Source organism: Corvus brachyrhynchos, unplaced genomic scaffold (assembly GCF_000691975.1).
Source record: "Corvus brachyrhynchos isolate BGI_N302 unplaced genomic scaffold, ASM69197v1 scaffold239, whole genome shotgun sequence".
NCBI classification, from domain to species: Eukaryota; Metazoa; Chordata; class Aves; order Passeriformes; family Corvidae; genus Corvus; species Corvus brachyrhynchos.
Genome location: NW_008246057.1, coordinates 1,402,478 through 1,473,198, shown reverse-complemented (window position 1 = coordinate 1,473,198; position 70,721 = coordinate 1,402,478). Strand labels below are relative to the sequence as shown.

At 37.4% G+C, this 70,721-nt stretch overlaps 1 protein-coding gene across 3 annotated transcripts; it reads left to right on the top strand.

Annotated features, from left to right (window-relative positions):
• The first annotated feature begins 30,162 nt into the window (after positions 1 to 30,162).
• On the top strand, positions 30,163 to 68,570 carry PTPN12 (protein tyrosine phosphatase, non-receptor type 12). 3 transcript variants are annotated; one of them, XM_008642504.2, is made up of 17 exons: positions 30,163 to 30,297; positions 33,416 to 33,492; positions 34,502 to 34,597; positions 35,618 to 35,656; positions 36,383 to 36,454; positions 37,880 to 37,939; positions 40,460 to 40,602; positions 41,992 to 42,058; positions 42,628 to 42,705; positions 42,796 to 42,894; positions 52,097 to 52,182; positions 59,632 to 60,596; positions 63,558 to 63,635; positions 64,954 to 65,042; positions 66,003 to 66,033; positions 66,531 to 66,647; positions 67,259 to 68,570. In XM_008642504.2, exons 3-17 carry the CDS (start codon positions 34,574 to 34,576, stop codon positions 67,318 to 67,320), a joined length of 2,010 nt encoding a protein of 669 aa, XP_008640726.1. In that variant the 5' UTR covers positions 30,163 to 30,297; positions 33,416 to 33,492; positions 34,502 to 34,573; the 3' UTR covers positions 67,321 to 68,570. The 3 variants fall into 3 exon arrangements, with proteins under 3 accessions (XP_008640726.1, XP_017601468.1, XP_017601467.1); XM_017745979.1 differs by lacking the exon at positions 66,531 to 66,647 and having other exon boundaries at positions 30,166 to 30,297; XM_017745978.1 differs by lacking the exon at positions 63,558 to 63,635 and having other exon boundaries at positions 30,166 to 30,297; positions 67,259 to 68,206.
• The last annotated feature ends 2,151 nt before the right edge of the window (positions 68,571 to 70,721 follow it).

Genomic DNA, 70,721 nt, shown 5'->3' with positions numbered 1-70,721 from the left:
AGTGTTAAAAACTTTTGGGAGAATTGTTTTGAAAATTTCTTTTATCCTCTTAACACTTTGTATTTCAAACTTTCCTATTTGATTTTTGTATCAGAAATTAAAGGAAAAGCAGGAAATTAGGATGCTGATCTTCAGCTCTAATATTCACCTTTATATAGTAAAGCAGACATAGATTAATGTAGTGACAAGAATCATAATTGCTGATTTTTTTTTCACTATGAATATGTTGGGGTATTTTGGGTTTTTTTGGGGTATGTGTTTTTGAGTGTATTTGGCTGTCTTAACAGAGCCATGCTTAGGTCCCCTTTGAAATGATTGAAGAGGGAGAAGAAGAAAAAGGTAAAGGGGATATAAATTTCAGTATTCTGTTTACTTAAAGAATTAGTAGATATTTTTTGAGGGGTGAGAAGGGAGGAAGTTGTGTTTTCTCATTTAAGTGCAGGACGTTCTGTGGCTGTTAAACAGTGGCAGGTTTGTGGAATAGGAATTGCTGTTACTCATCGCTTCATTTCCAAGTCAAAATGGAATCTAAAATATGAATGGAATAGTGAGTGAATGCAAATGAAAATGATTCTTTACCTTTAGGTCTTTATTCCCTTTGAATGTGTTGAGTAATAGGCTTAGAGAGTTGTGTATAGGCCTCAGTGAATGAATTAAAAGTACGTGATGGGTTCCAGGGAGTGCTGGAGGAGAGGTAGAGAAGCTAGAGGTGTGCACAGGTAGGCTGATAAGCCTGGCTGATTGCTATTGAAAGTCCAGAGTGTAGATGACTAAGACTGCAATTTAATAATGGCATTGACATACCTGGAAACAACTTCCGCTGGGAAGGTGGAAAGTTGATTATTATCCACTCCACCACTGTCTTCCCACCTCCCCCCCCAATAACAAGATAAATTCTATAGTCTGGGCACTAGTAGCAAGTTTGTTACTGGAAATCAAATGTATTTAATTAGTTTGCACTAGGAAGTAAGCAGGACTTACTACTAGATCACTTCAGTACTCTGGGTGTACACAATTAGGATTAAATGAAGTGGATAGTTTGAACACAGGGTAGACATATCTGGATGCCTTGCCAGTAATCATATATATGTGGATATAGGGGTAAGTGGGCTTTTTCCTAAAATAATGTAGGTTAGGATTTTGTTCTATGGTTGCAGTACATCCAGGAGTATACTTTTTCCTGGGTTTTTGCTGACATTGCTATTTGGGCAGAAGGAAATAAGTATAGATTGCTTCCTCTTGGTGTTTCATGCTGTATGAATACAACCAGCATGGTCTAGGTTCTGATTTTTTTATAATGAACATGTGTCTTATGTCAAACAAGGATTGGAAGTCAAAGTTCCATATGGAGGAAAAGAAAACAGCTTTTCTAGATTCTAGAATTTATAAAGACCTTGATAAATATTACTTGCTGATTTATTTTTTTATTTTAATTTACCCACAATTAACAATTAATTTTTGTTTTCATATGTGATAGTCGTGACAAAAGCATTCTGACACTCTCATTTCTCACTTGATGTAGGTTGCCATTGTTAGAGGAGAACTGAAATATGAATAGTGTGGAGCTTTACCTTCAAAGATCAGATGTTATGTTTCAATTGTTTTGTGGTACATGACCGTCTTGCTTCATTTTTTGAGTTATATATCTGGCTAATCTGTTGTCATGGAACACAGTGGATGGATGAGAATGGGTTTTTTTGTGATGGATGCTGTGTAAGGAATCCTCAGATGCTGTTTGGAGGTAGTGGTGTCAAAATGATCCTGTCTTAAATCATCAGTCTAAATAATAATGATTTTTTTTGACAACTTCGTTACACCTAGTCACAGATCTCTTTATACCTTTCGTCAACGAGGGCACAGGTAACTAACAGCTGAATATTGTGTGTGTGTGTTCTGTTCAGTCTGTCTAAGCTGAAACTTTTAGGTTTGGAGACAGTAAAGTACTCAAGGTGCTGTTTTCTGAAGTATGAAAGGGAATTTGTATGGGTCTGATTTGAAACAGGAAAAAAGTAGTTTCTATGCTTTTTATCTCTAGTTGGTTTTATTTTTGAAATTTTTATGTTTAAGCACTTCTGATTATTTTGTGAAAATGCTATTTAAAAAAATGGGAGATGGAATGTGCTTGACTTGTAAAGATAAAATGTAGCTGATCATAGGAAGTGCTGCACCAGATGTTATAAAACTTTCTGTGTTTTTTGAGGGTTTTGTCTTTGTTTTGCTTTTTGGTGGTTTTTTTCAGGAAAAGGCATTTCTAAATGCCTCTAAATTTCTAAAATGCCTAAAGTCTGCTTAAAATGAACTAACAATCTTCACTATACTAAATCACCAATTAAAACTACTAAGATTCATAGTGAAAGCCCCCACATACTGATGCCAGTCATGACATACCTTTTGTTCTGGTTCTGGAACAGCATTACGGATACCAGAAATACTTATTCAACTGTAGCACTTCAGAAATGCCCCTCTTAAAAGCTTGTCTGTGTATTAATGTGCATTTGCATAAGCCTTTCTGATTCAAATACTATTAGTGCACCTTTTGAGTATCTGTGAAGATCTTTCAGATTTATAAGGCAGGCATATAATCTGCAAACTTATAAAACTTTTATCTTTTTTTACCATCTCTGCATTATTTTTTTAAGATCCCACTATATAGATACTTTTGGAAGTGATGTTTACTAGTATCTGTTTAATGAGTTTCATGCTTGTAATATGTAGAAATACTAATGCTTTGTCATATATGTTATAAAATGTGTGCTGTCTTTCCAAGAGAAATTATTTGTATCTGTAAAGGTTAAACTGGGAAAAAATGCTTTGGTACAATCAACTAGATGGTAAACTGTTTCTTGAAACTTCAAAACCAAGATTTAATTGGTGTAAGCACAGGTTTGCATGGAATTCTTGTAAATTGGGTTCTTTTGAAAAAACAACTGTTTGGAGCACTTATTTTCCCTAAAGCATGACAGAAAGAGTAATTGCCTTGGAGAAAATGACCCGTAAGTGTGTTGTACAGCTGATCAGTTAGAAGAAACCCTGCTCTTAGCAATGTGTTAATAGGTCATAGACAACTGTCATTTTAGATATGCCTTGTGCATTTTTATCATTTCAGGGTTAAATAATGGATCTGTTAGTAGTCACCTTTCATATTATGCTTAAATTTGCGTGCAAATGTATTGCTAAAGTTTTGTTTCCGTTAACTGTATTTCATCTGTATGCTGTTAATTTGTATGTGAGGGCCACACTCCAATACATGACATCATTGTGTGTGGTTATAGTCATTGGGCCTATTCATAAAGCTTCTTTTACATGGAACAAACCTGGCTGGAGCAATGTGACTGGACAGTCATTTCAGTAAACCCAAACTTCAGAGGCTTCTGAAATTTTGTGAAATACTGTTCATTAAATGTTATATGAAAATACAATTTTACATGAAGAATCATTCAGTTTAAATATTCAGCTTTTTTGTCCCCTTCTGAGGAAATGAGTGCTGTTTCTGTTGCTTCAAAGATGCCATTCTGAATTTTCGTAGAGGCCATTGAATACAGCCACAAAGCTGCTGCAGTGACCCTGGGGTATAAGAACTTGCAAACTCTGCCTAAAATTGCAATTCTTTCAGGCACATGAAACTAAATCAAGTCAGTTAGGCAATGCTCTGGGTTGTGTCAAATAACTTGTGTGGTAATAAGTTCTGTTTGCTCGTTTTCCAAAGACAGCAGTGTGTAAGTCTACTGTTCTCATAGAAAAAAGGGTTGTTTACGGGCTTTGCAGAAAGTTAAAGAATCATTCAGGAGGAGCAAATGGTAATGTTGACCTTGCACCTCATGGCATGCTACATGCACACCAAATAATTTAAATAGCCTGTCAAATACATACTTTGGTTTTATTCTTACCTCAATTCTACAGCACCTTTTGGTGTATTTAGTTACATATGTGTATAGATAGATAGGGATCAATAGATACCTATATATGGATATGTCTCTTGTGACCGTAGTTCATGAACCATAGACCCTAACCTATCGTTGTGTAGCTCCATGTACGTGCTTATATATTTCTATATGTATGGCTGTATGCCTGTGTACTGTTCTGCATATGTCACTGATCTGTAGTACAAATTTCTTGATTTGGAGTGCATGTAATTTACTTTAAAATTGCAATAGGTTCAGGGTGTTTTTCCTTGATGCTGTTATAGCTAAATATAAGTTATCAGTTCTGCAAGCAGGGGAAGGTTAAGCAGATATTCAGATTATCTAATGTGTGTACATTTGTTGATCATAAGGGCAACAAAACTCTGAGGCTTCTGTATTAATCTCTTAAAGGCATTGGTTTGTAATAAACAGAAATGATATTTTATCTTCTTCACTGTTACTATTTAAGATTGGTGGATTTTGCATTGTGTACTGCTATTACTGTAGTATGCTTAGTACAAAGGATATTTTGGCACAGGGAAAATAGTAATGCATTTCTTAATGTTGGGAAAAGCTGAAAGTATAGGAGTACCTTGGATATGCATTTCTAGAACTGAAATCAGAAGGTAGAGGATGTTTTTTTCTTAGTCTTATAAAACAGCCTTCATTTAGGGAGAGGCATCAGTGTTAAAGGTCAGATGAGGAAGTAAAGCACAAGTTAATTAGGTAGAGCAGGAGCTCTTTGTGCCATTAGGAAGTGCAGTGTTTGCATCCTGGTGTTTTTCTCAAACTCTTGTACTCCACAATTGCTAAGATTATGCCAGCACAGGCTTGGATAACTCAGCTGTGTGTGTTTGCCCTAAATGAAGCATGGACTTGCATTTCTATTTCTATTAACTAGCACGTGAATGTTGCAGAGAGATTAAGCTCTTTGTTTTCCTGCTTCATCTGACAAAAGAACTTGCTAATATAAACTTAACTCGTGAATTATTTGTTTAAATTTCAGCAGTCAGAATGCGTTTATGAAAGGAGAGCACTCTGGTATGGCTGTGGAGTTTTGGATCCAGAACCTAGAGCCCCAGAGAGTGGCTGTATTGTTGGATTTCTGTCTGGAGTCCCTCTGCATCTTCAAGAAACCAAATTGTATTCAGACCCAATACTGCTGAGACAATACAAGTGCAAAGCCAGTAGCTTTACTAGGGAAGCTGAGAGTGCAGCAAGGCAAGGAAAGAGTTGTAAGAGCAGAAGAGCACAGTCAAGTCTGTCAGGCTTTAGGACCATCATTCTGGGTTGGAAACTGTTGTTTTAAAGTATCTCTGAATACTGGTGTCAGGATGTTTCAGTCCCTGAGGTTTGCATAGGAAAGTTGCTGCTTGCATCCCTGAGGGCCTTGTTCTAGCTACCCTTTTGTCATCAGCTTTAGAATGCAAAAATTCTTACACAGCTAAAAAGTTCAACTAGAGAAAAATGTTTCCCAAAAGGTACCAGATAAATGGAGGTATAAATGGATGACCTAGTTTAGTTGACCTAATTTTTGCTCCTATCTGTCCTCCTACAAGCCAATACTTTTAATTTCTTTAAAAGGTAATTTTATTGGTGTTAATTTATGGGAAGACTTAAAGCCAATATTGTCCTAATGGAAGTGTCTTGTGAAAGTAAAACCTAGAAGAATTGAATTATCAGCTCCAAAAAGTAGCAAGGCAGTTACTTCAATGGAGAAAAATATCTGGCTATTATGAGGACTGAAGCTGTGAATGATGTTGCCTCATGGGCTACACATGTCATTAGGAACAAAAGCAAAGAAACATGTTTCATTCATTCATTCATTCATATTTCTGGAAGGAGGCATCAATAATTTTGAAGGAAATCCTACCATAATGCTTCTGACAATTAATTTTCTATATTAGTTTTACTTCTGAGTTCCCTTAGTTCTGCAGGAAGAATGGCATTGCCTAGTGTTAGGAATGTGCCAAGGGCAACTACATGAGTAGACTGAAAGTTTTAAATGCTGTATGGATTGGTTGGATTGTTCAATTTTTAATTTGCTATGATTTGGAGAAATCTTAACACCGTTGTTAAGTTGTTAAGGGTATCCATATAACTTGTGTTCCTTCCTTTTTGTCAGAAGGGCTATATGCTTCATTTTTACATGTTGGAGAGCAGGCCTTGATTCCTAAACATTATTGGAATTTATTAGTTTTAATTGCCTGATTTTTGCTATGATTTTTGGTGTCTAAAGTCATGGGTTGGAAAGCATCAGTCTCTAAGGGGAAGTTAACTTGGTTAAAACCATATTGCTTTAAAGAATGTATGTACTACTTTAGTCTCTTTCATTTAGTTATGACACTGAACTTGCCATTTTAAAACAAACTTTTTAACATTAACTTCCTTTTTATATAGTCTTGTAAGGTGTAGCTGGGTTTGTTTTTCTAAGGTCAGAGTACAGTGGTGTCCTCTTGAATAATTTTACATCTTGCTGTATTTGTCCTGCTGTCTTGTCATTCTTGCTGCCTCATGTGGATGACATCTGCTTTTTGTTTTTCTTCTGAAAATACACAGATGTGTATTTTCACATACTTTTCATATTTTTCAGATACTCTTTGTAATCATGGGAAGAACAGCTTCTATGTGGATCAGTGAGAGAGTGGGGTTTTTGGGGGTCCAGAGAGGTAAATAACCATCTTTCAGCTGTGCAACTGGGCTGCAGTGGGAACAAGGGGCCAAGGCTTGTTCCTCTGGGCAGCAAATACAAACAATCAAAGGGAGGCTGGAAGGGATGTGGTACATGAGTGATGTCTTATGTTCCTGCTTTTATTGAGGTTGGGCAGTCAGCACCTCTGCTATTGTTGCTATCCTTGCTATCTTTCATATTTGCTTTAGGGTCAATATCGTGGATGAGAAATTAATTTCTTGTGCTGAGCTGAATTAGTTCTAGGTTCTGGTTCATGCATGTTTTTCTGGACTTACTGGCTTGATTTCCAGCTACTTCTCACATTTGAGAGTTTCAGGGGCCTGTTCCAGAATTTTCATATTGTTTTCCATTGTTGATTATATTTTTAAATACATTTTGTCTTCCATTATGATAATATGGCATTATTTTTATTCTTCTGATAGTTCTTGGAGGACGCAGCTATCTTTGAACAACAGGGTTCCAAACTGAAAGGATGTTTCATGGGTTTCCTGTCCAAGTGTTCAGAGGAATTGTCAGTGTGGATTATGCATCACGTTTAAATGACTAGTTGCTGTGGGAACTGCACTGCTCTTGAGAAGCCTGAATAGTGTTCTACTCTGTCCTAAATGTTTCACTTCTTATTTCACTGTGTTTGTAATGCATAATCCTGGGATGGAACAGTGTCTTTCTTTCCTCAAGTGTGTGGGTAGCACGTGTGGTACTTGGGTATACCTTCCTACTTAAACAAATGTTCTTATTGGCTTAGTTGTCCAGTTGTCTCACTGCACAAAACTGAGAGATCAATTAATATAAAAAGCAGAACAGACAGAGAAGGGCAAGTGATAGGAACAGTGCACTGCATTTAGACTGTGGATAGACTGGGTCAGAAGTTGATAACTGGCTGCTCTGTGAGTGAAATTGATCATGGAGATGTCTCAGTGGTAAATATATCATGTCCTGCATATTTGTAGTGCATAGCTCTTTTTTTACTGTTTTTACACATGTAGAAACTAAGTCTTAATTCTTCCTTTATTGTCTACTTGAATCTTCACCTTCATGCATGAGAAGCAGGATTACAACTGGAAGCTATGCTTTCGTTATTACTTACTCCCTCATATATATTCTGATAATTTTAGCAAATAGGTAATTGTTAATTGAAATGAATACAGTTGTCCAGTAGGAGTACTCAAGGGAAGCATTTAGCTCAAAATAAAGCTGGAAAACGAAACACTGTTCTGGAGGGAAGGGCATATGTAGGTTAGTTGAACTGCTTCAAGAAACGGAGAATTCCTGCAGAGCTGAATTAATTATAAATTGCCTATAGGGCAGCACCCCTATTGCACAAACTGCGAAAGGAAGGAAATCATCTCTTAGATACTGTAAATGTCCCCAGATAAGCTCTACGTATTCAACAGTTACTTGTAAGATTTCAATTTTGGTAGTTTAGGTGGTTACACAAAACTGTGTGGATTTTTATTGTGACCAAATTATACTGTAAAATTAATTTTAACTCATATTCTTTGAGGTTGCATAAACAGAACTGTGACGTTAATGGACATATAGGGAACTATATGTAAATGTTAATGGAGAAAATGACTGATTTTAGGCAGGTAGAAGGGACTTGGAAAGTACTACAGGCACTCACTGGAATTTACTTTAGTAAAGAAATGTGGTGTTTTATAGATGCTGTATTTTTCTGTTATTTCTACTTCATGAAGACTATGCCCAGAAAGGAGAAATATACGTTGTTTCCTTTAACAGCCCTTTGCTACAGAAATTCTTTAAGTGCTACACAGGCACTTAAAGCTTTGGACGTGAGTCAGCTTTTCAAACTGAATGCTCTGAAATAAGTTATTAAGCTGCAGGTTAAGCCCTATCACAACCTTTTGTATTTTCCTTATAAACAGGAGTACTTTTCCAGAGGCTATTCCACAGAACTGCTGTGGGAATTGCCTTGGCATTCTGTAGTAACACTGCTACAGTTGCTTCTTCAACTGGTGCCATGTATTTTCTTAATATTTTGATTAAGATGATGAAATGTGAGCTTTAATTTCTTTTGCCTTTTGTGGCGAAAATGCAGCTTGCAAATTATTTGGGATGTAAGCTTCCTATTTTTGTTGTTCTGAAAAGAGCAGGTGAAACTGTGGCAGAGAAGCCTAGTTGTATTTTGTACAAATTACAGAAATCTATAGCCTGTTGATAAATTATTTAACATGGGAGACCAATAACACAGAAAAAATGTGTGTATCCCAAAGTCAGCAAGCTGTTGCCATAAATCAATGTGATTTCCTAAAGGGAAAGAATATTTCCTTTTAAGATGCTAGCTAATTCCACTACTAATTTTAATATGGAACAGCCTGAATACGAGCTTGCATTTGGTGCCTTATACATGATTAAACACTATAGTATTTTTGGTGCAAGGCTGTAGCAACATGTCTTTCTGGCACGGCACTTTAAAAAGCATTAGCACTGTTTAAATTGGTGATCGTGTGAAAATGAAGCCAGCATCCTGTTTCTCCAGCCTTACAGCATACATAATGGGCTTCCCTTCCTGTATTCATAGAAAAAAATATCCCCTGTCTGGTACATTAAGATGCTATGGTCATCCAAAGGATGTGGATATAAAAACCTCAATGATGATGTTTTTAGCTCTTATGGAGAAAGGTAACTTCCAGATATATTAAGTGTATATGAGATCAGGATTTGTTTAGAAGTGAGAAAAGCAGCAGTGAAGTAACAAGGGAATTCAGTGAAGGAATATAAGTAGGTAAAGAGCTGATTTATTTCTACAGACAGTACCTTTTGAACTAAAAATGGCCATGTTTTCTGCCAGGTAAAGGATCTTCTAGGGCACGTCAGGGAGGCGTTGGAATTGGCTTTTGTAAATAAATGCAAAAATTAGTTTCTTCTATTCTTTGTGTGCCATGTGGTTTATGTTTTATTGGGCTGTTGTATTACTTTCCACTTTAATGCCTCCAGAACTTGATGCTGAAGTCAGGAGTTTCCCAAGTTATGTACTGGTGGTGTAGATGGAATAGTTTGCATGGAACACCTGAATAAGACAAGTGATAACAAAGCAGACAATATTTACTTTTTATCTTGGGGTTTTTTCCTTCCTTCCCTGCTAACAGATTCTTGTTAGTGTGGTACTGGAATCTGGTGTTTATTGGTGACAACTGAAAAGGTGGAATGTTCTCCTTAGGGGAATGTAGCTGTATTGGTTTTGCATGGACAGATTTTAGTTGTGGTTGGGGGCTACAGGAGTGGTTTCTCTGAGAAACCACCTAAAACACAATTCCCCCATGTCCAACAGAGCCAATGCCAGTGGCTCCAAGATGGACCCACTGCTGGCCAAGCCCGAGCCCATCAGAGATGGTGGCAGCACCTCTGGGATAACATATTTAAGAAGAAAACCCAAAAAAGTTATTGCACAGAAGTAATTGTGGCCAGAGAAGAGCAGAGTGAGAATATCTGAGAGAAACAGCCCTGCAAGCACCCAAATCAGTGCAGAAGGGGGGGCAGGAGGTGCTCCAGGTGCCAGAGCAGATTCCCCTGCAGCCCCTGGTGCAGCCCATGGTGAGGCAGCTGTGCCCGTGCAGCCCGGGGAGGTCCACAGGAGAGCAGAGATCCACCTGCAATCCTTGGAGGGACCCCATGCTGGAACAGGTAGATGCTTGAAAGAGGGCTAGGACCCTGTGGGAAGCCCAACCTGGAACAGACTGCTCACAGGGAGAAGCCCATGCTGGACCAGGTTTCCTAGTAGGACTTGTGACCCTGTGGGGGTCACGTTAGAGCAGTCTGTTCCTGAAGGACTGCGCTGCATGGAAAAGTGACCCACATTGGAACAGTTTATGAACTGTAGCTTGTGGGAAGGGCTCACTCTGGAGAAGATTGTGGAGAACTGTCTCCTGTGGGAGGGATCTCATGCTGGAGCAGGGGAAGGACTCCTCTCCCTGAGCAGTGGCAGAAGAAAAACATGTGATGAACTGACTGTCACTCCCATTCCCCATCTCCCTGCACTGCTTGGGAGGAGAACCTAGAGCCTGGGAAGGAGGGATGGGTGGAGGAAAGGTGGTTTTTGTTTTTAATATTTGTTTTACTTCTCATCATTTGTTGGTAATAAATTGAGTTAATATCCCAAAGTTGAATCTGTTTTGCCCATGTTGGCCATCAGTGAGTGATCTCTCCCTGTCCTTAACTCATGAGCCTTTTGTTATATTTTTCTCTCCCCTGTCCAGTTGTGGAGGGGAGGCCTAGAGTGGCTTTGGTGGGCACCTGGCACCAGCCAGGGTCAACCCACCACAGCAGCTTACCAACTTCATATTCCTGAACTCCAGATCTGTTTGGATGGAGATCCCAACCTGCTCTCCTTCCTGTGGTTGGTAGACTAGTGGGTATATGATTGTCATATTGTGTGGAAAGTTAAGTCCATAAAATCCTTTAATTTGCAAGCTGGACTTGAGAAACCCTTAAAATTCACAACACACCTTGCATAACCAAAGTTACCTGACTTGCTTCTGGAGATTATATCAAAGGCCAGGGAGGAAGGATTTTTGTGGAAGAAAAGAGAGAAATACTTGCTCATGTGACCTTCCTCTTGTATTCATACTACTGTCTTTGATTTGTCTTTAGCTTATTTGATCTAGCTTCTGGACATTATATAAACAAGATATCCTTCAGGAATTCTGTACTTATGTCAGCTAGTTGTTGAATCATCCTACGAAGTGTGTAGTTTTCCATTGGGCATAGTACTTCTGTTGGATCTTATGCAAATTGCAACATGTATTTTTGATCCATATCAACTCTGATCTGTCTTGAATGTTTTAATTTTGCTCTCTCTTTATGCTGTGGTTGGATTTTACTAATTATTTTTTCATTTCTACCCTCACCTTTACTCCTCTGTTTCTGCTACCTTATCCCTGGGCTGCTAAAATGATTTCCTTATATTTTTAAATCTTTGTTTTTTACTGGTTTTGGATGGCAGAAACCATTGCATCATGAGTGGAAAACCATGTGAATAAATTTCATATGTTTCTTCAACTTCACCTCACTCCTAGACTAGAAGCTCTACAGAACAAGCATTAGCTTTATATAGGTTGTCATGGATTTAATGAACTGAAGGTAAATGATTGTCTATAGTATAGTTTGGTATCCTTTTAAGCTGTGTGAGTATTGCATGATCAGTTGTTGGATTATAAGAATATGTGTGTGGGTTTTGTCTTTTTTTTTAATTCAATGGTCAAAGTAGAACTGGCTGGTCTATTTGGGTCTTGGTTTCAAATTCAGTACAGAGTAGCTTAGCCACACATTTTATTGACCTTGTTATCCTCTTAAAGAAGAAGTTAAATTTATAAGTGTTACCTGGCTCTGATAGTCACTAGCTTTTTAATGACTATGGACAATAAGATTTAACCAGACTGGTTTAAATGATCTTTGTAAGAATCTTCAAGCAGTGTCCCTTATGAATTTTCCGGCTATGATTTGTTCATTTCACTAGGAATAGTATTTCAGGGTTTGTATTGGACCAGGTAAAACTGCTTACAGGTCCCTTTCCTCAAAAGAGCCACTGTAGTGTTAAGCTGTTGTCTAAGCTTGGTTATTACAGAGATTCACTGAGACCAAAGCCTAATTTGAGTATTTAAAAATAAATATTGAGTCCTGATACCTACAAGGAGTGCAGTCAGTATTCAAGGGGAATAGCAGTACAGCTTGCACTGGGGCCAGGATGCAACCTTCTAGTAAATGGTGTACTTGAGCATGCTCACATCCTGTGCTATTCACCATGATGCATCTATAAGAAGCACTTGCATCCTGATAAGACATTTTGATACTTCACTGCTCCTGTGAATTAATTCGCTTTGGCTGTAGAGTATGTGTTTCTGTATTTTGCATTTTAAAGCCAGGACTTAGCAATCCTGTATGTCTCATCCTATTACTTGTCATGCAGTTACTGTCTCTTTAGAACAAATGTGTATTCCTGTCTGGGCTTACTAGCATTAATAGCTGTTCTGGTTGCCCAGTGGAATACTGATGCACAATGCTAGAAACTGGGAATGAGAAGAAGGTAGCTTTTAAGGGAAGTCACAATGCAAGGATTAAAGAGGGCATTGCTTTAGAAAAGTGCTCCTGTTCCTTGAAGTCAAACTGCAGCAGCAGATACAGGAGTTGAGATTGAACTTAACTGACATGTTGAAAATTAATTGAGGTCTTTTAAAGGTATGGCTTTTGTTTGGAATGCTGCCACTTCCATTAAGGGAAAATAAGATTGGGAAACTTTGAGTCCTACTTAACTATGCTTAAATAGTTCTCCTAGTAGCAAGTATAGGGAGTTCTGATATTTGGAAAGGGTTGTTGTTTCTCCCCAGTCCAAATTTCATGCAATGTCTATAGCCTATTTTCTAGCTAGAAACACTGCAATAGGCAGTCCTCCGCATCTATAGGAATTAGAAGTTTGGGGTTTTTTTCTGACTAAAGGCACATCTGTTTCCACACTGAAAAGCAAGTCACATAATTTTCATGGCTGTAAGCAGCAATGCAACTTGGTCCTTTTAAGCTGTGTAGTAACACGTAGCCTCATTTTTCCCAGTTGCTCTCTTTTTTTTTTTTTTTTTTTTTGGTGTTAAAAAACCTCACAATTTGGTTTAGTCTTTGCTATCTTTGTGAAATTTAAATTCCATTCTTCCTTATCTAACTTTTCCCAAGAGTGGCTTCGATAGATCAGAGGAAGTAACTTTGGTAATGCAACTTTCCTCATTTCCTGTATTTTATCTGCTTATTTTGTCATTCTGAGGAGCTGTGACGAGCAGTTTCACAAACCTGAAGATTTAAAATTGGAGAAATGACACCTAATTATGCTTTTAGATAATGGAAATGTGAGTTCAATACTCAGTAAAATGCTATAATGTGTATGTTTCTTGAGGGAGATAAAACAACATTTTGATGGAGAAGGCAGCAGAGAAGAGTAAATGTTAGGAGGAAGCTGTTCAAAAAGAGGAGTTTGTGGAGATTGCATTGCATTTTAGCAAGCTAAAGCAGGAAAGGTGTTCATGGCTTATTTGTGTGCAGGTTGGCAGCCTGCTGCTCTCTCCATGAGTAATGTATGTTGAGGAATGTACTGAGTTGAAAGAGACAGTAAAAATGTGGAAGAAGTTCTGCTTGGGCCAGGAGCTGTCACCAGTATTTTACGCTCGAACAAGGCCTGACTCCGGTCTCTGCAGGCAGTGGCGTTTGAGATGCCGCGGCTCTTCCAGGGCGTCCACTGACAGTGTCTCACCGAGTCACATTGTTAGTTCTGTGGCTTTGCTGAAATGGGTTCTGGTTTTCCAGAATTAGAATGTGAATTTGACCACAGCTCAGAATTTTTTTTAATGTGCATGTAAGCAGAGAAAAGAGGAATACATGACTGAGTGCTGAGCAGCTTTCCTGTTCCTAGATGGGCAAGTGTGGGCTGTAGCAAGTGTCTCTAGCAGTTACTGTACAGACAGCATTTGCTCTGAGATGAGGAAGGAAAGACAATAAAGGAGATTAGTGGCTTGGGAAATAAGATTAAAGCAGCAGAATTGGAGTAAAAAGCTAAGAGGTGAAAAATGGTTAAAACTTGATGCAACAGTTAGAGAAAATCCCAATATATAATTAGCTGTTGTAATTGATGTTAACTATTGCCTCTGGTACACCTTGTCTGTAGGGTGGGAATGAAGCTCTGTCCTTGTGTTACTTCATTGTACCAGAAGCTGAACAGACTTGAAATAAGAAGCATGGCTTATGCCAAACTTAAAGAATCCCAAAGTTGTAAAGAAGGAAACCCCTCTATCCTTATCTTATAATCATGTAGATCATCAAAACCTGTCCTTCCTGTATTCCATATGTTAGCTTCTGCAGTATATGATGGAAGCAGATAAATAACGGTTTGTAAATTTATGGTTTTATCTAGACGGAAACTTCTTTAAAGTCTGAAGTATGCCTTAGAATTGTATCCAAGGTGGTAACTTGCCATTTTCTACAACGTAGAAAAGCCTAGAATCTACTTTGGCTGCTTTTTCCTTTTTCTGATGATTTCTTAAAATAAGAAACCTGTAATTTCCGTTCGATCTTTAGCATTTGTAATTTGCAGGGTTTGGATGGTATCTAAATATTTAGGTACATAATTAATAATAATGAAATCAGAATCAATAAACCACGAAAGAAGTAGTGTTTTGAAAAGGCTGCTTGTGTGCTGAGGTGATGGGTTTGTTACTTGAACACAGTAAATTAGTTGAATATTAATAGCTGTGGTGTTTGGTACAATAGAATAATATGACTGTGATTGTATTATGCTGCCTGGAAAGGATCTCAAAATGTTATAAACATTTTTAGGATTTTTTGGGAGGAGGTGTGGGATGTGTGGGTTTTCATAATTGGGAAAGAAGATGAGTAATGAATCTACAGATCAGTTATGTTTGTGCTGAGTACAACTGTATGTGACCAACCAATGGTGTTAGCAAGGTGGATGAAGATGTGATGTAAATAAGGCTTACAGGAAATGCTGAAGAGTTGGAATTTGGCCAGGATGTTCCCCTTGTTGCCTTTTTTGCTATTCTCAAGATCTACTTGTTCATTAAAATTATCAAAACAATTATCTTGGAAAGAGATGGACCAGCAAGCACAGTGTTATTGTAGGGCATATATGCACATGGGAAATAAAACCTGGAGTTATTTCTGTATTGAGGGCAATTTTCTTAAGATATCTTTGGATTTGCAGTGTAAGAGCAAAAGGGTAAAATTGTCTTAGACTTGCATGGGCAAATAGGATCTGAGTAAAAGACAGTCCCTTAAAAATAATTTGGTTGTAAAAAAATGAGCAGTTCAGGTGATCATAACTGCAGTTGTGGTTGGGAGAAAACAATAACATGAATGAGATTATTTTTTTGTCCTTTCCAGGGACAATACAATGTTCTGTGCATGGTGCAATAGGTATATTAGTAATGGGGGAGGAAGATAAGGAGATAAACTTTAGGATCATGTGATGCTTTTCAGTTTCTTCAGGGTATTAAAATGATGTAATGTGTCAAATCAAGTGTACACCTAGTCTAGTACTTTATTGTGACTGGAGGATACTGTGACAATTAAATACAGCCGTGCTCCCAGTCCTTCTCAATGGCAGATTCTGAGTAGAAGCTGAGATTGTGTCTGTAGTATCAATAGGTCAATGAACACAGGACACCAGAGCCCATCCCTGGTCAGGACAGTGGCAGGTACTGCTACCTGGCATTGTTCAACAGGACCCTGGACTGCTTGCAAAAGTTTTACTTTTTTAGTTCTGTGTAATTTCCTTCCATTCAACTTCCTCATTTTCTTTTTTTTTCTTTCTTTTTTTTTTTTTTTTAAAGTTCCTATTTCTAAGGGAAAAAGTTGTGGTGAATTTTTTTTTAGCCTTTTCCTGTCTGGCAAGAGTAACAGATGTAAGTGTACAGTAACTGTAAGTGGTTCTTCAGGATGTGTCTTTAGCCAGGTCCTGTGCTTGGTCAAATTGGCTTCAAGGTGTTTTTCTTGCTGGGGGATTGAATGAAACATTCTCTGGCAAGTTGATCCAATATCTTCAAAAAGAAAGAAATCTGTACTTCCTACCCCTCTGAAATACTTAATTTCTTATTTTTCAACTTCAAAGCCTTCCCAGTGTCCTTCACAAGAACCAAGAGATTTCTTGTGTGTGCTACCACTGCAGTGATCAGTTCCTTGATTGTATAGGTTTCATACGATCCTGGGTGCATTAAAATGTATTATAAAAACTTGGCTTGCTTTTTCTCACCTTCCTTGTTTGTCTGTCTTCTTTTGTAGTGCATGATGCTGCTTCCCCTCTGGCATGCCCTTGCCCATTGTAATTTTTAGGAGTGCCATTAGTTTACAAGTATGTGGCCTTGCAGTCAAGTTTGAGTCCTTTAATATCAGTGTTTTCCTTTTAGACTCAAATTTAGACACCCTTGAAGAGGTCAGGCAGCTGGACTAGATGATAATTTTAGGTCTCTTCCAACTGAAATATTCTGTTCAAAACTTATAGTGTGCCTTAATATCTAGATGTAGTGCAGGTGAATAAAAAGACCTACCCATTTCTTCTGACAGCAGGCACTTAATGTACCTGAACTTTGACTTTGGCTCTGCCTTTTATTTAGGGTGTGGTGTTTCATGCCTATCGCAGAGGATTTTACACTGTGCTGTAATAATTTACATTATTGCTTCTGAGTCTAAGCCTCTTTAAGCCTGATTTATATTTTAGTAGAGGTAGAACCCATTCTTCTGGTTTTTTTTTTTTTTTTCCTGCAAAAATGTTGGTTAGTGTTTTGGGTATTTCAGAAAGTAGGAAAAAGAAAGACCTTTGTCTTTCAGTTTTTTTAACACCCACATTCAGCATCCTATCGAAAAATGTGTTCTTTTAATCAGTAATGTTGCACAAAAGAGTTCTTAGACATGAGCTTCTTAACCCTACTGGCTAAGCTTTGTCTAGGGCTGTGTTTGTTCTGTGTCTCTTACCCACAAGTGCTTCTATTACTGGCTGCTTCTGTTGTGGCCCAGGGATGCTTTATAAGAATTTCCTCTTGGACAGTTGGCCTGATAACCAAGGACTGCCAGCTGCCCTATTTGCGTTGGGAATCAAGGATTTCCTCTGCCCAAGAGGACACTGACATCTAGTGGATGGGTTCCACTGACACAGGGCAAGAGAGCTGCTGCTTAGTGGCCATCTTTTTTCTAAACTTTTACCTAGTTTATCTTTCATTTAGATTCTTGGAGTTGTTAGGAAAAAGGAAAAACAGAAAAAGCCCAAGCAATTTTTATGTAACTTCTGGAGTTTAAGGAGTAACATTCGTGCAGTCAAAGTAGTTGTGTTTTGTCGTTGTTGGGTTTTGGGGATTTTTTTGTTCCTTCAAGTCACCTGCATGTGCTCCTTGGTTGTTTGTAATAAAATGATTCAAGTTGTGGCATTGGCCCATTGTCCTCCCAGCCTGTGAAGAATGTAAGTTACCTGTGGAGGACAGCAGGGGGCAGATCACAGAATCATAGAGTGGTTTGGATTGAAAGGGGCCTTAAAGATCATCTACTTCCAATGGCCCTGCCATGGGCAGGGACATCTTGCTCAAAGCCCTACCCAGCCTGGCACTGAACACTTACAAGGATGGGGAACTCACAGCTTTTATAGGCAACCTGTTTCAGTGTCTCACCACCATCACGGTAAAGCATTTCTTCCTAATATCTAAGCTAAACCTGCCCTCTTTCAGTTTGAAGCCATTCCCCATGTCCTGTGGCTACGTGTCCTTGGAAAAAGTCCCTCTCCATCTCTCTTATTGGCTGCTCTAAGGTCTCCTTGGAGCTTTCTCTTCTGCAGGCTGAACAACCACAATTCTCAGCAGGTGTTCCAGCCTCTACCTCCAAGACAGACGGTGCCTCTAAGTTGCCTTCAATTTTGTGCCTGTTGGTTCTGTGAAACTTGAAGCCTAATAATTGCCTCATAGCTGCCTTGCAGCTCATCCTGAACATCTGTTAGTTTAACTGGGAACCAAGTAGCAGGAGAAATTTTAACAAAACCGCAGGTTTTCCAGGAATGTTCCTAAGCAGAGAACAGTGCTTAGAAATCAAACTTTCTGAAAATACTCATCAAAATGTTAATATTGCTTTAAAGACAAAAATAGACATTTTGTTTCCAAAGTAATAAAATCCACATTTCTTTATCAGAGAAGATAAACACTGCCTAGAAAACACTGCCGCTTGACAGCAGGAGATGGCATGCTTAAGTATTGCTGCACGTTATTGTTTGATCTCTCAAGTGTTTAAACTATTCTGCACTAGTACTCATTAAACAATAATGTAGTGGGTTTGGATTTGTTGACCATCTGGTAACTTTGTAAATGTGGTTAGAATGAGACAGTTTCAAGGAACTTAAATTTGGACTTAAACAAAAAGCTTTTCAGGCCCCTTTAATGGTACAAGTCATAGAAAGTATAGACTGACATTGCTTAGGATAAGGGTGTTAGACTTAAATGTTCAGGGACTGTTTTTAAAAGGAAGATATTGTTTCCTTGTCCAGAGTAAGCATTGATTTTTTTTTTTTTCCCTGAGAGATGCTAATATTTGCTAGCATTCTTTGGTTACTTTGAAAGTATTTCCAAATAAAACCAGACCATTACAACCATTGCCATAAAAAAGAATTTGTGTTTTATGTGAAGTACTAGCAAACAAATGTAAAAGCTACTAACACTTTCTGTGTGTGCTTAGGCAATGCAAGCAATAGTAGAATATGAATGTTTCTGTCCTAAGAAGAAAATTTCATTAATTTCAAGTTGAATTAGTTTTCTTAATTTCAGACCACAAAGAAAATTAAAAAATAGTCCATCAAAACAGAAAAATCACAGCTTTAACTAACCTGTTATGCTAATTAAGAAGAGAAGCTATTTTTTTTTCTACATTCTCTCATCTGTTGAGAATTTATATTGTCTCATCTGTAGCTTCCCAGCATGCTGGACTTACTACTGAATACAGGTTATCAGGAACTATTCTGTGTCTTTTTTTCCTTGGTGACTTCTATAACACTTGAGTTGTCACTTAGTTATTTGTGATATGCATTTGTGTTTCCTTCATTATAACTTCTAGTGTACAACTTTGTTTGGCATTTTTGAGGTTTATTTTTTCCTCTTGTGCCCTGAAAGTTGTTTCTCTTGATTAATGTTAAATTCCCATCTTCATCTCTTACTGTCTTCTGGTTTGTCATCAAATGTTTGTTAGTGCACTGCTTTGCTGGAGAGGTCATGAAGGAAAATGCCTGCTTGTTCTGGGAAGTTTTTGAGAAACTCTGCTTGTGAGATCGCTTCAGTCAGAAGATTTTTTTTTATTTTTTTTATTTTTCCTTGTAAAAACAAACTAAAGAGACTAGTCTCAACTGAATTCCTGTAGAAATTCACATACTCTTCTTTTGAATTGGCACCGTATCAAATACTTATTTGAAGCTCAGATTGGAACAGTTTCCTTTTCCAAGAAAGGAAGTGGAGTCACATATTCCACATAGATGAGAATTATAGATAATGATCTTGAGGTGGGTTCTGAAGGTGTTCCCGTGCGTTTCTGAAATACCTGGAAGTAAATCTGTCATCCAGAACCCGGAGGTGTTGAATAAAATTGTTTGTGTATCAGATAAAAACCCTGTGCTATTGTTTACCAAACAAACTATCGACTTGTACATTCTGGATTGTAAATATTAATCTTTTTGAAGCCATGGCAGCTGAGGTTTATTTTAAATTTATCAGCAGCTTGATTGACAAAGCTCTTGTCTGAACCAGATTCATTCTACCAGTTGACTTGAGGACCATTCTATTTGTTGAAATTTGGCACTGTAGAAGGACTGTATTTTGCACATTAGCTGTGTAACAAATTTAAGTTGTGGGGCACTTAAAAACCCTTAGGTGATTGAGCACATACTTCATATGAGGTAATTTTTTCTTTGCTCTTCAAAATCTAAAAATTGCAGAAATAATTGCATTATAAATGTAAAAAAGGCATCCTCCAACTATTTGGAAAATAATTTAAAATTTGAGCTGCGGTTTTGATGTACAGAATAAAATTTATATAAAGGCCTTATTGTAGAAGTATGAGGAGTATGGTTGTACAGATTTTCAACACGGGCTTTAAGAGGATGTACAGTGAATGTCTTTTACTTGGCCCTTTAGGTACAAGCTTTTGTGAATTTTCAGAATTAAAAATTTCCTCAAAAATGTTCATGATTTTAAGAAGATTAAACTTCAAACTGTTTGATTAAAATAGGTTTTTCATTTACTTTCTGGTAACTTCCCTGTAACATTCTTTTATTTGTATCTTGTCAAGATACAGGCCTGCCAAAGAGACAACTGTTTCTTTTGTAGCTACTTTTGGATTGGCATGGCCTGAGAATGAATACCTGGGATTGAGGTTACCATGGACTTCAAAGTGTTAATGGTATGTCAGACAATAAATGGTTATGTGGGAGAAGCACCACAGCCTTTTCCTTGTCTTGCAGTGCTTATTGAACAAAATATGAGGAAAGTAAGAAACATTCTTCTTGAGTGGCAATACTATATTAGTGCTATAATGTGTACTCTGAGTGGTAACACTGTGTAGATGCCTGTGTTACTTTTGTAGGAGACAACTGCATATAATATAGCATGTATGGAGAAGATTTAAGGACCTTTTCTTTAATTCAGCAGAAACAAATTAAATGGTAGAGTTCATATTGTTCAAGCATTTGAACATTTAGCAGCGCTATTTGAATGTTCAGCCATTAAAGCAAGAACTTTAATGGAGAGAAATAATCTGAAGTCATGCATGGAAATAACTGGTTGTCTGAATTTATTGTTTCTGTACTAGCCATTACTGCTTTGGTTTCATTTCAATAGTTGCTTTATACCTCTTTCTGCCAGAATTATGAGAATTTTATTGGCCATTGGACTGTCCCATCTCTTTTTGAAACCAGAATGATGCTTGGAAGGTGTGTTCTTCTGAATTGTTGGGGACAAATTTGTTAGGCAAAAATTGACAGATACCGCAAATATAAATGATTAGAACACAAAATTCCTTTGTCTCTCCATAAATATTGTGCTGGTTATTAGCTAGGGTTATTACAGTTGAAATCTTAGTACAAGTTTGTGACTTTAATGAGGCTCTTAAAATGCTATTGAACTCTATCATAAATGGCCTCTTTATAACTAGCACATTCCTTGGCTTCCAAACACAGCCTCAAAGAAAGGGTGAAAATAGTTGTGTGTTTTCTCCAGATAGTAGAAATGTATTTTCTATTTGCTATCTTATCTTTTTTTTACAATCCCTTATATGTTCCCTGTGTATGTGTTGCTGCATGGAAGTACTGATTCAGCGCTTAGCAAAAGTTTCTTATTTTTATTTATTAGATAGTGGGGGTTTTACTTGCCAATCATGAACTAACATAACTATTAGCAGTATCCTAGCTTTACCTGCTGAATAGTGGGGGTTCTGAACTGCTGAAAGTCTCTAAAGATACAGTGTTTTTATACAAGGTTCAAGATTGCTTAAAAAAGAAAAGTTAGACCTCTGGGGAAAGACAAAATTGGCATATTGTTATTGGAATTGTATATTTAACACTAAACTCATGCCACTGAGTAGCAATTCAGCTGTATGCCAAAGGATGTCACTGAAAGGAACAGCACCTTTGAGCTCTACAGATGTTTAAGTAAGGTAATTTGGACTCAAAACCAGATTGGAATTGCAGTGTTTCTTGACTGCACAAACAACTCTGCTCTTGACCCAGAACAGTTGTTAGACTCCAGCTTTTCAGCTTAAACTCGTTCTCAGTGAAAGTCTTACAGGGCAGGATCTGTGTTTCATATAAATTGTTTCATATAAATTGTGTTTCATATAAATTGGCCCAAAATTGGCCTTTTGGGAAGGCAGGACGTAACAGCCATGGCAGACCTTTTTTTGAGGGAGGGGGTGTGTGGGTGTGTGTGTGTGTGCAGACTTATTAAAAGGCTTAAGTAAGGTTTTAATAAAGCTCTAAGACTATTCTCCTGTGCCTTCATTTATGGCAGCTTTGGTAGTGGGGGACTAGCAGGTAGGAAATTCTAGTTTACTTCTGTTGGAGTGAAAGCTCAGTGTTTCCTGTTTCAGTTGTGGTGCTTTTTTTTTTTTTCCCCACCTTGAATTGCTTGGAAAACAAACACTGACCTCAAGGAAATGTGTTCCAAGGCGTGGGAAAAGAGGAAGGGTTTTGCATCTTGTGAAGGAAGAGGGAGGAGAATTTGGGTTGGTTTCCCCCCCTTTTCTTTTGCGCTGAGCAGAAACAAAAGCAAAATACATTGTCCATGGATCTTAATGCTTCATGCCACATACTGTGAAGTCACAGGCAGGGGAATGGTAAAGACTGGTGAGGAGTAATAGGTGGTGATAGATGATAAAATATTTCAGGGAGAATTTATATGGTTAAAAACCATCAGTATTCTTCAAGGACAGAGGCTAGTACTTATTTAGATCCTCATGCTGTTTATTGATATGAATGCTTATCACAGGGTGCTTTTGAGTGTTTCAGGATGTTATGTTGGTTGAGACACAAGCACTGAAGCTGAAGAGCCACAAAGCTGTCACAAACAGTGACTGGTCCAGCCCCTCCTGTGGCCATGAAAAAGTATGGCTTGTGTTCCATTTAGCTGCCTGATTGACCTGGAATAAAATCTCTTGCCTTTGGGGTGTTCTTTGTGGAAAAAGTCTCAATTTGCCTTCAGATAATCTCTTCTAGGTTTCCTAGGGTTGGTCCTGGGGACATTGTTACTTTGGTATCCATTCCTGTTAACATCAGAGCTGTTGGGTTTTGAAGCAAACCTGGTGTGCGTAAAGGAGACAAGGACAAGTATCTACTTCATCTCTATTTTGGGTGGAGGACATGGTCTGTAGAAGTCTTCACTCAAATGTTGCACTGGCAGCGTCAGTGCCACATCCCGGATGTCAAAATTTGATTGACTTCAGAGACAGAGTTTGAGATAGACTGTCTAGATAGAGTGGACTGAAGTGTGGTCACCTTTTCTGGATAAGACAGAGTGGCTCTTGAAGAGATGTTTACCTAAACCTACAGCCATTTTTTGTTTTAAATCAAGATTAAATGTGATGCTTTTAATACACTTGTGCTGTCAGCATGCATAAAAAACCTTTTACTGAAGGAATAAGAGGAAAATGATGAATCCAGTAATTTGGAAATCATGATTTTAAACAAGGGGTTCCCTGGTTTGCGTTTTATTTCTTTGTTTCTCCAAGTGCTTTGCTTCCATATGCTGTTTGGGTTTATATTGTGAGGACAGAAAATCATCTTGTTGCAAAAAATCTGAGGCTTATTTCTGTTTTGAATTATCAACAATTGTTCTGGAATTGCTCTAACACTGCTAAGAAGCCTGTTATTTGTAGTGTGAGCTAATGTTAATGTTAACTTTTTCTGGTTTTGCATCAAGGTGCTTCCTAGACTTGAGTCCAAAGCAGTCAACTTTCTAATTGTGTGCTTTCATACTAATAGAAATTTTCATGTTCTTCACTCATAGTCTATAAAGAACTCTTACAACTTCATTGTCCAGCATGTTTTCACTTCTTGTAATGTGTTCACAGTAGTCACTGCAATAATGTGAGTGTGCTGAGGAAACAGTATAGTTCAGAGATGGGAAGTTATAATCCCAATTCTTAAAGAGTATGCTGCAGGACTTTCTAAAATATCTCAGAACATATGTTAGTAACCTACTAGTTAAAACTAGATTATGCTTTAGTAATTTAATATTCTGCTTTGCTGGATTATTTCCTTGCTTGTCGCCAAACCACGGATCTACTTATTCTTCTCCAACCTTGTAAAACTGCCAGTAGGTATGTGGCTTAACTATTATGTGGAACATAAATTAACTGTAACTGTAATTGATAGTACTGTTAGTTTAGACTAGGATTGACATGCAGATAGTATAAAAATAGTTTCAGAAAAGAGGGAGAGGAAAGGAGACTTTCGAAGCACTCAGCCCACATTTTGATAGTGTCTGTGTAAATCTATCTTTAGTTATTAGCAGCGTGCGAGATGTGTCTGATTCTTATGTTTTTCTTAGGGAAAATACAGGTTTGGAAAGATGGGAAATGTTGGTCTTACTCTGACAATACCTAATTCTGGAGAATAAGCTGCTGGTTTGGGTTTTTTACCTGTTTCTGGTTTTAGTGTGATACTGGAGAAAGCAGCCTTAACAGGCTGCTTGCAGTATTATCATTTTGCCTTCTCTGCATGAGGATGTACCAGCATTGTCTTCATTGGCTGATACTTCTCGATGGGATAGAAATCTCTAATTAATGCAGTAACATGAATTCACCTCTTTACTGAGAAAATATCAGAGAGTTAAGATGATGTAAAATCATAAAATGTCTTGAGTTGGAAGGGACCCACAGGGATCGTTGAAGTCTAACTCCTGTACAGAACACACTATACAATCTAGTACTGAAACAATGCTGTTTTCAGTTGTCTGGGTAATTTTGGAGGGCTTTTCTTTTACATGGTTCCCACAAGCTTCCTGGAACACTGGGGGTTTTTTGACTCATCACTGTCCTGCTATGAAATGCTGAAGACAGAGCTCCCAAGGGAGTGTAGTTAGCAGGCTTGTATATTAATCACTTCAGCAGAGATTCCCTTGGAGCACCTAGAGCTTGAGGGTTAGTAGGTGTTGCCAGAAGAGAATGCCAAGGCAATGAAAACTCCTCGTTCTATCAGTTCAGCCTGCAATCTCCTTTCAGGGCTTTGTTCAGAGAGATAGGTCCAGTGCAGGCTGCTAGCCTGTTATTTTGCAGCCAAAGCCATCTGTGAATGTTGAGATACAGTGAAGTTTTACAGATCCCAATCATTCTCCTTTCATTGTTTATGTTTCACTAGTGTTTGGGAAGGTTTTTTCCCTCCTTCATGAGGGCTAGGAATTCTTGGAAACAATTGCTGTTTGAAAGGAATCAAAAGGGAAATATTGGCATGGGTCACAAGTGTATGCTGTTTTACAAATACTCCTAAGACAAAGTGCTGTTCACTGTGTTCATTTATTCCTTGCTATTGCAACCAGGAGCTACACAGGCACTCCTGAATAGTCTGTTCTCCACCTGAGTTTACTACCATCAGCTAGTCTTGGTGTTTCCCAGAGACCTCACTGGTGAGAAAATGGTATCGGAAAATTCCAGTTGGATTTGCAAGGCCTTGAAGTTAAAATACTTCTGAAACCAAAGCAGTTTTAGGAAGTCAGAGCCCCATTTGAACACTGATACCAAAGTCTGCATTGAACTGTCTGTTGCCAAAGGCATCTCTGGCATTTCTTCATTCATAGGTACAGAATCTGAAACTTGTGTAATCTGAGTATAGATGAGCAGAAGATAGTAATTTTGACATTTTTGTGGTAATTTGGTTCATACTGCTCCATACAGGTACTTTTTTCTCACAGTATAAGTACTAGGGAATGTATTCTGCCCTATTAATGTTTATCTAAATTATTTGAATGAGACCAGAGTTGTACATAATTCTTGTGGTTTTCTTCCCCTCCTGTTAGTAAGAAAAATGCAATGTGCACTTTAAAACAGAAATAGCTGTCGTATTTAATGAAATGAGTGCATTAATACAACATTTTTTAAGTGTTTCCTAGCATCTTCTTTTATGCTCTGATTTTTAAAGTAACTTTTATGGAAGCTTTTCTTTAATTGTTTGTTTCTTTGAATATTTCTTAATGCACTTAGGCAAATTTTGCAAACCAAAATATGTTCTGTGTGATTGGCACAATGTCGGGAGACCACTGGCAGAGCTGTGTAGAACTTCCTGAGCCCGGTTCTGTGGCCTGTTGTCACATGGCAAGTGGGTGTCATGGAATACTGTAGCAACTGGCATCTGACACTCTGGTATGTCCTGCTCCTCAGGAATGGTCAAAAAGGAGAGTCAAGAGAACATCCCTGTTTTATTATCTCTTGTTTTGCCAATTAGAAATGTCAGACAAGACTTAGGAGGCAGTTTGGGGACTGGAGATAACAGAAACTCTGGTGAACTATTTGTCATGTTTTCCTTGAAAAAAAGCCTGGAAAGGAGTCAAAGGAACTTTTGTATCTTAAATAAAGTTTATTCTTTTGAAGTGAGTTCTTTAAATTTCAATAAGCTATATAAATGCTTTCTTTAATCCACAAACAGCACTTCTATGATATTAGGCATCGTGTCTTTACAGGCTTTGGAAATGGTCAAATAAATAAATAAACTGACAATGAAAGTCAAAGATCTGTATTTCCTGAAATGATTGAACAAAGTTCTTCTTAATATGGTGGGATTACACAAGTTCGGTTTGAAAAGCTGGTTTGTCTTTTCATAAACACTCTGAAGTAGATTTGTAGTACAGATTGTAAAACCACTGTGGAAGTTGGAAGTGTGTTTCTGAAACTTAAATTGTTTCAAAGACTCATCTCCCCACTGTCACATGTGGTGTTTGTCACCACCCCACAAACCACTTCTGTCACACAATGAATAAGCAGAATTAAAATTGAGCTTTTCTAATGAGTGGAACTAAAGGCCTTGTGAATGTAGTTCTTAAAGTATATATTTATGGGTCATCATACTTACTCTTTGACCATTTTGTTCTTAAGAGAACATACCAGTGAAGATTTTTGTGGTACTGGAATAGCATTCCCACTGAATAGGCGAGTGTCACGGAAGCGCCCAGTGTTATCTGCAGAGGCACCAGGCTGGACCTCCCATGACCCTGCTGTTGGTGTCCCAGTATCTTCAGGGAAGCATTTTGGCAGTTTACTCACTTAACCCAAAAGTGAGTGCTGCTTTGTACTGTAGACAGTTGTTTATTAAGAATTAGCATGAAACCCGGCTGAGACAGATCTTGCAGGCTGTCTTGTCAGCTTAGTGTAGTCTGAACAGAATTCCTTTCTCTTCTGCCCTGTCATTACCCCTGTTCTGCTATTGAGTACATTCTCCTCCTCTTGGTCACTCTGGGCTGTAACCTAGGAAGCACTGGATCCCTTGCATCCCACAGCAGGCTGTGAGCACACTGCAATAGCCTTCTGCAGGAATTTTCTATTGCGTGTAGGGCGGAATCCTCTGCTGAGTCTGGCACTTTTCCATTCCTGTGGTAGTCTGTTCAAAGCTCAGTTTTTAAAATTCTTTCCTTACCCTTTAGTCAATTATTCCTCTTCCAAAGCATGAAATACATGTTATTCAATGTAGCTGATACTATAAATCACAAAGAATGCTCCTTACTTGTTTTGATTGCTCTCAGGACCGTACTTAGGTATCTTCTGTTACCCATGTCACAGAACAGCTGGTAAACACACATTAAAAGCATGGATCCTGAAGTATTTTGGAACAGATGTGTGCTAGAATCAACCTGTATTTAATTTCCAGGCTTTGCCTTGGAGCTGGGCTAAGCTAATTGTACTTTCTGGTCTGTTTAGCAGACTGTAGAGCAGGGGAGAATGAATCATGTAGGGAGGAAGGCTATGATGGATTCTCATAACATTGCTTTCCAGAAAATGAAAGTTGGTGCTAGTCACTCGAGTCTTTTTGGCTTACAATTCGTCCAAATTGTATTGGTGGAAGTTTTTTCTTGCATGCCTTTAAAATGGGCTAAAGCAAAAAGGATCACCTTCTTAGGATGCTTTTTCATACCTAACCTGACTTCCTTGAGTGTGTTCTTTCTCAGGTAAAATAACTTTTGCTTCTAGTCATGGTTTGTAGATGTAGTTTTTCACTAAACTTCTTTTAAGCAGAGTCATAACATTTGTCCCATAAAAATGAGTAAGATAGAGGAAAATCCCTTTAAAACTCACAGCCATGTTGGAACACTACACAAAATCATACTAGTGACTGTGCTTAGAAAGTATCATCATTGGTCTTTGCTTTTTTTTCATACCTTAATTGGAGGTTTCTAGCCTATTTCTAACTGTTTCTCAGCCTTGCAGTTCATAGCTGATTTAGCCAAATTATGCGCATTCATCTGGCTTTTTCTAGACTCCTGACTGTGTTCAATTTTAGCACAAGTGATATTTTTTGGCTTAGGAAAGGTCAGTGTTACGTAGGACAATGTCTCCTATGTGCAGTGGTATTCTTTGTCTGTGCTGTGTGACGAACCAGGTTTCTCTGCCTGCTGTGCATAGAAGTTGTGCTGTGAATTTGTCTTTAGTGTTGCAAAGATGAGTGTAATCTGCAATGGGGGCTTCCAGGAACTGTTTGTGTCTTTTTAGGAATTGAATCTTCCTGTTCCTCACTGTAGCAATGCTTTCAGATTAAATATTTATAGTTTCATCACTGTGTGGTCGGAGACTTACTATCACACCTCCAGATATTTACTGTTTTTCTTCATTGACTAATACTGCAAGCTTCTCAAAAATTCATTTTAAGAAAAAAAAAGTTGCAGGCCAGTTCTGTTGCTCTTTTTAGTGTTCAGTGATTTAATCTGTGATGAAGTCCTTGCAGAAGACAAAAAAATTGAAAACTGGTACTACTTGATTTGCTTTGGTTTTGGTGTTGTTTTTTTTTTTTTCAAACCTGCCATTTGTTTTTGCCCTGCAAATGTCACTTTTCTGGTTTATTAGATGTGTATTATTCAATTAAATTAATGACATGTTTTATCCACTTTTGCATAGGTAATTTGATTTTTTTTTTTTACGATAGCCATATAAATTTCATGAAAATGTTTTTTGCTATGTAAGAGAGATGCTAAGTTTTATGTGATTTTCTTCTTGGGGTTGAGAGTGGGACTAGGACAATTTTGTACCTAATATGCATATTTAGTCACCTCATTTGCATAGTAAATTAGGAGGAATTATTGGAGGGCTTGAGTTGCCAAAACATGTTTTTAATTGAAGTGTGCAGTGAGTGTCCCAAGTGTTTTCTTCTTGAATTCTTCTAAAGATACTAAAACTGGCTTTTCAAACAGATGATCATTTTTATGATACCCTTCTGCCTGTACATTGTTGCATAGTCAGTGACAAACAAGATTTACATTTTTAACTGACAAAAAACCTCTCCCATTGTCTCCCTTCCCCAAAAGAGCACAAATCGTGAATGTTTTGAGTCTTCACGTGTATAATGATGCATTGGATATAGAGGGAGGGAAACATGAAGAATGTCTTATCTTTCTATCTGAGCAGAACACCCCTCACTGGAGATGCTAAACTTGCTTGAAGCTACTTTCAATCTTTGTCTTGATAGTCTTATGCACCCCCACCATGTCAGTGTTGATAGAACGGCTGGGTTTGCAACCACCAGAGTTAAATTTCTGAGTTCTTTAATGTTCCTTTTTAAATCTGGATGTCTACACAGTCTAAAATAACAAGAACTGCTGGCTCCTCTTGTATTTATTTTTTTCAATGAGAACTTTTCCTCCTCAGTTTTAAGGTTGCAGATGCCTAACTTATTTGGGATGATAAAAGCTGTATTCCTCTTTTTATTTCCTAGGTCACTGGAAGGCAGGGGCTGGTTTTTATTATTAGAGGTTTTGACTTGCTCACATTTCTAAGATTTGAAAAAGATGGAGGGGGGAAAAATGACATATTGTTGTGAATACAGCAGACCTCCTGTCACTCATCTTAACTGTGAATAGCTTGTGCCTGAGAGATGGGGACATTCTTTCTTTGAGCTTGAAACTCAGCAGGAGTTGGGTGTTAGGAGTTAGCACCAGTTACATGTAAGATTTTGGTTTCTGTTCAGTTGCCAGCGCTGGAAGCCTTGTGCCTCAGAGCCAAGTGCCAGCTGTTTGTGAGCCAGCCCATGCTGTGCTCTTCCTCCAGGTATCCCGAGATGTTTCTATTTCTCACAGGTATTGTTATGCAGTTCTTACTCCACAACAGGGCAATGTGTGATCTAAGTAAAATATGGCCATAGTCCATGCTGGTGCTGTAGTCTTTTCCAAAGTTCCATGTTTCATGATGCATAGAGCTGGCATCAACTTGGGTATAAACTGTGCTAAAAGTACTGGATAATTAGATGTTTAAACTTCATTGTAGTGAGTATCGTAAAAGAGAAGAAATTTTTTTCCTAGTAATCATCTTCATCAATGAAACGAATACCTTGTGATGTTTATCTTGAGGCTTGAAAATATAACGTAAATCTTTTATTTCAGAGGTTAAGAAGATTATCAACAAAATACAGAACAGAGAAGATCTACCCAACAGCCACTGGAGAAAAAGAAGAAAATGTTAAAAAGAATAGATACAAGGATATATTGCCATGTAAGTCTGATTTACATGTTAATAGAAGACAAAGGAAAGGGCTTGTTATTTTCCATGTATTTTGAATTTTACTTTTTAGTTATTACTGAAAGGCAAAATTGGAGATAATTTGCTGAAAGATGACGTTCTTAAAATTTTTATTTTTAACTTGGAAGGCAAAGTGACTGAATATTCTTATATTTTATCAGGAGAGGTATCACCTGAAGGTAAATATGTTGTGGTTCTGAAGCAGTATCAAGCCAACACTTTCATTTTAGCTCAGAATAGTTGAGAACTTTACTAGATGCTTAAATGTATGTTTTCCTTAGGAGCATGTTATTCTTGGTAGAAAACAAATGTCAGCATAAACTCTAGGTGAAATTTTAAGGAGGCTTAGGGAACCTGGTTTAAAGTAAAATAGATATTTTTTGCCTATTTGTATCTTGAAAATCGTTTTGGAGAACTTTCAGTGCTGGATTAGCTTTGGTTTCTATTTTGCTAGAGTCCAAATGAAATTCTTTTTAATGTGTGGACACAGAAAGCAAGACTCAGAGCACAATTTAGATTTTAAACCCACCAACATGTGGATACAACAGATCAGTGATCTGAAATTACAAGACTGTCTGTTACACACTCACTTTGTGTAGCTCCTGAGGCCACTTATTTCAGAAGCTCTCACTGCGCTTCTTGATCTGAAGAGCTGACAGTGAGATTAAAGGGTAGTCTTCTGACAAATGCCACTTCTCTTATCCCAGAAGGTCAGCAACAGGTACATTTTACTCTGCTTATTAGCTGGGAGGAAATGTTTGATAGTGAAAGAGAGTGAAAAAGAGAGAGGAAGTTGTTATTGTCATCTGATTAACAGTGTCCTGGCATTTTGGTAGATCATGAACAAAATAGCAAAATCTTGGTAGCACGCGGGCTGAGTTGGTGAGACAGTAGCACTGCAGCAGTGAATGGCTGCAGCTATAGCAGTAGATGAGCATATCTGTCATCTGCATGGAAATAAGAGCTGAGTCACTGGGATCTGGAAGGGAACGAAGCTCACAGTGGGGAATTGAGAGAACTTCAAAGCCGAGATGGAGGAAAATTGAAGGCATATTTTCAGTTCAAGTGAATGTCTCAAACATCCAAAGGCTCTGGCAATGAAGTGATGGGAGACCAGCTTGAAATGAAAAGAAGCAGGAGAAAGGCAAAGTATCATTGCCTATCTCTTGTAAATCCAGGAAAGAATGTACATTTGTAACTTAATCAGAGATTAGTGCTGTATTTATCAGAAATTGTTACTGCTTCCAGAGAGATCAGTACCTCAGCACTAACTCAACACTGGCTTCAGAGTAGAAGATGCATGTTCCCATTGCAGTTTACTAAGCCATCCTAAATGGTAGTTAAATGCAACATGGTGTTAACTGGTCACCTGAAGAACTGATCAGTTATTGTGAACTGAGCCTTTAAGTTATATAATAATATCCAAGCACGTAGAAGCTGGGAACAGCAGTGGATATTTTTGGGAGAATTCTACTCCAGACCTTGAACTCTGTAGCAGATGAGCTGTGGAACACAGAGACAGGATGGCAATGTTGACATTTGGAAGCTGCTCTAGAATTTTGGATCTAATGTGCTGGGAATATAAGATCCCTCATTAGCCTGCTCGTTTAATTAGTCTGTTCTGCCACTTAAAAGCAGTTTTTAGTATAAAGTCTTATGACACCATTACATGCTTAGAGAGTGTTCTTGCTTTTACAATCTATGTATCAGAGTGTAACACAGTGCAATGTGTTTTAAGGCTTTTTCTAGGCCTGTATATGAGTGTGCTGTCTTTAGATTTGTGATCTAAAAGTATCGTAATTTACACTTGTGCTTTTTTAAGAAGCATTATGTGGTAACACAAATTTTTTTTTGCATGTTATGAGGACTGGCAGAAAAATTTCATCACTTTGCAAACTTTTTGGAAGAACTTTCTGAATAGAAATAACTTAGCATTTGCTTCTTGTGGGCGTGGTTCCCTGTTTTATTATCGATGATGTTTTGACAAAACAAAAAACCCAACTAACCATATTTGTTCTTTTGAAATATATTTGTTCTTTGTCATTTTCTTGAATTTAGGTCTAATCAAAGGCTTAGCAGCTGTTCTGTGGTTGAGGAATTGACCCTGGGAGCAGAAAGTAACAAATTGCTTGAGAAGCTGCTGTTTCTACAGATAATTCTGTTGCCCCATTTAAAGATAATTTCTTTTCTGATATGGATTTTCAACTAGAAGAGCCTCTATTGCAGAATAGCTTTAACAATTTTTATATGATAGCTAATAAGTTTTCTTATCAACAAGAGCTGGAAGGACTGGCAAACCTGCCAACCACCTACACCATTTTAGTAACAGTCAAGTTGTTGTTGTATTAAAGAAGCAGGGTTTTTTTTAATGCTAAAAAGAATACCAAAATGTTTAGTTTATTCTGTCAACAAGTAATAAAGCTATTTTTATATTACTGAGGATTTTAGTCTCCAAAGATCTGCTGTTTTTATTAGAAGCTTTCTCTGAGACAGTCAGTAATGTTTGAGGCAGAAACTTGACATGTCCAAAACCCCCTAAATGAAGGAATCTGCTGCTTCCTAGTTCAGAAGTGCTGCAGCAATGAGCCTAGCCCAGTGTTTAGGGGATAGGGGTCAGTCTGTGCCTGAGCAATAAACCCTGGTACCTGTTTCCTGATGCAATATCTGATGGAGTGCTCCTTGGCAGAGACTTTGAGAGCTCCCAGCTGCTTTAACTGTGCACTGGTGTTTTATGCTTTCTGCTTTCCCTAAGTGTGCCTTAATTCTGACCACCATGATCTGTGTTAATGTTGTATAACTGCAGTTTTGATGGCTTCTGGTTAATTGCATTTTGCGTCTTTGTAATGAATTGCTCTTGGAACTCCAGGAGGTGGTATCCTGTGAACTTGAGCATCCGAAGCACATAGCAGTAGGAGCTACTCTGCTTTTCTCTACCTGACTTGGTTTACCCACAAATCAAATGTACTGACTTGCTTGTGTGACCTATCTTTGGGAAATGTTCTTTAATGTACTATATATATTATATTTACTGTTATATACTGATTTACATGTGTTGTAATCCTTTTTCAAATAAGTTATTTTTTTTTTTAAGTTGATCACAGCCGAGTTAAACTGACCTTAAAAACTCCCCCACAAGATTCAGACTACATCAATGCAAACTTTATTAAGGTATGTCGTACAAGTTTAAAACAGTTCTTCAGTTCTTTTTAAGCTTTTATTTCATGTCAGGGCAGTTTTAATATTATAGTCTAACATAAGACTTGAAAGCTGTGAGGGAAGATATGCTTTTATTATGACTTGAATAAATTTGCAAACATGATGCCATTTATAACACAATCTTTAAAGCTTTGATTTTACTTATAAGTGGAAATATAATGTAAAATACTTCATTTTAAAGTGGCAGGTGAGCAAATCAGAGCTTTATACCATAGGAAAATTCAGATGCAGTTGTTTTAACAGGTGATGTTTTTAGGGACCATAAATGAGGTGTTTGACAAACTGTGTATGTTACTACACATTTTGCTCTGTTCATGGAAGAAGCATGGCAATGGAATTATATCTAACATTCTTAAAGAGAAGCCAGAATTTGACTAAAAGCCTGTTACAGTTTTGTTTCAAAGTATTTAGGTCTTGAGCTGTCTTTGTAGCTTTACTCTGATGCTGCTTCTACACAGTATTTATTTTTCAGAAACAGGTGTTCCTGTAAATCTTCCTGCGTGAACATTTAGCTTGAAAAGCTGAATATTGAAGTACTGAACATTTATATAAAACAATTTTTTAAAGTCTGTGTTTTTGAAATGTATTACAGGGAGGGAGGAACTTAAAATTTGTTCAAGAGAATGCCCTTTTGCAGAAAGATTTTTAATTTTTCATCACTGAATGTTAGAGTAACAAAGAAAATGCAGACTTAAAGAGAATCTTCAGAATCTGAACATACAGAAACTTATTTCCTGTGACAGCTTCTGGCAGTGCTGTAGCTGTTGTAATCTTGGGCTCCCCTGAGATCACCAGCAGAATTCCCACTAATGTAATTAGGACTCGTTTCGTATTCACCCCTCCTGTTGTATATAAAAAAAAAGAAATTCTAATTTTACACGATTATAACCCCAAACCTTTTTTTATTCAGTGCAGATAAATGTTCTTTATAAACATTAATGGTTCCTTTCTGCAATGCCAGGGAGTACATGGGCCAAAAGCATATGTTGCTACCCAGGGACCGCTGGCCAATACAGTCATAGACTTCTGGAGGATGATATGGGAATATAACGTTGCTGTAAGTACCTATAGAAAAATTCAGTGTTACCTTATTTCATGGCACTATGACTGTGTATTTTTTGCCTGAGCTGGCTATTATTATCAAAATATTGATAGTGATTTAGATTATTTTCTTCCTAGGTCTTGCTTTTTGTAGTTAAATAGCATTAATATTATTTATTCATTTTAATAATGTTAATTCAAAGTAATAATTTTATTGAATGAATGTTAAGTCCTTCATATTTATGAATAGGTTCTTGCTTGGTTACATTTCTCCTGTAGGAGACCTTACAATTCTGACTTAATGTGGACTGACCTAATCAAATACAGAAGCAGCATGTGAAACAAGAAAAAACCTCAAACCACCTACCTTTTTTATGCAGATTTTGGGTTACTTATTGGTTTTAATATTCTACATCTGTTTAAACAGCTTTTGTCAGGAAGTAGTGCTTAAATACTTGTGGAAATTGGACATGTTTGACAAATTATTAGTGAAATTTTTTTGGAGGGGCGGTTTGACACTTGAATCATGGTTACTTACAGTAACAAATATCTCACCCATTGGTGCATTTTTATTGTGCTACTCATGCTTTCTGAAATAGTTGCACCTAAGAAATTTGATTGATGGTTGGGTTTTGGGGGAGGGGGGTTGTTAATATTTTATGCACTCTATGTCACTTTAAGCAAATATAGCTATGTTTCTTTCAGCTGGCAAATGGTTCTCTATTTTTATGAGTTAAGAATTTACAGTCAGACTGAATAAATAAGGTATTTATACAGGATTACAGTGAATTTGAATTAAGCAGCCTTAAAGTGTTGTACTAGTGATGTAGATTTTGTGAAGGATAAAACTCGTTTACAGTTTTAGAATTAAAAGAGCGTGTGTATGCAGGAAAGAAAATATTATTAATAATTAGTCTCTTCCATAGTAACCACTTAAAGTATATCATTATCTGCCTGATAAAGCATGTGGTGAAGTGTAGGTGTAAGTTACATATCTAAAAACATCTAACTTGGAGCATCATTTTTTTCTTTTCAGATAATTGTAATGGCCTGTCGAGAATTTGAAATGGGAAGGGTATGTGTCCTAAATACAAGAATAAATGAGCTTTGTCCATATGGGGCAATAGCTGTGAAGCTTCCTATGCCAAATCCATAACTGTAATAATAATATGCCCGATGAAGTGGGAATGCATGTCGTTACATTTCTGTACATAGGAAATAGTGCATGAGACTGCATTTTTTTGCCCCTTTTGTAGGGTTACATGATTATTTAGGTGTCATCTTAGTGGAATATGTGTTTGTGTACAGAACTGTACCAAAGGTTTGTTTCTAACCATGTCACTGTGGAAAAAGAGTGTCTTGCTCTTCGTGGGATGTATGCCAACTATGAAAATCCTGAGTCCTTCAGAATTTCCTGTCAATTGATACAGCTGCAAAAACAATTTTTTAAAAAATCTCTCTTCTTTATTCTTATGACCTTAGAAGGAAATCCAGAACTGTGAATTTCCAGCTTTCACAAAAACTAAGCTTTCTTTGCTCCCCTCTGTATGATGATTATGCATATGTACAGGCAGACATGAAGTCCACATCCTAATTTACAAAGTGTCTTTTGCCTGTATGTATGTTGGTTGTTTGCAGTCTTGGTTTTGTTTTTCTTTTGTTATCCAAGAGAAAAATTATTTTACTCTCTTAAAAGAAGTTCAGAATAAGGCATTCAGGGTTGTGATTTTGTCTGCTCTCCTTCTATTAATCATCTTTCAGTACCATGCATGAATTAAATTAGGAATCTTTACTTTAACAGAAAAAATGTGAGCGTTACTGGCCTCTGTATGGAGAAGCAGCTGTAACTTTTGGACCATTTCGTGTTTCTTGTGTAAGTATAAAGCTTTATAAATTAATTTTCAAGTATTTAGTGGGTTTGTAACTTAAATGTTCAACGAACTGTTTGTAGTGGGCTTTTTAATTGTTCAGTACTAAATTTTACACAAGGACTCTCAAAGGAACGTGCATATCTAACCAGTGTGGTTTTTTGAATCCTCCACGATAGTTTTGTTTTTTTAAAGAAGGGAACCTGTGTCCCTTGGTCTTGTATCTTTTTATGTATTATTTCTTGAGCTTTATATGACGTAGTCTTGAATGTCTGTACTATACTCAAGAAATTAAAGTCTTGTGCAGTTGTTTTTTCTGTTATGTCTTGTGCGTTCTGAATGCAATGAAAGTAACACTGGAATAGGTTATTTTTATTAATTAGCATGAAGTATTTTTAGGTGTTCAGAAAGAGCTAACATGCCTGCTTATTCAGCTTTAATACTACTTTGAAATAGTCTAACAAGAATTAAGTACACTTCATCTTGTCAGGAAAAGATATACTAGCAAATTTTCATCTATAAAGATTCTGAGTAACCTTTTCATACTGTAAGTTGAAAATACCTCCTCCTTGTGATATTGGTGAAAGGGTTTTGTGTGTTTGTTGTAATTGACTTCTTAGCTACAGCTGAGAATGTATTCCCTTTAGGTACCCTGGTGTATGTGGGCTGCATTGCTTTGAAACCTGCAAAGTGTTGCAATTGTTGATGGGAAATGGTAAATTCCCAGTAGGAGATAGAAACACATTAAAGCGTATATGCAGTCTCCTAAATTCTCTGTGGGAAACTGTAATGCCAAGCTTTTAAAGGCATCTTCAAATTCTGATATTAATGATATTTAAAGTACAATAATATTGTTTGATGTCTGCAGTATAAATTCTCCTTGGTATTCCAAAGGAAGACTTGAAAATTCTGTGAGCTAGAAGCTAGGTTTTTTGGCCACAACCAAGATAATCAGTGGTTCTTTCAGATGCACCCTTAATTGAAAAAAAAGGAAAAGGAAAATAAAGGAGAGATCACAGGATAGAGTGGTAAGAGGTTGAAGTTTATACAGCAAAAGTGTTATAGAGGGATGGCTGTGAAAGGCAATCTGTAAATTAAAATTAAGGAGAAATAAAGCAAAATAGGTACTTAGAAATATTTTTACATGGTTTATGGATGACTTTGGAGCACACAAAACATTAATTTCAAAACTCACATTTTAAAGTAGAATTAAGACGTTTTGCACATCTTGTGAAGCAAGCTAATTTGCTGGTGTGGTGATCAGTGTTTTGATTGCCTCTCTCTTGAGGAAATCATAAATACAAAACCAGTGAATTAAAAAAAGACACCTGAGCTTAAAGTTTAAAGCTTAAAGTTTTAGTTATATCCTGTGTGTTGCATATTGATTTTTAATTTTTTTTCCCAATGTATTACTGTTTTCTCATGCTTAGGAAGCTGAGCAAGCAAGAACAGATTACTTCATTAGAACATTATTACTTGAATTTCAAAATGTAAGTACACAGTCACTTCTGGTCTCATCTTCAATGGCTGCTCAAAGGTCTTTAAAATGATACAGTGTCAGAAACTCAAGAAAATATCTTCACTTTTTTAGGTGCTGATTATGTATGTAAATGATAAAATATGACAAATGAGAAAGTTGTGTTAAAATCTTAGTATATAAAGGAGGAATAGCAAAACCCTTTGCCTTTTATCTATGTTCTTATTTACCCAAATGCCTTAAGCTTTTCTTATAAACTTACACTGAAATGCCAGATGTCAAATGTCAGACCTCATTTGAATGAAGAGCAGCTACCACTAAATACAAACTGGAGAGCCCTCCTGCAAAAACATGAAGCACGACAGTCTATTTTACAGAATACCTGTCATTTTAATTGGCAACCTGCATTAATAAATGATTTATTACAGGTTAGTCTCATTTGTGGTTATGTTTTCTTTAGCAAAGCTTTGTTCCAGTTCAACAACAGATATCACAACAGTTATGAAAACTGCTTAATCATGAGGGGAGTAACCTTGGGGAATAATTTTTGTCTGCAGTATTTTGCTAGGAATGCATGAACTTAATCAGTTTGTTTCTGTTAGTGTGTCCTGAATGCTCATAACTGACTGGGCTGGGAGACTGTTCAGATAACAGAAATTCTGTGTAGTAACCAGGGTTTGTGACATTTTTTTGACATGGTGTACTTCAAAACAGAACAGGATACCAAAAACCCCAAACCAGAAGCTGCCTTCCTTTTATACCTCAGTGTTGTATGAACTAGATACACCAGAAGCTAACTGATGTATATTGTGCTTGCCTATCCTATAGATGAAAATGCCATTTGGCTATTGACTTTGGGGGGTTCTGTCCCGATTAGATGCCTCTGTACTGCTTAAAAACTGAGCAGCAACAAAAACCTATGGTTTGTGCTGAACTTCTGATCTTAGCAAGGAAACAGAAGTTTGTTCCTATGATAAACAATTTAACTGAAAGGGTTAACAAGATGTGTTGATATTTAAAATGTGCATCTGATAAAGTGGCTTTTCTTCAGATTTAAGTAGCAGATTTGCTTGAGGATTCCTGTAAAATTAATTACAGACTTTCAGCTTACTTTGAAGAATTCTAAGTGTAGCCTTGCACTGGGGAGGAAAAAGTGTATTTGTGGTATAAAGTAATATCTTTTAAAGTTTGCTTTCAGGCTTTCCAGAATAATTATGTTTTGTCACTTCTGTAGCATTTGTGGTGGATTATCATACAAAAAAGAACTATGCAAAAGAATTAAAAATTTCCGTAAATCTACAAAGTTATTTTAGTTTGTAGAAGGAAAACCAGTTTGACTGAAACTTGATTATTTTCAAGAAAGAGCTTTGGTTTTTTAGCTTTATAATTGACAGTAGAAAAAAGAACTATAAAGGCTCTTTTAAATTTTTGATTTTCATGTAAGAAAGCAAATCCTTTTTTTCCCCTGACCATTCTGCTAATGTGAAAAATCACTGGTCTTTTTAAAAGTTGTTAAGTGAAATTTCTTGGTGGACCTTAATAGCCAGCTGTAACTCTTCCTTTTTACTGATGACCTTGGTTTTACATAATCATCTAGATTTTAAAATTTGTGCTTTCTTAGGCTGTGTTTTCTCTTGTTTTAGCTAGCTATGGTGTTTCCACAGAGCGGGGAAAAGTCAAGCATCAAAAATAGATCACTTTCCATGCTCAAGAGGCCTGCTATGTTGCTTCTCACGTAACTAAACAGAAGGTAGTGTAGGTCTTGAAACCCATAGACTGTAATGTGGATCAAAACCTTCATGCTCTCCAGTACATTACTTGGAGGGGTATACTGGAACCCAGGGGTGTGACACCAGCATGGAAAGGTGCAGTAGAGCTAGCTCCTGGTTCTGCTGGTAGCTGCAGATGCTTTGGATAATGACGAAAGAGAGGATTTTCAGGGATTCAGGTAGCTGAGTAACTAAGCTGTTCTAAAGCTTGCTTCTTACCTTGCCTTTAGTCCTATTGTAGCTCCTGTTACTAGAATAAAAGTGTACCTTTTGTTGCAAGTGTGATCTGTATTTAGATAAGGTCTCGATTATTTCTGTTGTTTTCTTAGTTCCCTCTGTGAGCCTGTGCACATGCTTTATTTTGTAATGTGACAACACCTTCGCCCCCATTTTTTTCCCCTCAATTTAAGTTACTGAAGTACAAATAGAAAAAGAAAGATCACATGAAAGATTCTTTCTCCCTTTCTAAGTTGTAGCTGTAAGGGCGTGGAATCTTTTCATATGGTGCAGCCTTGTGGGTCCTTTAACCCATATAGTAATGAGGGGCTTCTGAACTGTCCCATAGGGCATCTTCTTATGCATTAGCAGCACTTCAAATACGACTTCAGAATTTCTCTTCTATTTTTTGATGTGGTATAAGCTGTAAGGTTTGTTATTCCAGTAAATGACTTTGCTTGTCAAAGTGAAGGTTCATAGCACTACTTCTTTGGTACAAATTCAAATATGTGTTATCATTAACACCTTTCTCCTTGCTTCTCCCTTAGGAGACTCGTAGTGTCTATCAATTTCATTATGTTAACTGGCCTGACCACGATGTCCCTTCATCTTTTGATTCTATTCTGGATATGATCAGCTTGATGAGAGAATACCAGGAACATGAAGATGTTCCTATTTGCATACACTGCAGGTATAAAATATATTTATCTTTTAAATTTTAAACATTTTCATTTTTTGAAGTCTAGACTTTTGTTATGTGGTGCACTAGTTTTGATTCTAAATCAGAATTTATTTACTTTAGTAAAAAAAATTCTCATGTCAAAACTTAATTCAAAATTGTACAGGATTCATTTTCTTAAAACTGATGCCACAGTGAAATTTTGCTTCTACTTCAGTTTAAGACAGAGTGTCAATCAGAAAAGAATGAGCCTTTGAAAGGGAACCCATTTTGTGGTTAAGATGTAAATCCTCGTGAGGACAAAACAGACTTTGAAGATTATTGCAAATCATCTTGGGAGTAAAGGCTCCATTCTCAATAGGAGAGACTATGTAACACATGCATCACTAAGAACTCTATCTTCTAATATGACAAAAAAGATCTTTAATGAGCAGGCTGTAGTTTCCAGTTGGGAAGTCTTCACTTCTGAACAACAGTTTCATCCTTGACCTGAAATTTGGCTAACAGAGCTGTTGAAACTGAACTACCATGAAAACATTTTGGTGAATTGACAGTTTCTGACAATTTATCTGGAAATCTTGCCTATTGCTTTTAATGCTTTTTAAAGCAGCAAAGTTCATGTATTATGTCAGGAAAAATTGAATTCAGATTTGTAAGTCAGGGCATGTTAAATTCATGGGGCTCATTAACTCTTTAGAGCTTAGTTATTCTCTTCAAGGGCTGCATTCTTTTTTAGAGTTGTCACTTTTAAATGAGGTCTGAAACCAAAACTGATTTAGCACTGAAATCTATTTCACTTTGTCCTGTTCTTTTTGAATGTCAATATAATTGTAAGTGTTGATTCTTTGCAACAGTGTAATTGTAATCTAATAAATATGCATGAATTATAACTCTGCATGTGTAAAATAGAAGAATTCATACAATTAGGGAAAGTAAGATAGTTTGCTGTCACTGTTAAACTTTCAGATGTATGTTTTTTAGCTAAAAAGCAGAAAATACAGATGTGATACTAAATCTGAAAAATGTGCCAAGTCTTTAAATGGATTCTGTTCTGCCATTTTATATCATTTACCATTAAACTTGGAGAAGACCACACCTGATGAAGCAGTAATAACTGGGAATAGTGGGACAAAAGAAAGAGGCAATAAAATTGTCAGCATCGAAGCATCTTTCATGACTGCAGTTCCAAATGGCTATGAAAACTTGCATTAAAAAATTTGATGCTGCATTTTGCACTGCTGGTTTTTTATTTTTAAGACACTAGTGTCAGGCCGAGTTAAATTAAAATGATATTTGAGGGATTTGGATAATTTTTTTAATGTGGACTCTTGAAATTTAAGGCTTATAGTGTTTTTTAACAAGTTTAAATAATATCTAACACCTAGCTGTTTATGTTCATAGTGCAGGGTGTGGAAGAACGGGAGCCATCTGTGCCATAGATTATACATGGAATTTGCTTAAAGCTGGGGTAAGGAATACTAAAAGAAGTTTTATGACAATCTGTAATTTCATAACAATGATTGATTGAACTTCCGAGTGTTCTAAAATATGAAATGTTTAAGACATTCTGGAACTCTCTTGACAGGTTGGATGTTTCGTTTCATTGCATTCATGCTTTAGTATGAATTTACTTTCCTTTGACAGCAAGTTTTTACCTAAAAAGGTTGCTATAAAATTCTAATTTTTAAAAAATATATTTCAATATAAATTGATTTTTGAATCCAACTTTCTCAGTCTCTCTGATTTATCGTGCAGTTCAGATTTAAAGGGATAACTTAATCTGGGATTTTTAGGTTATGAAGCATCGTTAATGTTGCAGTGTCATATTAATGACATTGGATGTCTCATTTTAAAAATACTTGAAATGCTCTCATCTAGTCTAAATCAAATGTCAATTTGAGTTGCTTTAAAAAAAAATTAAATAGTTGCAGATTAGCTTTACCTATAAAAGTTAGACTTATTTTTTGAAGCTTAACAGCTTTTGTATTGTTGTTCTGACAGTTATGTCATTGTAATTAATTTGCTTCTGTATTTCAGAAAATACCTGAAGAATTCAATGTATTTAATTTAATACAGGAAATGAGGACACAGAGGCATTCTGCAGTGCAGACAAAGGTATAGTTTGTTTTAAAATGAATGTGATAATATATCATTATTCTTTGTAAAGATCTGGTGCATTAATTTTTATCTGGTACCTTCTTATAGGAGCAGTATGAACTTGTCCATCGAGCCATAGCACAACTGTTTGAAAAGCAACTGCAAAAATACGAAAGTTGTGCAGACTGGAAGATTGCAGATGGAGTGGTAGGTGTCTTTTCCATATGTAGCTGTTAGCTTCTGATGAAAATTCTCCTATGAAGTTGTTTTTAAAGTGTTCACTGGTGTGATCTTATTAAGTTGTCATGTTTTTTAAAGTACTGCTTGCATTGAAATAGATTAGGAGAGAGAAAAATAAGTTTAAAATGCCTTTGTCAGGAAGCTTCATGCTCTACCCTTTTAACAAAGGAGAAGAAAATGGAAAAAATATTCTTCATTGATGTTCACAGTATTTGAGGACTTTTCTGTCTTTTTGTCCTTCTTTAAATTTCATGTCCCCTATAGGTTTTTTCTCTTTTTTTATGTTTAGATATATTTTCTTGGCTGTTGCTGGCTGCTGTGTGAAAAATGGCTTTTTGGATTAATATATTCTTTCTCTTCCACAGTCCAGAACTCTGTACCACCCTTTGTCCCTGGGTTGTGTTTTGTTTGTTCAGTGATTTTCAGTCCCTTCAGTACCTAATTGGTGTAGATTCTGTAGCTCTCTAGAGGGAGTATGAGTGGTATCTTCAGGACTCTTTGAAATATCTGGAAGCAATTTTAAATGTGCTTTTATTAATAAGCATCCCGTTTATTTCAGGGATTTAGCTGTCCTGTACTGTGCTTTCTAGGAAGTCTAGAATGTATTCAATTCTTGGATTAAAGGCATCCACCCTTCTGCTAACTCCTAAGAATTTATATCAGTTCATGAAGTACTTATGAGGTCTTTAGTCATGACAAGAAGCCTGTTGACTAAATGCAATATGGAAAGGGCAGGCTGCTTTTATTTGTTACAGGTTTGATTAAGCTGATCTGTGATTTTTTTTTTTTTTTTCCTGAGAAATGAGCATGAAAGGGTTTGGAATATGCAGATTGATCAGCTTTGTACAGAAGTAATTTCTAATTACTTTAGTTTTGATCATAAAATAATAGGTAGATTAGTCTACTGGATCTTCTGGTTATTTGACTTAAATCTGACCTGTGTCTGTGCTCTTATATAGAATCAAAAAAATCTCCTATTTATTTATTCCTATTACTATACATACTAAATTACTTACCTATTCCAGAACATGAGTAAGGCTGTGGCATCATATCCTGATACTATGTCTGTAGCAAGGGCAATGCTGTCTTTAGCACAGCTTGAGAGATTTGCTGACTAATAAAACAAGACCAAAAAGAAAATGGATAGGTAATGTACATGGGGGTGAGAGAGGGATAAATCCCGGCTCTGAAAAGGCACTGATGGAGTGTGAGTTTTGAGTTTTACTTGGAGATGATCTTGGTTTATGATCAACAAGTTGTAAAGGAAATTGCATTTTGGCAGTTACTTGGAAACTGGTAAGTGCAGAGAATGTAATGTCCTTGTGTGGGTGGGTACCTTGCAGCTTGGCTACTGACTGCATGTCAACTCTGCTTATCTCAAAAGCATGTTACAGAATTTGAACATTAAGCAGCTGGACGAGGATCAAAGGTGTTGGAAGGCTCCATCTAAAGAACAGCCAGACTGAGAAAAAATGGCTGAAGTTAGATAGAGCAGAGGCTGAGTAACAATGGAAAACTGATTCCTATTAATGTTTTCTAAGGGATACCAGGGACACCTGAAAGACTTAATAAAAAAGTGACATTTGTATAAAAAATGCAACATGAAACTGCAGAGCTTCTTGCAGCTTGAAAGCCTGTATCTTTGAGATGAATATCTCACCACCTTGGAATCTTCTTCCATGAATTTCACTAACCTCTGACCTATGAAATTCCAGAGTTGCAATCTGTTGGAAAACATTCTGGGGAAGGATCCTTGTATGCCTGCTCTGATCTTATTCTTCCCTGGAAGTTCCCTTTTGGTCACTGCTGGAAGCAGAGCAAAGTAAATCTTTGTCTGACTAGGCACAGCCCATTTTGTGTTGGGAAATGATGCTTCTTCCTATTGTTGCTTGAATAATTCTGCAGGAAGGTTGAGGGAAGAAAGTCTCATAGGTGAAGAGTTTCTGTATCTAAAAATGTGGTACTTAAATTTGCTACTCTCCATTTGTTAGAAAATTTGCCTGCAAGGAGTTAACTGGTATAGGCTTAGCTTCTGTTTCAAATATATAAGGGAAACCTCACATGTCCAGTTAAATATTTTCTCGTAGTTTTAACCTGATTCTCAAAACTTTGAAGCTCACTTGAGACAGTGTTTTTGTTACTCTGACAAAGCTCCCTTTTTGCCTCCAGGGGTGTTATGTAGCACCTGTCGTATATAATGTCTGAATTTCTCCAGAAATGTTCTAGTTTGTTTTCTTTTAAAAAAACAGACAAACATTCTGGGATTCATCTTGGTTAAAAAACTAATTCTGAGGCAGGAAGTTTTCAAAAAAACTTTATTAAATACAATGTAATATTCTAAGGCTCCTTCACAGGTGTTATTCTGCCTGCAGATGCTACAGCAACTATGAAATCTTCATAATGTGAATGGTTTAATTATGTCCAGTGAAAACAATTCCAAATAAAATTCATGTGCCTATGTTGGATATATTACTATTTGTTAAGTAGAAGATGCTACTGGGCTGAAGAGGAAATGTGTCATTTATTTTGTTTTGATAATATTGTGAAGAGCTGGAGTGCTCTGTAGGGTTGGTTTCATGGTTTTGTTTCCCAATTGCTGTTCTCATTTCAAGCAGTGTTTGAAATGGGTTGAGTTCCAGAGGCTCTGTGAGCAGGGCTTGCCAGTAAGATCCCAGTAAAAGGTTAATCTGATGGGCAGCAAGTGGCAGTATTCATGGGGAAGTAGCTCAGACACAATCCTGAACGTGTGTTCCTGTGAACTTGCCAGCTTTGCCTTGACTGGAACAATACTGTAAAAAGTCAACAGCAAGGCATGCAGTGTTTGAAAACAGACTTATGACAGGGTTAGAATTTCCACTAGGATTTGATAGTTTCGAAACCATGTAAAAAATGCATACATGATGTGCTTTAATGTAGTAAATGTATATTCTTACCATATAGTTACACATATTGTGAATGTGTAGAACTACAAATGTCTCAAATAATACTAAGTATTTAAATGAAATGAAATAAGAAAAGCTCTGCTCACATACCAATACTTTTCTACAGTACCCCACAGCAGCTAAATTCAGGGTGAAGAATTGCTGCTCAAGAGCCATTTTTTTGTCATAAGAAAAGAATTCAGATGCTAAATTTGATAATCAGAACTATTCCCCTCCCCCACTTAAGTACTTTCAAGTTACCAAAGAAATTGGAACAGAGTCTTGGATTGAAGCCCTTCCTACTGAAATTCTTGACCATATTGTCATGTATTTCAAGTCAGTAGCTGTGCTTCTCACCAGCATTGGCTTTGTTAGTACTGCTATGAAAATATTACACTTGGTGTTGTGTTTGGAAGCTTTGAAATATATGTGAGATCATTAGTCTTGGTCATCTGATAAGATATCAGTCAGATTTGTATCAGTAAAATATTTCATGAGTTATTTGAGAAGGTTCTTCATGAGCTGAAGTGAACTGTAGCTGTCTTGGAAAGTCTGAATCATATGGAATTTCATCAAGTTGGATGTTCTGTTTGGGAGTCAGAAAAAGAAAATTGTTTAAAAGACAAACAACCAAGTTCACTATCTCTTCAAAAATATTTCTTGTTGAATTTTGTCTCTTGACAGTACCAAGCATGTTACAGGACTGCAAGTCCTTGTTTTGCCCTTATCCATGAGTAGGAGCTTGTGTTAATAAACACTTTCTCCAAAATCTGGCACTGCTAGTACTCTCCAGTACCTCTTCCATTTCGTGCTGTAAAAGTGACAGAGTTCTGTTGCTGTGGTTGACTGCACTTTTAGAAGTCATGGAGGAATCAGCTGCTGTAAGAAGAATATTGTTATTTGAAACATTAATGGTTTAGAAACTGTAATTGAAAAGACTTTGCTGTTCATATTCTCTTTGCTGTTTGGCAGTTTGGAAGGATATTTTTTGTCATCACAGCATTCTAAAAAATCCTATATTTCTTCTGAGATATTTATCTTGTTTCCTCTGTTGGAATGTTTTATTTGATCTGAGTCACTTGAGTGCATCATTTCAATCTGAAGTATTTCTTTTTTTATCCACTGATGCTCAGTGATTCCCATGCAGCTTTATGATAAGGGCAAAAAAGATGCCTCAATTCCTTTTAAGGGAAAACATGAGATTACTTCTGCAGGAGTCTTTGCAGTAAATTTGCCAATATTTTACCAGTACAGAAAGCTTCTGAATGACATTAAATATTTCTACTGTGAGTTCCAAAAGAAAATGATAATTGCAGTTCCTGGGCAAAAGGTTTTGAATGGTAGGCAGTGTCTGTGAAATCTCAGTCTAAGACTATGATCCTCTATTTGCTTGAAGTTAGTGACAACTCTGTTTGGTGATTGAGCCAGTGGAGGAAGCAGGTGGGGGAAGACCCACCCTTGGGACCTGATAGCACAGTTTGGGTTACCTTAGCAAGCTGGATTCAGACACTGCATCTGCCATGAGAATTCCTTGTTTCTCTGCATTGCTACGTGAACGTAAATTGCTCTGCATTTTAGTAGACATGGGGTGATCTACAGTTCAAGGTATTTGAGTTTATGGTCTTGTCATTTGTTAATGTAGTCTTTCATAGGTAGATATGCACACGTGTCTACGTATGTGCAATTTAACAGAATACCTAGAAATTCCGAACTATGAGCATTTTCACTTGATCTCAGTTGCTACTCCCTCAGGGGAGTAACTCCAAGGAAGTTGAACTGTTGAGCATTTGACGTGTAGAGACACAAAGGCTGGGGTAAGATCCTATTCTTTTGTTTACCCACATTGCAGTGAGAAGCCTGCCACAGTAGGATAGTTGTCTTCTGGGAGAAGGCAGGGTGCTACATGGAACACTTTGTGAACTGCACACGTGTGAATCCATTTTTAAAACATTATTCTGTATGATGACCCCTGAGAACTACGTATGTTGTCCTGGTTTGTCTAAGCTGATACTTTTAAAAATTGTGCTCTGCCTGAGAATGCAACATCTGTCTAGAGAAGCAAGGGAGTGTTGACTGATGTTGATAAGCTGTGCTTAGGAAGGCTGTGGAAGGCTTTTTCTTAATACCGCCATCTGCTCTTCTCAACAGATGCAGTCATCCCAGTGAGATACCCTATATTCGCTTTCAGAGCTGAGCTTCCTCGTTTCTGCTCCATGCTAGTTTTTCTGCGTGTTTGCCTATTCACTTATTTTGATATATGACAGGGAAATCTGTGAGTTGGTGTCACTCAAGGGTGATAAATACTCAAAATACTGGTTATTCCCTATTTCTTGTAACACAGAACTGAGAACAAGTAACAGGGAATGACTTCTCTAAAAGTAAACAAAGCCTTCACAGAAACATCAATCCATTGAGCTAATTAAGGAAAGTAGCAAAATACTACTTTTTCTTTTTTTTTGGTGACAATAATTCCTGTAATCATTCTTGCTCTTCATTCAGTGTAACTAAGTGAATGGATCTGGAGTTTAACCTGATGCACAAGTGAAAACTTTTGAATACCTCTCTGCCTGAAGCCTTCCCTGTTGTACAAAGTTGGGGTAACCACTGGCTTTTCTGGTGTTAAATTTAAAAGTACCATTTTATGTGTGCAGGTTTTCTTGTTGGGTTTTGTTTGTTTGGGGGTTTAACTTTTTTTTTTCCCCCAAGGAATTGTAAACTCTGTGATTGTATATGCCTTGGACATTTAAGTTTATATAAATTTTTGAAAGGATTATACATATGTTTTATTACCAGTAGTAAAAATGGCAGTGCGTTTTCAGCTACTTCTGCCTGTCTCAACTAGAAACAGCTTCTTACTCTATACATGGAGTTTTAAAAAGCTTTGACATATGTTAGCTTCTTTAATAAGCTTTTTCTTCTGCCTGTGAGAAAAGCATATCTCAGGAAACATTCTGTTCACAAACACTTCACATTACAAACATAGAAGGACAGAGATGCAGCTGCTGGTTTGTTTTCTGGACAAGTTAGTCTAGAGCCAACAGGCACACCCTTTCCCTTGCCAATACCCTTTAGAAAACTGAGTGCATAAATAAGAAATGTGTTCCTGAAAACTTCTGTGCTGGTAGAACTGAACTTGGGAGACTTTTCTGATCTGTTGTAGGATGGAGAAGGTGGTGAGGGGGAGGAACTCCTGTGGAGTCTCCCTCTTTCTGGTGTCTTTCTGCTTTATGAAACTGGGATGTGCTGTGGTGCTGAAGTAAGGCCAGCAGCTCGCTCTGTTCTCAAGGTGCGGTTCTTTAGGATGCATTCGTTTCTAGCTTTGGTTGTTAGTACTTATGAATAAGGGGAGCCTTTTTAGTACAATACCAATGCATTTAGTGCTATCCATAGTAAAGAATACATATGGGAGAAATTCAGTTTGCATTGCACAACTTGGGGAAGTGGGAAGGAACACAACACAGCCATTGAGCATGAAACAGAGTTTATTGTTGAATACTGGGAGCCTCAGCATCTTTGGCACCAGCCTTCAAAATGGTCCTCTGCCTAATGTCCATGTTTGTTAAGGGCAAAATGATCCATATTGTCACCCATTACCTGATGTCAAAAAGTAGAAAATTGCTTTTTTCACATATTTGAGAGGAGACTGGGTTGGAAGTTCATGCCCCATGGTAATGTTTCCTGTGCTGGGAACCTCAAAGCTGGATGCAAACCATTGCAGACATACTAATTTTTTTTAAAAAAACAACCCACATTCATGTTTTTCCCCAGTCAGTAGCTGTATCCAAAGCAGCGTGGGCAGCAGGTGAAGGGAGGTGATTCTGCCCCTCTACTCCATGCCTGTGAGACCCCACCTTGGGTACTGTATCTAGCTTTGGGGCCCCCAGCACAGGAAGGACATGGACCTGTTGGAGCAAGACCAGAGGAGGGACACAGAGTGAGCAGAGCACGAACAGGTCTCCTATGAAGACAGACTGAGAGAGTTGTGATTGTTCAGCCTGGAGAAAAGAAGGCTCCATGGGGACCTTACTGTGACCTTGCAGTACTTAAAGGGGGCTTATAAGAAAGATGGGGACAGACTGTTTAGCAGGGCCTGTTGCAGTAAGACAGAGGGTTATGGTTCTAAATTAAAAGAGGGTACAGGCAGACTAGATGGAACGAAGAAATGTTTTATGATGAGGGTGATGAAACACTGGAACAGGTTGCCCAGAGAGGCTGGAGAGGAGCCCCCGTGCTTGCATTCCTGAAAACATTCAAGGCCAGCTTGGACAGGGCTATGAGTAACTTGATCTTTTTAAAGATGTCCCTGCTTATTGCGTGGAGGTGTGGACTAAATGGCCTTTGAAGGTCCCTTCCAACAAAAACCATTCTATGATTCTATGAAAACCAACCAACCTTGATTGACTGCAGTGGGAGCTTCAGTTGTGTTCATTTAAATGAGAGTGGCTTTTATCTGCTGATTGAATCTTACACCAAAAAACCCCTGATAGTTACAGCTAGTGGTCAGCAGGACAATGACGTCCCTGTGCAATTTCCCTCAAAGGGCTAACACAATCCGTTCATTAAGGAACAATAGGGTATTTCTGCTGGAGTACTTGTGCAATATTATATTTGACAGCAAGTCAATGGGGGCAGCTAGGGAAAAACAGTAAGAAAGATCAAAAAGATTTAATTTTTTTCTTCACAGGTAAAGCTCCACTTAGTACACTGAGGAATAGGATTTGATAATAGAGTCTTCACAGTAGCCAACAGTGGTATGGTAACTTTTAAGACAAGTAATGGAAATTTAAAACATATAACTAATTAATCTAAATTTAAGTGAGGTTAGTTAACTGTTGAGGCAACTTATAGTTTATCTTCCAAAGCAAAAATTGTTCACTGCTTTCAAATGCAGCTGTCTGTCTGAAGCAGAAATTTAACAGGGAATTCCCTTTTGTTCTGTAAGACTGAAGGTCAGTCTCTGTCACCAGTCTCAGCAGGTAGGCTGGCAGATAGCAGACCCTATTCCTGAGCGTAATACTGTGCTTTGAAATGTATTACAACGATTTGGGATGTTTGCTGTTCTTTTTAACATTGCTTTTCAAAAGAGAACTCCTGCAAGAAAAGCCTTTAGGTAAAATAAACATTAAAGTTAAGATAACACTAAGCTCCTCCTTGATTTTGTTGGGTCTTTGGCTGTGGCACACGTTTGGAAATGGTATGTCAGCTTTAGACTGGTGCATGTTCTGGTTTGATTTTTCCTTATTTTTGCTGAGTGGCTGGGATGTAGTTAAATACTGTTCATAGCCACTCTCGGGGTACTGTGTTTTAGATTTGTGGTGAAAAAAGTGCTGATGGTTGTTTGTAACTAATGCTGCAGCTATTGCTGAACCATGTTTCAGGAACTGGCAAAGGCCCACCTGTGAAAGGTTATGAGTGATTGCTTTAGCATTGCCTGTTTGATTTCTTTTTATCTCCTCCCACTTTTCCTTTGCCTGCTAAACAATTTTGTCTTGACCCACGAGTTTTCCTGCAGTTCCTCTCTCCCTTCCAGGGTTGGGAAGGAGAAATGAGAGTGAGAGTGGCTTTGTGGGGCTTAGCTGCCTGCCAGGGCTAACCCACAACAATATTTTACATGTATATACATGTAAGTGTGTATGGATTTATAAATACATGCATATATAAAATGTATCTTTTATATTTATGGTCCTAAAATGAAATTAAAATCTATATGCTTTGCTGAGTAAATTAAACTTTCTTGTACACAAATGGGAGATTATTTGAAAGTATTTTAGATTGATGCATTAGGTGACAAGTGGGTAAGATCCTTTTCATTTTCTTACTATGCTGTAGATTAGTCTTATCTTCGTTGGAGTGATTGTACAAGTAAAAATAATCAGACTGACTGGAAAATAAATGCTTTATTATCCAATTATTTAATTATTCAACATGACTAATTGGGAAGGTGTATGAGAGCTTGCTCTGCTAAAGAAAGATCAGTTTTTGAGTATTTTCTGTAATGGATTGTTCAATGGAAAGCAGACAGAAATCTTCAGTCAGAAAAATTTGAAGTTGGATACACAAGATTAAAAAAAAAATCTGTGCATTTTAGAAGAGTTTTGAAAGTGATCTCTAGATGATAGCCAAAAATAGGTCATATTGTTATATATTATTGCAAAGTGTCATTACAGATCTTTGGGCCTTACAGTTCAAATATAGTATGTATCAGCTTTACAGCCATGAGTAAAAATACCCTTTTTTCTTTTAATCAGGATGAAAATAATACAGAAAATGCTGTCAGTTCTTCAGATGCTGAGAAACAGGATTCTCCTCCACCAAAGCCTCCAAGGACCCGCAGGTAGTTAACTGTGTTCATACGCTATTCTAAGCTGAAAGATTAATAAAAAGTAAAATAAAGCTACTGATACCTTAAAGACTTAAGATGAATATGTTGTGTTTATAAATAGAAATCTACATAATGTAAATAGGAGTCTTGTGATTGACTCTAAATATAAGCTACAATATCTTTGTGAAGTCTGTGTTTAAATAGACCAACCTTGCAATGATTATCTGTGAGTACACAAGCATACACTTTTACTAGTCAGATACGTTAGATCTACTTGTGTTTTAATTCTGCTAGGTGATATAGCAAAACAAACTTAAAACGGACTCAAATAATGACTGAACCCTCATTTTTGGAGACAAAACCATAGTGGAACATACCCATGTGTTCCAGAAAAATCTCAGACAAGTACTGCTTTTGACTAAAGTATAGCAACCAAATGCTGATATTATTGAGAAGAATTGGTCTCACCAGTCCTTTAATTCAGCAGAGGAAAAAGAAAATCTTCTCCAGCTCTTAAAATGCATAGACATAGCTTTACAGAAGCCAAAACTAAATCTGAACCAACAGATTCATCAGCCTAAAATGGGTACCCAACCCAAGTGTTAAGACAGCTAAAGAAGCAACTCTCCTGAGCTAGGTGTCCAAGCCCCCCAGCTGGCTTGTGAAGGGCTTATAGGGGCCTTTGGCAGGTGATCTTGCCTATAGTGTTACATTGGCAGGTGTTACATTGCCTGTAGTTAAGTAGACATAAGGTGAGTGCTTGGACTTCCTAAAGTTATAGAATGACACAACAAACCACCAGCCAGCTGATATTCTTGCATAACATTTAGTTATAAGTATAATTCCTTTAAAATAAAGTAAGAAAGAGATGGAAGTGAGTTGGGGCTTTTTACAAACAAATTACATGGTTGGTGCTATGTAGGCAACACATTTTTTACCTTATTTGGATTGATGGTAATGTGATTGTATTCAATTATGTAGATTAAGATGATGACAGAGGAGTTAGTTAACCTGTGTTCATGATGAGTTCCAAGTCCTTGAAACTTCATCACTGAGCTTAGAAATATGATTTCTGTCTAACAGGTAATTTCCTTACTAATGTTCCTTGAAATAATCGTAGGTGTACCTTAGGTTTTATCATTTTTATATATTCATGTAATATTAACGTGTATAATTCACATAATTCATGTTTAAGCACACATCTGTCTTATCTGCACTGCATTGTTCTTTACTTGCTGCATTTAGTTAAAATCTTTTAATCTCCCCTTAAAGCCTGGGGTTTTTCTGGGCCTGTTTCCATAAACTCATACTTTCCCATCTGCCAGCACTGGCAGGCAGATTGGTTTCTTAGAGGTGAGTAAATGGAAGCTTTTAGCAAAGCTGTTGTCTTTCTAAAATGGAGATTATTTTTGAAAAACAATTAATTAAACCCCTCCTGGAAGATGCTTCTGAGGAAAGACTTTATTTGCTATTAGTCACATCTGCTCAAAATACCCACTAATGAGCATGTTTTTTTCTTGATGTGGGGGATAATTTTACAAATCTACAGCCTGATTCAGTCAGGACATAGAGCCAGGTTTTGTGTACTGTGGATGTTTTGGCATAGGTTAACATCCTTTTCCTGGGGAGGATGGGAAAGCAGAATCAGTGAAACATTCTAATTTAATCCCCATATGCAGAAGGCAACATTTTTATGTTGCGAGCCAAACGTGTACTTGAGTTTTACATGCACTGTCTCTGAAGAAGTTACAAGCAAGTTGCTAAAGCTACTATTTTTGAAAAGAAAGCAGGCTTTTAAATTCTTTATATTCTGTGTTGTAGATGGCTTCAGAATGTGTACTTAGTAAAGTACGCTGCATTTTTTTTATGGGAAGGTTTAACATTTGCTTTGTTTTCTAAAGCAAAAAGGGCTATAGGGACTGATAGAGCAGAATACTGTAGGCCAGCTTGGTTTCAGATGAACTTGCCTGAGATGATCCTGACTGAGCAGGAGAAAAGTTGGTTTTTATTCCTTGGCCTCAGGGTGCTTGTTTTCCATATTGTTACCAGACTGAGCCATGTTTGCTTAGACAGTAAAGTTTATGATGCCTGTTAATTTTTTTCTGATGACCTCTAGTCTGCTGGATGATGGTGACATCTCCTCTGCAGCCCTTTCCTCTGGCTAACCGCTCAGGACATGGCAGAATTTTTCTGTGAAGGTGGCTTTCTCACTCTCTTGTTCTGTTTGTGATATTGTCATGAAATCATCTCAGTATCTTCTTTAAACTTGAAGATCTCTTCCTCTGAAAGTGCAGCTAATATCATGTAAACTCTCATGTTTGTGCTAAGGATGAGATGTCATTAAAGACTTTTACCATGCAAGGTAGGGAGCTTACTCAGAGAGGTATAATTAATCCTTTTAGTACTTGCTTTGGCCTGGGCATGTACTGGGGAAGGAGTAATACTTTCTAGGCTGCTTTTATGTCTTTTTCTTCTTGGAAGTTACAAGTATCTTTAGGCTATAGATATTAAATTGATATTAAATTTGTATTTTATTTACTTAGCTCACCATGAAGCATCTAGCTCTACTTTTTTTGCAGAGGTTTTGGAATTGTATTGCCTTCCAGTCTTTTATCACCTTGTGATGCTTTAATGTAATTAAACTTGCTGTACAATATGTGAGTGTAGTAATTTAGCTTAATGTCTCTCTCCATTTGATGTCAACATTAAAAAAATTCTAATATTACTCCTTGATTATTACAGAGGTAAACAAGAACAATTCATTAGTGCATACATCAGCACTTTATTCCATAAATTGCTTGGCTTGGCAGTTGATGATCAATTCTTGTAAAAGTCACCTTTCTTTAGAGGACTTGAGGGGATGGAAAGCCTTTGTTAGACATGTTTTAATTATTTTCAGGTTAAGGTAGGAAGAGGACATAAGTAAGGTTTAACTTTGTTAGATAGAAGACTGCAAAACCCCTAAGTTTTAAATTTACAGTTTAGGACTGTACTTGATTTTGCATGACTGATGCATCAGAATTCAGAGGGAGCACCTTAATACCTTTTAAGTATTAGTCCTTGAAATATTTGTGTGCTTAGTAGTTGCTTCTAAAGTATTTGGAAAAAGAGGTGGTTTATTTTAGTCAGGTTTGGTTGCAAAAGGTTTTTTATTTTCAAGTTCAAATGCAGTTTGAAATCAAAGCATAAACTTAGACAAAATCACAAAAAGCAAAGATGATGTAACGGCTTTTTCGTATGCAGTGTAATGAAGAGCTACGTGCTGCTGTCTGAAGGAGAAAAGGTGAAATACTGCAGCAGTTTAACTTCTCATCAGATTCTCTTTGAACTTAAGTCTAATGATACATTTCCAGGGTTATGTGTTATTCTGTTTCACTTCAAGCCCTGCAAACCATCTCTTTGCATCTCCTGCAAAGCTAAGATAAAACTCATTGATGGGTGTTCCTTCTTAGTGAGCTGTCTCTAATTTGTATGCCACAATCAAAAAAAGCCAAAAAGCCTTGCTAAGTAAATTTTAAAAGATAAATTCACCAGTTGGTTATTTTTATGAATTCATTGTACTTTTATATAAATTATTTGTAGTACATTTGCAACAACTTCACTCACTGGACTGCAGCTTTTCTTTCACGTGGATGGCAGTGATTTAATGCTAAAGTAGAATAATGTGGTTGTCTAGCTTCAGCCTGCTTATGTTGAGTTTAATTTTCCTATTTTAATTATTAGGGAGGATGTAGAGCTTGCTATCTATTTTTGGTTGCTCATAGCAGCTGCATTCCATGACCTTGGCATCACTCTCTTTTATTTGAAACACCCTACAGTATGCTGCATAGAATAACCATGGATTACTTAAGGCTTTTTTCTTTTGAACACTGGCCAAGTTTCATTTAAATCTGAACCTATTGTGCACAGTTTTAATAATATAGCTCTTTTCCATTAGGAGTAGAATGGCTTAGATTTTAAAACATTCTAAAAATTTGTAATGTATTGCAGAGAAAGCAATAAATGGCTTTTTTCATGTATACATTTTTGGTGGAAAGCTGTGGTAAGGCTTTTTTCTTTTGACAAATCATAGTACAAATTGACAAATTGTGTGCAATTGTTACTATGACAAATAATTTTAAAAAGTTGTTATTGCCTAATTCATGGTTTACCTGACACCTGAGAAGCCACTGGCACTAGGGCACTGCCTCAGTTGCTCAGGCTGTGTGGCAGTAAAAGTGTATGAAAAAGCTGCCTCGATCACCCAGGGACATTCCATATCCAGCTGTAAATGAGGAAGTGCCGAGGTAGTGGCATTCCAAGATAATCAGGAGCAGTTGTATCTGAAGAGGCACTTCAAGGCTGAGTCATGACAAAGCTTTCTATTTTTTTTATCACACAGTGAGATTTTGCAAACGTATGTGTTTATTTAAAGGTCTAATACAGGAAAGCTTACTTCTCTTACTTGAATGGCCTGGCTTTCTTTGGTTCACTGACTCTTTTCTGTCTCAAATTCCTCTTCCATGAGCTTTCTGTTAGTTTCCTGGTATCTTAAATTAAGCTGGTTTTACTGCCTCCTGTTGTTTCCAATAGTATTAGTAGTTCATGTTCAGATAGTTTTCTGCCTCTGGGGGCAGAAATGTCTCTGGAGCACAGCTGTTGAGGGACATGCCCAAAGACAGCATTATGCTGCAGCCCAAAATACCCAAGATTCACAAGAGTTTTAGAAAAAACTACTGCCAAACAGAGATCTTCTGAATGTGTACATATCCTAATATTTCTGCTGTGTAGAAACAGACAAAAACATTATTTGCAATGCAGAACATGTGAAATAGTAATATTAAAAATGTCAGTAAAATGGAAAAAATGTTACCTAGTGGCATGTTTCCTAGTTTAAAGAGAAAAAATACATTAGAATGCTATTTGGGCATCTCAGTTGCTGAGGACAGATATCCTTCAATATTAATAATGCGAAGAATGATTTTCGGAAGTAACTTCTAACTTCTTCACTGTAAGCTCTCATTTAAGAGTGAAGGAATGGCATTTAACTTCAAACATAATGGGGAATGTTGTAGTAGTTCTGTACAGGAGGAAGTTGTTTAATCAGCTTTTGGGTTGCTGATTTGTGCAGCATTTCCTGTATCATCAGTTCTATGGATACATCTAAGGGAAGTGTTTGAATACACCTGGGGCTCTGTTTACCAGTGGATCAAAGGGTAGAATGATTTCATTGTAATTGGTAAAGAACTTAATGAATTTTGACTGGTATCGTGGACTGTCTTGGGGTGACTATAACCTTGTTATATCTAGTTTAATGCTAATTTGCTCCTTTAGCTAATTGTAATGGTTAATGTTAGGTCTGTACCAGATAAGAAATTAGTTTTGCTGATTGCAAACAACTCTGGGTCAGGAAAATTAGGTCAATAAGGGAAAACCATGATTTTCAGTAGGAGGATTTAGTGGAGATTACTGATGAGCATCACTGCTGGTAAAAGAGGGCATGTAAACATTTGTGCAAGTGCACTCACTGTCTCCCTCCCCGTGTTCCCCTCCCCCATTCGGAACAGAGGAGAGAAATCCAAGAGGAGGGAATTCTCCTGTCCTTAGTGTGTATTAAATTGGAGCAAGACTTACATCCCCCCCTTTCCTGTCTTATCTTTACTACTTCAGGCAAACAGCTTACTCTCAAGCTTATTCATTTTTCAACAACATCTACAGGTGAGAGTTCCTAAATTACTTCTGTTAAATTGCATTGATGTGCTTTGTATTCCTCCTGTTTTAACGTAAAGAAAAACAGCAATATACAAGTGGAGGGAGGAGAGGAAGAGAAGGAATTTGAGGCCCAACTCTTTGTGACAGGAGTCAGGCAGAAAATGGAAGAGGTCACCCAGAACTGCAAGGGAATCTGGGGTTTTCCAGATACAAAGATACTGAAACTTTTAGAAGATAATTTGGAAGCTGGGAAACTTGCAGTACTTCAGGGGGTTAGGATTTTCACAAACTGAGAATCCAAATGGTTCTCTTTAGTACGGGAATCCCTTGTATAAAGATTTTGATTCTTCAACCCATACTGCTTATCGCTTGGTACTAACAAAGTCACAAGGGTGAAACACATGCTGTAGCCTGTCCCAAGTCAGGTGTGCTTTTAGTTCTCTACAAGACTCAATTGTGAGACAGACCCTGGGCTTTTTTTGTTTTAGGTTTTTTTCCTATATGTCATGATAGTCTCAAGAATTTGTACTGGCTGAGTCCTTCTTAGGCATGGTTTGGAAGTATGGGAGCCAATAGTATTACTTTGATTTTGCTTGTCTTGTGGCATGCAGACAAATAATGAGAGCCTGTCTGATGCCTTTCTCTTGTAGACAGAGTTCTTGTGCAATTTTATGGTCCTTTTTATGCTGGAGGGTCTCATGAGAGCAGAGTATAGAGGCAGGGTAGAATTCCCTCCTTCCACCTGCTAGCCATTCTGCTTTGGATGCAGCCCAGGACACGGTTGGTTTCTGGACTGTGAGTGCACACTTCTGGGTCATGTCCAGCTTCTCCTCCACCAGCACCCCCAAGTCCTTTGCCACAGGACTGCTCTCGTTCTGTTCAATCCCCAGCCTATGTGGACATTGGGGGCTGCCCCAACCCAGGTGCAGCACCTTGCACTTGGCTTTGTTGAACCTGATGATGTTCTAATGGGCCCACCTCTCGAGCTTGTCCAGGTCCTCCTGGATTTTTAAAGGAATGGAAATGATAAAAATGCCTTCATCAGGTATGCTAAATGTTTGTAGTCAACTACTCTGCATCTAATCTACCATATGCTTGAAGAACTTCTTGTAAGTAGCTTGACGTGAACTGCAGTTATAAGTGATGTGGTCTCACTAATATGCACTGTGATTTGGATCATACATTCTACTGTGAATATTTTTTATGTTGGATGTACCTCATGTCGGCTAAATTTGGTTTGCAACTATGCAGAGACTATTAAATACACAAATGTAAAAATAAAATCCTCTCGGGCATGTGCAGAAAAGTAAAATTGAAGGAAGATATTCAGTGTTAAGTGGGCTGAAGGATTTTTTTTTTTACGAAATCTTTCTTGGCTTTATTGAAATTTGAATTCCATATGTCAAGTTTCTCTGAGCCACTTAAGGAAAAATGTAGTGAAATGCTGCCACAAGAGGGCCTGTCTTGCAGCGCTGTTGAAAAAACACTTCTGGGAAAGGATGTGAGCAATCTTTGAGCTATTAGTGAGGATTAGTTGTGGCCTGAATGAATGTCTTTGTGATATTCTGAAAGACATTTTGAGTGTGTTGACTTAATTCTTGCCTGCCCCACTAGTCATATTCTATAACCATTGTCTGTGTGCAGTGGAACCTCCGTGTGGAGTTTGATATTGGTATGACAGCATTAACTACTGCAGAAGGAGATGGATAGGTATCTAAAATCTTGTTAAATCCAGAAAATTCAGACACTTGTGTTTTGGTTGTTTTGCAGTTGCCTTGTAGAAGGAGATGCTAAAGAAGAAATCTTGCAGCCTCCAGAGCCTCAGCCAGTACCACCAATCCTAACACCATCTCCCCCATCAGCTTATCCAACAGTCACTACGGTGTGGCAGGACAATGACAGATACCATCCAAAGCCAGTTTTGCACATGGTTTCATCAGAGCATTCAACAGACCTCAACGAGAATTATAATAAGTCCACAGAACATTCAGGGAAGAATGAACCCAGCGAATACGCAGAGAAGAGGCTGGAGCGCAACTTAAGTTTTGAGATCAAGAAGGTACCTCTTCAGGAGGGACCACGAAGCTTTGATGGGAACTCCCTGTTGAACAGGGGACATGCAATTAAAATTAAGCCTGTGTCATCCTGTGTAATTGATAAGAACTTTAAGCCACAGGAACAGATTTCAGGGGATTCATTTGTAGATGCTCCTCAAAACTCATGTATGGAATACAGCGTGCCACAGTCTAATACAGCCTTAATACCTTCACCAGAAAGTCTGCAGAGTCAGCAGGTGTCTGATAACCCACCCAGACCAGATCGTCTGCCTCTGGCAGAAAAGGGACACGCCACATGGTCACTACATGGGCCTGAAAATGCACTGCGTACGTCCGTGTCTGAAGAGTTGTCTTCAGACGCCTTGTGTCACGGTGTTAAAACTCTCTCTCTAGTATCAAACACCCCAGTTGAACATCCTTCCAGTGATACTGTTGATCATACTCCTCTTTCTGTTCGAGCACCCCTCTGTTTTACTAATCCTCTCCATTCAGATGATTCTGACACGGATGAGATGAACTTTGACGGAGCCATGAGCAAAAGCGCGTCCAATGTGTCAACCGCAAGTGCCACAGTCTCTGCTGCCACTAATACTGAAAACATTTCTGCCAGAAAAGTATTGCCAATGTCTATTGCTAGGCAAGACTTAACAGCTGTAACATGTTCTGAAGATGGCAAAGGTAGGTTTCATTGAGGTTCAGAAGTGCTGCTCTTTATCTAGCTGCATCTGTGGAATTGGACAACACAAATTTCTTTGCAACACAATTTTCTAAATGTAAATTTAATCAGTGCAGTATGGCAGCTTCAGAGAGGGCACAACTCTTTTCCTAACAGCTTTCAAATTGCATGTGAGCTGTTTTTGGTGTAAGGTACTACAGACCATGATTAGCTGCTTCAAAAGCTGTACTGTGAGCTTTATTGTGAACATTTGTTTAATGCTTTATTTATAATGCCTTCCTGTAGGTTTGTATGTAATTGTAGGTTTCTATGTTATTATTTGGTGCATATTTTTTCTCTACACCCAGTTTCATGGAAGTGTCTATAATAATTGGGGATTGACTAGTCAAAGCATTTTCAACAGGCTTGTGCAAATACATAACAATTTCATGCTTATTGGTTGATGTGCTGTTCCTAAAAATGTGGATGTAACCTAATTCACTGTGTTGGTCTTTGAAGTTGCTCATGATTTGGCTCCTGCATTTTAACAGTGTTGTAAATATTTAGCTGTGCTTTCCTCTTTTTCTGTACATGGCTGGGGGTGACAAGCTAATACGGCTGTTCATCTAAACATCCATGTTATGCTTTATTAGCACTTCGAAAATTATTTAGTGGCTTTTTATCTTTTACTACTTTTTTTGAATTTTTTTTGGTGAAAGTTTCAAGTTCTAACATTTTCAAGTTAGAACGTTGTTTATTGAAGGCAAAAGGGTCCCAAAACACATGGGTACAGATTTCAGTCAGGCTGGCACACTTAAGAGCAGATGGAGCACAGAGCTGGGAAGAGTAGATTAGGTCTCAGTAACTGCTTGAGCAAAGCCCAACAAAACAAGAAGTAAGGCTGTGGAGCTGAAGGAAGAGCATGAACTTCTGGATTCAGCTCAGACTCTTGTGCTTGGAGCTGCTTACAGTGATGGCCTCACCTCAGGAGCCTGTGCAGACTTCATGAATTTCTGAAGTGAAATGGGGCTCAGTGTATGATGCAAGATGCAGAACCAGCTGAATTGAAAATACCAGCTTTGTGAACTAAATGTTCACCAAAAGTCATATATCCAGAGATGTGAACTGTTTTGCAGCCTTAAAAACAATCTGTTTCTATAGATCTTGATATAGATCTATACGTATTGTGAATTGTATCTGTAGATTGTGACATTATATGTAAACACAGGACAATACTTGCACATACGTGTGTATTTTTAATGCTGGGACTTAAAAGATGCTCTGCAGAGCTGACAATGTCCTTTTGTCATAGCTATTTCAACTTTGCAAGCAGTCCTCCTTGTATTTGTTTTATAGATTTGCAGGCTATTGTATTTTTCCTTTTAGCCAGAATTTTTTTCTTCTTTCCCAGAGCAATTATTGTTTATCACACTGTTTGAAAATTATCACCTCTCTGTGCATCTCATTATGTAGATGCTATAAGAACGTGCAAATAAAATAAGTGATATGTCATAAATATGATAAAGAATTGGAGAAATGTCACTATAGAATTTGATTCATGTAACTGTGTATCAGAAACGTCTTGAAGTAACAGTTACAGCCTTTGTGCTGCTGGTATGTTGATGATTTCACAGGAATTGATTAAAATTCTAGCATTAATTTTTTTATCATTTATCTCTTGTTATTAAGGGTGCATCTCTTCCCACTTTGTATGATAGTGAACGCTTCCCATTTTCTGTTCTGGTTGCAGGTCTTGTAATCCCTCTGGGACTCAAGAATATAGGGTTAGATCGATTTGCACCAGTGATCCTAAACCCTGTTTACAGTGGCTTTCTCATTTTCATTCTGGCTTAGGACTCTTCTATCTGAAGCTGGGAATGTGGCTGCAGTCACCAGTGAAACTTGTCTGTGAACTTACCAGCCCCCTAATTGCCTAACCATAGCTGCTGGTGTACATGATCTTACCACACAGTTAAATCCTCTTTTTCATTCAAATGCAGTGAAAAGTAGTTGTACCCTGAGGTAAAAGGAAAAAAAACCCAAACAAAGAGAACAATAAAACATCAACAACATCCAAAACAAAACCCTAAAAACTCATTTTCAGTTAGTGCATATCCATGGTGACTTTACTTCCTGGTTTGATAGAGGCCCTTTCTGTTAATGGTTTTCTTGTGCTGTATAGTAAATTTGAGATGGAGGAGGTCTCAGAAGTCACTTGGAACATGCTGGCTTGTAGGAATTGATGGAATTCTGTCCCTGCAGCAGCTGGGCATGCTGGCAGCTCAAGCTTCATGGCTTTACTAGTTGAAGTGTGTCTTCATATTTTTGAATCCTGTGCAGAGTACAGTGGTCAGATGAGATTTCTTATGGCAGCAGCTATTTTAAATTGTTTTAAACCTTTAATTATGACTCCAAATTTCTTAGCAGGTCAGAGAGGGGCTTTTGCTGCCAGAATAGCTTGTGCTCGTACACCCTTGGGAGGTGAGAGGGAACAGACTGGGGACAGGATGTGGTATTGGCATCAACAGTAGCCATCTCCTCAGGCTCCTATTTACCCTTCTGCCTAGTAAACCTTGCACTAGGCTGTTTAACTGTATCAGTGGTGTGGGAGCCAGTGAGCCTCAACATGGACTTGGGGAGCAAAACTGAGACCTGAAAGAAGGAAGAAAAAGTATTCTTTGGAGTTACTGAGTTACTGAGGAGTTTTTTCCTCCAAATCATTTAGACTGAAAATGCTTTGTTTTCTAACATAACACTCAAACTGATCCTACGCCCTTAATGTGAAGTTAATGTTGTTAGATGAAGTTGCTCCACGGCGTTACTGTGGTAAACCAAAATGTTTAATAATACTTAGAACAAGTTTTTCTTTTGCTTTAGATTTTATACCAAGTTTAGAATTATCTCATATATGAAAAGATCAACTTCTAAAGGTCTAGGAGAAAATCTGTGTTTTTTAACTTATCTAAATGTCATATTTGATTTAGATGCTGATGCTAGTGAAGATTCCTCTCCCCCGCTCCCAGAAAGAACACCAGAATCATTTGTATTAGCAAGTGAACAGAGTGAGTTCTTGATGTTTGGTGATAATTGGAGATAAAATGTGAAGAGCATGTCAGTATTGTATTGTATTTGAATACCCCGAGTTTTGGTTAGTGTGTTGGAGCAAATTGTAAAATGGAATGAAAGCTAGCACATGTAGCAGCTTATTTTGAGGTTTAACCTCTACACACCCTTGAACACAGAGAAATTATTTTTCATTTTCTGACTAAATATGCTGTTATATGATATTTAAGTAATTTGAGACTTCAGTATTAGTGGAGCTGGTTTTCAATCTGAAGGGTATGGAAATGAGATGATACAATGGGAAGATGCAGTACAGTGAGGGAATTTCCCAGCTGTTTTAGTTTCCTACTGCTCCCAGGTAGGGAATGGGTACTCACATGAACAGTGTTTATCTGATTCCCCTTTCTTGGGCAAAGGAAAGATGATGACACCTCATTCTGCACTGCATGTAGTGAACAAGCCCAGTTTGTGGTTCACTCTTTGCCTGTGTCAAAAGGGTAACTGCAAGAGAAAGCTAACACTTACAAATGATGTGCTCCTATTATTTTGTCCATTTGTCAAGCTAATTAATGGCAGAATACAAAACAGATTAATTGAAATTAAGTGATAAATTAGGTTGATGCTTGGTACCTCCCAGAAAACCTAATATCAATGTAGTTATTTACTGAGACTTTCGTTTAGTGTCATTTTGAAACTCAAAAAATTTTGGCCCAATAGTTAATCTAGGTATTTGCAGCATAAAAACATTGAAGTTCTGTAAATGTGTTCTTTGAGCATCACGAGCATAGGTAGTTGAGTCAGAGTGATCCTTTCTTTGGATATTGTGGACCTGCTGCTTTTCTGTGACCACACAAGGAACAAAGTTGATTTCTTAAAAAAAAAAAATCTCTCTCCAGGACTGGAATCACTAAAACACTTCCATTTTGTTTGTCTTGTTGCATGATGTCAGTAAAGGACAGGTGTGGCTGTCCTGACTTGTATGTTTACTTAGGAGTTCTGAAAAACACCTATTATTACTGCACAGCTGATGTAACAGAAGTTCTAAAACATCCTTGAAAGAGAAGCCAATTCCCTGTTGATTAGGAACCTCGAAAGGAACAAAATGAACAGCCACAATGCAAACACTGCAGTCTTGTGTTTTGAGTTATATTGTGGCATTTTGCTTTATCTGGAGCACTTCTCACGTAAAGAGATTTTCATGTTTTTACAAGCATTTAATTTTTCAAAAAATGGTTTAGAGCACATTTCTAATGCTGTGTACTAATGCCTCATCATGAGGAGAACTGAAGTATGTTGAGTTGATTTAATTCTTCCTAGGCACGCCCTTGCCGAAGCCAGTTCTGGTTGCACAGTCGGAGTGGAGCGTGTTGCGTGATCAGCATCTGCCTGAGCAAACAGCCTCCACGGTAAGCCCAGGAGACAAGTCTGTACTAATCAGTTCTGGTTTGGTTGGGAGCTACAACAAAAAGCAAAATACATACTTGTGAGAAGTTGCAGCTGTTGGTCATCTACAACTGGCCAGTTTTACCTCCGCCTGAGCTGCTGAATTGATGTGAAGAGCATGTTTTCTTTCCAAGAAAATTATCTGGTTTTCTAAGGTCAGCAATACTTTTAAAAGGAGTCATCCTTAATATATCTTAAATTATGGCCTTAAGAGTGTAAATATGCTGCTTTTAGGGAGCTTGCTGCCTGCCCTTAATGGATCCTAGGCCAGTTCAAACTGGAAGAGAATTGCAGTCCCTTATCCAAGCTGCTGTATGGAGCAGAGCCTCAGTCCAGGGTAACCAGAGCTTTTTCTAGCTGGGTCCTGAAAACCTCAGAGATGGACACTGTTTATCATCTATGGGCAACCTGTTCCACTGCCTGAAAATGGTTTTTTCTTATGTCCATATTTATTTTAAACAAACCATGTTTTGCCCATCAAATTTCACTTTTCACTCATACAGCTCAAAGTCATCCAGCATGATCTAGGCAAAATTTTAAAAGCATATAAATCCTTTTGACATTTTTCACTTTTTTTCATGTGCCGCCCCCCATACCTCGCTTAAAAATACGACAAAAAAAAAAGATGTGAGTTTTCAGGGACTGTAAATGTAGTGTGAGAACTAACCTACCTAAATTTGCAAATAAATTGCAGTGTCATGTTTTCAAATTTTCATTAAATGCTAAGGTTCTAATAGTAAACTGTTTTATTAACCACGGTAGCATTTTTTGTCAATGTTGAGTCAAGTAAAAAATGTAGAAGCAAGTAGGTATTTCCATGAATGTTACATGTTTTTCACAAAGTTTTCATAATCTTAAATTTCTCACTTTTTAGTTTTTTGGAAGTGGTTTGTGTAATTATTTTATATATCTCTCATTAACAGGGTTTGAAAACAACTTCACCTATACTACCTGGTAAGTGGCGGAAAAACTTTTTTAATTTTTTTTTTTCAAAATACATTTTTCCTACTGAACAAAAATTTGCCTGAACTTCATGTTTGCTGTGAAGATATTGTCAGTATATTGTCAATATATTATACTGAATATATTGTTACATATGATGTCTAAACACCTTTAGTTCAGAAAGAACATGAACAGATGCCTTCATGTTGATGTATTAAATAGCACTGTGAGTTTTTGCCATAAATAGGTGCTATGTGGGATTTCCATACAAACTAACACAAAATAATAATCCAGATTTGGCAAGCAGGAATATGTTGCTCTCACTGAACATCTACTTCATAAACAATTTTCAAGTATTGCTTTTAGGAAATGAGAAATTGGCTTTGAAAGCTTTATTTTTGTAAATAATATTTGCTGCCAGCTGTTTTCTGGACTGTAATGACAAGTGGCATTGCCACAGTGGTGACTAAATGAATGTTGTTACAGTGAGGGCTCTGTGTATTTTCCAGATCGTCCTGAACGAAGCAACAAAACACCAACTGACATTTTACCTCAGATTTCTTTTTCTGGTTCCACTGATACAAGAGGTCAAATTTCAGAATTTCCTGCAGAAGTAACAGATATTGGTAATTACAAATCTTTCAAAATATGATCACTAGATGACTTAAACAGGGGATTCAGTATCAGTACTGGTTTGGATAGCTGCTGCTACTGGCACCCTCCAACTCACTGAGATGCAGAACCCAGACAAATAAGCCTGCCTAGTCTTTTTAGGAGTGCTGAAGGAGTTTTCCCCAGAATAAATGATTAAATAATTCTTCACTTTGAAAAAAACACAAAGTGTATAAAATATAGAATTTGTCAAATGGGTTATAATTTTTGTAAAGCACCAAAAACTTCCAGAAATAATACCTGATAACTGCTTAGGTATGCAGAGAAGGAGGGAAAAAAAAGATAACAAAGGCTGTAATACTGTATTTACTGAAAAGTACTTTCCAGTGAGTTTTAAGTACTGAACTATAATGATATACAAATTCTTCATATTTGTATTTCCTATGGCCAGAGTGCCTTCAAAATTCCTCATAATACAAAATTGTTTTCTAGCCCTGAGAGTAAATCTGTTCTGTAAGAGCTGGAGCATGTCTTAGTGATCTTCTGACTTAGTGATCTTCTGCCAGCCTTTGTGAGCCTGTGTTGTACCAGCAGACAAAAGTATTAAATGCATTTCTTTCCTTAGGTTTTGGTAACCGCTGTGCAAAGCCCAGAGGACCAAGAGAGCCACCCTCAGAATGGACATGATCCAAGATCCAATGGACATACTATCAATAAATTATACTGGAAAACTCAAGTGCCACTGAGAACTAGAGAAATAGTGTTCCACTTTCCTGGGGGGCAACTAACACAGAGCAGTGTAGATCTAACTATCAATGGTACATTCTTGCAGTGTATCCCACGCAAAACCTGACACATGGTTCACAACAGTGGATTCCAGTATTACAACCTAACTTTTTTGCTGGGGCCATCTACCTGCCTTACTACACTTAGGAGAAAGTATTACATATGATTTATTTTGTAACTTCAAGTATTATTGCCTTAATGTCTTTTAACCCTGTTACACGCTGCTTGTAGACATATGTTAATATAGTAATACTTTTGACAGATTGTGTTTATGGACTACTTTTTGCTAACATTTGATTACCATGTATGCATTATTTTGTATATGTACAGGGCAAGTAAGTATATAATTTGATAAAGTTGCAATCATAAAATATTAACAGAAGATGTAAGAAATCTCTGCATGATCTAAATTTTTGTGTACCTTATTTGTAAATTATTTGCCCTGAAGTTTTAGAAAATAGTTTCTGGGGTTTTTTACAAAAATTGCTGGACACATACAGCCAGAATTGCAGGTTAGCAGAGATAAAAGATTGTAATGCATTTTGTAAATTGTAAGCAAAAGGTTATTTTTATATTATATACTGTTTAATTGTCAGACCTGATTTGTTCTGGTTTTCATCTAGTCATGGAGATTCAGTAAGTGCCTTGGAACAGTATTGAATTCTCTTAGCCTGTGTATGTTACTTCAGTGTTTTGAGTTCATCTGGAATTAGATTATCAAAAGTATTTGTACATTTCTTAGTATATTTGACCTGCCAGTAAAAGAGAAACCATTTTACATAATCAACACTCCTTAGTTTTCATTTTAATGTTTCATCAGTTACAATCTTTAGAAAATTCATCTCTATCACCTTTCTGTATAGTAGGATTTTGCGGTTTTAATATGACGTGTTTCTAATTTGGGAAAACCAGAACACACTGGTAAAAGGACTGTTTCAATACCACTGTCTTCTCTTACAGATGGGGAATACAATTTTTGTTGTTCAGCAACTGTGTATGTAAGAAAGCAACTTATATGAAGGTTCACCTGGAGCCCTTGCAGCTACACTGTATCTTGGCAATATATTATGTCAAGAGTTAATCCTTATAAGGATTCCTTACTTAAACTTTTCTGTAATACAATCTTTAAATTAAAGAAAGCAAAAATCTCACTATGGGTGTTTTTACTCTTAGGAAAGAAAACTTGTGTCCAGAAGCAAAGTGTAACAGAGTGATGGATGGCAGTCTGGGCTAGCTTACAGATCTCATACTTGAACAGAACACTGACACTCAGGACCTTATTTTTAGCAACTACTTTTAAAGTTCTGGCTAGCAATAATGTCAGAGAAGCAAAGAAGAATGTGTAGAAGAAAATGTTCATTTTAGGTAGAGAAACTATATTAATCTAAACTTTAGCCATGGAAACATTGTCTGATCTACTACTTGTACTTTTAGTGTCTCTGCTAAAAGAGCTAATGCCCAGATAGCAGCTCTGTTGTAACTTCCTGAAGGTACCTATCTTGCAACTACAGAAAGTCTCTGACTGTGGATTTAATCACTATGTGCTTGGTACATGTGACAGATTGCCAAGCTGGGGAGCTCTTTCAAAGAACTGTGTGCACTATAAATACTTCCCGTCGATGTAGTTTTGCAATTATTCATTTAAAAATAAATAATTCAATGATATATGCCATCTTGGATAACCTATATCAACTATATTCCTGATTTGTAAACAGTTCAGACAGCTGGAATGTTCTGCAGTTGGCAGAATAAGGCTGGCCTGAACTTTGTTTCCCTTCCCTCACATTGCAGATGATTAGCTCAGACTTTCACTCTTATGGAGCTCCTGTGGATTTGTAATGTGAGATGGGCTGTCAGCACCCCATGGCAGTCCAAATCACTGGAACTTTTGGGGAAAAAAGTTAAGAGAATTTCCAAATATGTTTTGGATGTACTTTTCAAGCATCCCTTCCATATTTGTCTACCAATAAAATACAAAACTGTGCAGGTAGTAGATTTCTGTTTTTCACACAGGAATTTCACTTACAGCAAAGGCTGACCCAAATCTGTGCACTACATACAGGGCATCTGGTTATGTTTAATTAAAGTACATCCAGGTTCATCTTTTTTTCCCCTTAGCTTTGCACAGATTTGGATCCTATTCCAGGCTGAGTTTCACAGAAAAAACTCAAAGAAAGGTTGCAGTCTTTCTTTGCTTTAGTGATACAAAACTGCAATTATCCTATATAGATTTCTGTTTCCTTTGACAGAGCTGATTCACAGCTCGCTGTTCCCTGCTTTGAGTTTTATATTTTTACCTACTGTATTTCAGATAAGCTGACACTTTCAAGAGCAAGGTGAAACCTGCCCAATGTCATTACTTTCTGTATCTGCTTTTGTGGGTGGTGCAGAGATAACTGCAGGTCTGGATGGTTTACGCTGGGGACTTTCATGTCGTAACTTTGAAATATTATCATCTTAACAGCTTCATCAAAAAAAACCAATCAACCTTGTGGCTGATTTGAAATGGAATCTAAAAGGGTTTAGAGTATTACACTGGCTTGTGAATTATCACTGAAGCCATTTTGTATATATATTGAAATCAATCCTGTTTAGTTCCAGTCTTTCATGTTATTTTTTCTGAAAGCAGTCTTCAGCTTTCATCTCTGAAGTGCAGCTTTTCAGGCATTGACGTGATTACTGTAGCAAAGAAGACATAATGCCACTCACCCCAACTATTTCTATGACTAACTGCTGCATTGGCTTGTTTGTCATTCTGTATTTTTCTAATATACCATTGATTAATTTTTTCTAAAGGTATTAATATTGAACAAATCATGCAGTGAATTATCACATCAAAAGCAGAATGAGTTCTCTATGCTTTAGAAACGTGATTTCTCAAGTCTCAAGAAAGCTGACCTCTGCCTATACCACTGTTTATTACTCAGCATCTGTAAGGCTGTGTATTGATGTGGCAGGTAACTTTCTATTTTGGTAGTAATTAGAGCATTATGCCAGCATTTTTATTTCTTATCTGCTAGGAAAACCTGCTGCATTTACACATAATTTTCCTCAAAGAAGTTTCTAACTTGGGAACTGGGCAGAACAATGAAAATCTCAAAGAATTACCTCTGGGTTTTTGTGTATTGGAATCTTGGATTGGGTTTCTTTGGAGATAAATCTCTAAAAGAATGAATGAGATCAAGTGTGATCAATGACTGGGCAGCGTGATAACCCTGTGCTGCTGGAGCAGTTGCTTTTAGCTGCAGGTCAGACTGTTGGGAAGCACCCAAATACAAAGCTCTTGCCTGCAGCATAAACCT

Excerpts from the sequence above, each read along its gene's own strand:
- PTPN12 (XM_008642504.2), top strand. The coding sequence starts at position 34,574 with ATGATATGGGAATATAACGTTGCT. Across the intron at positions 60,597-63,557 it reads ATGTTCTGAAGATGGCAAAG|ATGCTGATGCTAGTGAAGAT; the intron begins GTAGGTTTCATT and ends TATTTGATTTAG. Across the intron at positions 66,034-66,530 it reads AACTTCACCTATACTACCTG|ATCGTCCTGAACGAAGCAAC; the intron begins GTAAGTGGCGGA and ends TGTATTTTCCAG.